Below are 72,089 nucleotides of genomic sequence, written 5' to 3'. Positions count from 1 at the left end.
AGGGTGAGGCAGTTCAAGGACCTGTGGGAAGCAGGGACTCCAAGGGCACAGCCCCAGGGACACTGGCACCAAGGAGGCTGCAGCGAGGGAATGGGGCTGCCTCCAACTTTGGGGGACACAGCACCACAGGCTGGCCCCCATGTGGCTGGTGCGCTGAACTCATACTTCTCACAGTGAGACTCTAAAATCTCAGATTGAGGATTTATCCTAAAGAGGTCACAGATTGATACTGGCCTCACCAGTATGAGTCAATCTTAGAAATCTAATGATGAGTAAAATTAGCAAGTCACACAAGAATAAATATTGAATGAATGTGGTCAAAAGGTACAAACTTCCAGTTATAAGATAAATAAGTACCAGGGATGTAATGTACAACATGATGACTGTAGCTAGCACTGCTGCATGGTATACATGAAAGTTGCTAAGAGAGTAAATTCTAAAAGTTCTCATCACAAGGAAAAAATATTTTGTGTGTGCATGTGTGTGCATGTTTGTGTGTGTGTGTGTGTGTGTGTGTGTGTGTATCTATGTGAGATGACGGAAGTTAACTACACTTAATTTGGTAATCATTTCTCAGTATATGTAAGTCAAGTCATCAAGCTGTACATCTTAAATTATACAATGCTGTATGTCAATTATATCTCAATAAAACTGAAAGAAAAAAAAGAATACCATGTGCTTCCATTTTGATGATTTCCAAAAACATAAAATTTTAACCATGTATTGTGTAGGAATGTATGTTGATAAAATTTTAAAGGAAAGCACTGTAGCTCCAAAATATAGGAACTCCAAATTCTACATAGTGATAGATTTAATCACACCTCTTTCAGAAAGGGACAGATCAAATAGCTCAAATAATTAAAGACAGAGAGGATTTGTAGTCACAATTACCAAGGTTACATTAATTCATGAAAGAATGTGCTTTATTTTCAAACACATGTATAGTTTTCAACATATATTAACCATATCCTGAACCACTAAGGCAGTAGCCATAAATTTCAAGTTAATATCATTTAAACCACATTTATTTTCACAAAGCAATAAAATAAGAAAACAATTTTAAAAAGCCAAACGTTTACATAGTTTTAAATTAGAAATCAAATAGAAGTAGAAGCCACAAACTATTTTTAACTGAATAATACATGGAATGGGGAAGGCAAGAGGGACATTCAGAAAAACAGATTTCTCAAAAGCATTGATTAGATTCAAAGATAGATTAAAATAAATTAAAGTAAGTTTTCCACCCAAGAATCTAGGTACAAGAACACAATAAACCCAAAGAAACTAGAAGGAAAAAATTAATAAGAGAAAAACAATTTGATTCAATAAAATAAACACACACACAAGACTTTCAGATGTTCAGCAGCACCAAAAGAATATTCTATGAAATCACCAATAAAACAAACTTTAAGAAAATAAAATAAACAGTAAAATGGGGAAGACACAAATAAGTAATATAGGTAACAAAAGGCACACAGGAGTGCCAATACAAAGAGAAATTAATATGTTATAAAAGACTTATGTGCAACTTTATTTCAGTTAAAATAAAGGTTGGTTTGAGAACCATAGCCTATATTGGCAAATCCTCTCCTTCCCATTTTATTCCTACAAGAGAGCTTCCTAGTAGATAACCATTAAATGTGCATCTCATCACTTTTGTGATAACCCACACTGAAAATTAGACAATTTAAATGAACAATAGTATTCAAAATTCTGAGACCTTAGAGGGAGGCAAGGGGCAATTATGAAGTTAGCCCACTGTACCTGGGAATATTAGCATGGATCAACTTATTTCTCCCCGTTTACATGCAATTTAAACAAATGGGAGGTGCATTTGTAATAGGGAAGAACAAATCTGACTCCATATTGGATCTATTCCTTTAGCTCTAACATTTGTGCTCTGTTGTCTGTGCTTAGTCATGCTGGCTCTGCACCTTTTGTAAAAGAATGTTGCTTATAGCCTGAAATATACAGGATAGCCTATTCTCAGGGCTCTGACCTTTAAGAGTCCATTCATTTAGAGATAAAAAGTTGCAGAACAGAGAATAACATTTGTCTTGTTGGAGGTTTACAGGAATATCATGACCTGACCTAAGTGGACAGCTACAAGAACAAAGGATTCCTGCACCAAGAAGTTTCAATAACTAACCACACCCCTTCCTTACTTTGCCTTTAAAAGTGCTTTGCTGAAACCCTTCGGAGAGTTTGGGGCTTTTGGGGCATGAACCACCCATCTCCTTGCATGACTCTGCAATAAATTTTCTCTGCTCCAAACTCCAATGTTTCAGTTTGTTCGGCATCACTGTGCATCAGGCACGTGAACTTTTTCAGTAACACATTTATGCCAATAAGAACATGAACTGTGATGTTGAACACTGTCCCCATCTCTTCCTGCCACCCTCCTGCATATCAGTCACACATAGTGGGGTGGAGGGGTGAGCTCCTGTGCGCTGACACAACGAATCATTCCTATGGGTCAGTGCTCTGATTTATTGCCCCACAAGGTGCCTCAGCAAGAGGAAACCCAGCACCCCTAGCATGGTTCTAGCTACAGTGTTTCAATCCAAGGGAAAAATAAAAGCCCACAAAAGGGTTATAGTATTTCCATCTCATTGTCTGCACCTGGTCCCAGAAGCCAAACATTTCCACATCTTGGCAAGATGAGGTGTCTTCCACACCATCTCTCTGGTGCCTTGGTATTGGGAAGGTCATCAGAGGCTCCAAGGATTGTCATGGCACCACGGACATTCACACTTCAGCCTCAGGAGTGTGCACCTCCCCAACACTGGTCCCATCCTTGCCAGCCCTCTTGGCCCCCTTCTCTAGCACCTGGGTGGCTTTATACTTAATTTCTCCAAAGAAAGAAAATGGATGTTGGAAGTGGGCTCTCAAAAAGGATTGCCTTAACAAGAGTTTTTTCCCACAGTGCCCAACTCCTGGGGCACAGACTGTGTTTAAGCTTCCTGGGTTTTCAATGAGAGCTAAATTCTGAAGAAAGATTCACAAGATGTCTCCATTGCTCCTTCTTAGGCAGTTAACAAGCATTGTGACCTCTGTCTGATTTACAGGCTGGGTAACCTGCAGAAAGCAGGCAGGATCACCCTCCAGCTTGCCCTGCCCCCTCCCTGGGGCAGGATTTCCCACAGGTGATACCCATGACTAGGGCATTCCAGGCTTCCCTTTGTCATCAAACAAGAATGAGTGTAAATCCCTGAAGACCTGGACTGGAGAGAAGACTATATTTTCTATACAAAAAAAAACACTCTAGATCAACCTAAGGTATATTCTAGAGTTATTTTGCCAGGCAGAGATATTTATTGAAAATATCATGGTTTGGGGTATTTTTCATCTGCTGTGTTTCCCCTGCAAGAAAGAGCAGGCTGCTTGATGAACTGAGGGATCCCAAACTTTCTTGACCTGTCCCACCTCTGCCCATCCACCACCTGTTTATTCTGCCATGACAGCCCTCAGGGGTCCCCACTCCAGGGACAGATGGTAGACCCCCACTCTGACAGCTGATGGGGTTCAGGACACACTACCCCAAAGTACAGCACCTTGGCACATCAAATTTCTAAGAATGAAGGAATTGGGGGAAGTGGCAGAAACAAGAAGGTCACTCTGACCTCCTCCCATGTCACCCTTCTTCCCTGAAACAGGTCATAAAACTTCTGTGTGGAAGGTGCCCTCTCTGTACCAGGAGGAGGGAAGGCATTCTTTTCACCAGAGATTAGGAATTTGGGGCCAGAAAATCTGTACAAACCTTGTTAAACTCACCCTTTTCTTCCTTGTTACTTCTTCACCATTTACTCCCTGAGCCCAAACCCCTTTGTCTTGTCCATTCTTCACAAATGTATTGTTTCTTTGTCTAAGAGGTGTGAAAGCTTCCTGCTCTGGTCACTTCTCTGGGTCTTCATTCTCTGGTGAAGGCTTCCATGTACGTGTAAAAATTCAATAAAATATGTATGCTTTTCTCCTGTTAATCTATCTTTGTTTAATTTGTTTAATTTTCAGGCCCAGCCAGGGACCCTAAAAGAGTCAAGGTCAATGTTTCCCTCCCCTCCACCATAATAACCAGAGCATCCAAACCTCTTACCTCTCACAGTCTGTCTGTGTTCACCAGCTCAGGGGCATGGTCACACATGACATTTTAGTACTGCAGTGTGACCAGGTTTAATTTTAGTATGTGAGATGAGAAAATCACCTACTTCTCAAATAACTTAGATACTGACATTTTACAATAATAAAAAACATTGTTAATCCTCTCATTGTCATTTTAAAATTCAGTAGTGGAGTTTATTCTAAGTTATAAAGATATGTCTTAGGACTCAAATACATTTATTTAAAAATAAATAGTTCATAAAATCATGCTCCCAAAAATCACAATATAGGGACTTCCCTGGTGGCGCAGTGGTTAAGACTCCACGCTCCCAATGCAGGGGGCCCAGGTTCGATCCCTGGTCAGGAAAATAGATCCCATGTGCATGCCACAACTAAGGAGCCTGCCAGCCACAACTAAGATCTGGCACAACCAAATTAATTAATTAATTAAAAAAAATTTTAAATCACAATATAAAACATGTATTCTGTCCTATAAACCATGATAGAGACCTGTAGAAAGCATGGCCATAAGCTCTCTGTTCCCCTTTACCTTTTCACCTCTAGTCCCTCCCCTGGATAGCCAATTTAACCCGGTGAGTGCATTCTGAAATTTATACCTTATAAAAAATACAAATACACATAGATATGTAAACAAATGCCACTATATAGTCACATTTATAAACAGGGACTTGTGTTGTTGATAGTTTTTAATTATCCAATTTATTTATTTTGAGTATGTGATAAACATAGTACAAATTTCCAAAGATCAAAAAGAATAAAAGTTGTACTGAGTTGAAGAGTGTACCTCAAAAATTCATGTCCATGGGTTTCCCTGGTGGCGCAGTGGTTGAGAGTCCACCTGCCGATGCAGGGGACACAGGTTCATGCCCCGGTCCAGGAGGATCCCACATGCTGCGGAGCGGCTGGGCCTGTGAGCCATGGCCACTGGGCCTGCGCGTCCGGAGCCTGTGCTCCACAACAGGAGAGGCCACAACAGTGAGAGGCCCGCATACTGCAAAAATAAAAAATAAAATAATTCATGTCCACCCAGAACCTCAGAATGTGACCTTATTGGAAATAGGATCTTTGCAGATCTAATTAGTTTAGGATTTCCAGATAAAATTATCCTGGATTTAGGGTCAGCCCCAAAGCCAGTGACTGGTGTCCTTAAGACAGAGATGAGGACACCTGGAGTCACAGAGGGAAGAATGCCAGGTGAAGACAGAGGCAGGGATTGGATGATGAAGAGGCAAGAAGGGGTGCTCCCCTAGAGCCTCAGAGAGCACATAGCCCCAACCACACCTTGATTTCAAGCTTGTTGATTTCAGGTTCTAGCCTGTAGAACTATGGAAGACTAATTTTCTGTTGTTTTAAGCCACAAAGTTCATGGAAATTTGTTATGGCACCACAGGAAATTAATACAAAAGCAAAGTGTGTAACCCACCCACCCTTTTCCTGTGTTCCCAGTTTCCTTTCCCGTGCATTTACTGTCATTAATTTCTTATATGTATTTCCAGAAACAGTCAGTGCTTACCAAATACATTCATCTCTATGTACTGTTTCAAATGAATGGTAGGAGGCAAGTACACTCTGCTCTGCACCTCACTCTTCCCTCTCAGTAATAAATCTTGGAGTTCATTTCACATTAGTTTATACAGTGCTGGCTCATTCCTTTTAGCAGCTGCACACTCTTCATTTAACTATTTTTCCCCAATCTTTTGCTACTACTATAATTAATAGGGAAGAACAAATCTGACTCCATATTAGATCTGTTCTATTGCCTGTGCTTAGTCATGTTGGCTCTGCACCTTTTGTAAAAGAATGTTGCCTATAGGCTGAAATATACAGGATAGCCCATTCTCAGGGCTCTGACTTTAATTCATTCATATAGGGAGAAAAATTTGCAGAAAAGAGAATAACATTTGTTTTATTGGAGGTTTATAGGAACATTGTGACCTGACCTACGTGGACATCTGCAAGAACAAAGGATTCCTACACCAAGAAGTTTGCAACAACTAACCACACAACTCCCTCACCTTGCCTTTAAAAGTGCTTTGCTGAAACCATTTGAGGAGTTCAGGGTTTTGGGGGCATGAGCCACCTCTCTCCTTGCATGGTCCTGCAATAAAATTACTCAGCTCCAAACTCCGATATTTCGGTTTGTTTGACCTCACTGTGTGTCGGGCGCATGAACTTGCGTTCGGTTACACTGCAAAGCTGCAATGAATGCTCCCACACATTTTCCATTTGCACAAGTGTGGGTATATTCATACACTATATTTCTATCAGTGCAATTGGGACAAAGGATGTATGCTTTCTAAATATTAATGGTTATGGTCCAATTATGCCCTCACCAGCATCATACAGTGCCTATGTCCCTGCACACCTGCTGACAGAGTGTGCCATCAACCATCTCTATGTTTGACAATCTGATGAGGGGAAAATGGCATTATGATTTTACTTTACTACCTATGCATATGTATAGGAGCAATCTTAATTTTCTTTTCTGTGAAAGGGTAAAATCCTTCCCTATTTTTCTATTGGTTTGTTGAGTATTCTGATTTGCAGAAGCCCATTACAGGTTAAGAAATTTTATATTTTTCTGTCATATAAATGGAATATAATGTTCCCAGATTTTTATTTGTCTTCTGACTTTGCTTATGGTGATGGGTGGTTGCTATTATTTTTTTAATTACTATAATTTATTTTTCATATGTTGTTTGATGTTACTGTATTTTTGTGTGTATGGTAAAATATATACATATATAAAACTGACCATTTTAACCATTTTTAAGTGTGAAGTTCTGTGGCATTAAGTATGTTCACATTGTTGTGCAACCACCACCACCTTCCATCTCCAGAACTTTTTCATCCTACAAATTGAAACTCTACACTTATACACTAACTCTTCATTCTCTCCTCACTCAGCCCCTGGCAACCACCATCCTTATGCTGCTGTGTTTTTTAATCATACTTAAAAAGGAATTCCCTACTACTTATCAACATTGTCTCATTTTATTGAGGTAAGTTTTGGCTTTGGTTTCTAGATTTAAATATTTGATGTATCTGTAATTTATTTTTGGTAAAGATATAAAGAAGGCATATAAATTTACTTGTAAATGCAGTTTCCCAATCTCATTACAGATCTGTTCTCTACCGATTTTTATTCCAACCTGGTCATATGAATTTGGATCTATTTTGCAACTTTTTTTTCCCATTCATCTTTCTTTTCAAGAGCAGGCTTCACGCTCTTTTAATTATAAAATCTTAACAATATGTTTTAAATTCTGGGGAAGGTGTTCCTCCCCTATCACTCTTACTTATTTTCCTAGCAATTATTTCTTTATTTTTTAATACAAACTTTATTATCAGCTTGTCTAGTTCCCACAAACATACTCTGTTGGTATTTTGTTGCAATTATGTTAAATGTGTAAATTACTAGAGTGATAATCAATGTCATCAGGATGCTAATTCTTCTTATCCAAGAGGATGGCGCACCTTTTCACTTGTTCATCTTTTGTATCACTAAGGAGTATCTTACATGTTTCTTCATATAAGAGCTTTCACATTTCTTACTAACTTTATTTCTAAAAGTTTATTGTTACTGCTAAAAATAATAGTCTTTCTACCATTATACTGTTTAACTTGTTGTAGATTGTATATATGAAGTCAATTAATTTCTGTGTGTATTAATTTTGTACTTAATCAGCTGATTTCATCTTCTATTTGCTTGTAATATTTTTTCCTCCAATTTTCTTACATATTTCAAATACACAAATATATCACCTGTGAATAATGGCCATTTTTTCTCTTCTCTTCCATATATTTTTGGCTTTTGGCATTAGCTAGTAATTCTGGAACAATGTTAAATACTAGTGGCAATGTTTTATCCTTTCCTTTTACCTATTTTAATGGAAGAGATTCTTGTGTTTTCTCATTAAACATGACACTGGCCTTTAATTTGAGATTACTCACAGACACGTGTACACACATGCAAACGTGCACACACAAGATTTCATTATGTTAAGAAACTACCGTTATTTTTTTATTTTTTTAAATAAATTTATTTATTTATTTTTGCTATGTTGGGCCTTCGTTTCTGTGCGAGGGCTTTCTCTAGTTGCGGCGAGTGGGGGCCACTCTTCATCACGGTGCACGGGCCTCTCACTATCGCGGCCTCTCTTGTTGTGGAGCACAGGCTCCAGACGTGCAGGCTCAGTAGTTGTGACTCACGGGCCCAGTTGCTCTGTGGCATATGGGATCTTCCCAGACCAGGGCTTGAACCTGTGTCCTGCATTGGCAGGCAGATTTTCAACCACTATGCCACCAGGGAAGCCCTCTACGGTTATTTTTAAAAGGGACTTGATCGAAAATAAATGTTAGATGTTTTTTTTAAATGTCTTTTCAGCATCTACAGAGATGATCATGTTTTATATGCAAAAGTATCAGTTATAGTAATAAAATTGCATTGTACTCAGAAAACTGTATTGAGATTTCTGTCTTAAACTATACTTGCATTTTAAAAAAAATAGACCAGAAATTTGTCAATTATTTTAATGTTGTCTGACAGAATCTTTTATTAATATTTAATTTAGGGGGCTTCCCTGGTGGCGCAGTGGTTGGGAGTCTGCCTGCCAATGCAGGGGACGCGGGTTCGTGCCCCGGTCCGGGAGGATCCCGCATGCCGTGGAGCGGCTGGGCCCCTGGGCCATGGCCGCTGGGCCTGCGCGTCTGGAGCCTGTGCTCCGCGGCGGGAGAGGCCGCAGTGGTGAGAGGCCCGCCAACCGCACCCAAAAAAAAAAAAAAAAAAAAAAATTAATTTAGGATGTTGCATCAACATTTATGATAGGTCAGTCAGTAGGTTTTTTTATTTGCTCTTTTAATTGTTCTATGATTTTTAAATTTTATTTAAATAATTTGAAAGATTTTCTGCTTTTTCTCTGCTCTTCAACAGTTTACACAGACTTAGACTTACCTATTCTTTAAAGTTTGGGTAGAATTTCTGTCAGTGAATTATGTTACTGTAATTTCTTTTGTGGTTATATCTTTCATTTATGGTGTTTGCTTTCATTTATAGTGTTGTGTATCTTTTGCCAACCCAGAGGATTTTATTTAATTTTTGTTCCAGCAATGAACTTTATACCTTTAACACATTTAAAAACTGAATCCTCTGTTTCTTTAAATGGTCCCCATTATTTCCTTACTGTAATAATATTCCTAGTGTATTCCCAGTGATAAGCACCTCTCCTCTCTCTTCCACACTGTATTTTAGTTGATTATTATTTTAGTGTTTCCCTTTAAAGTTTAAAAATATGTATCCCAATATTATCTTATTTATTCATTTTGAAATGGTTGTCTTGACACAAGACAAAGGCATCAAAATACTCAAGTTATCATTTACCCTTTCTCCTACTGCCTTTGGAGCTTGGGCTGGTTGGGTGTTTTATACAGCATTAGGGTCTGCAACATTCACAGCATATTCTCTAATCATAATTCCCACACTGACTCTAGTCTTGTTTCATTAAATAGATGTAGTGCAATTGCCGTCTTTTTCCCATAATATATTCATTCATCTGTTGGTTTTCTGAAATTTGTCTTCAGCACTTTCTTCAGGACCTGCTAAAAGGACCTACAATGATTTAACAATGTTTGTTCTGCTGCCTTTATAATTAAAAAGCTCTTTGCCTTGGAATAGAATTTTGGCTATACTTCCATTCCATGAGAACTTAGAAAGTACTATTCTACTTTCTTCTAATATTAAAAGTGTATATGGAGAAGACTAAGGCTTAAAAGCAGTCATGTGTTTTGTTTTGTTATTCCTTTCTCATTAAATGTGGCAATCATCTACATGGATGCAAAGGAACTGTTTTTCTAGTCTTGAAGTTCAATAATTTTGTTAGTATGCTTTTCAATAATTTTGTTAGTATACTTTTCTGTGTCAGTTTTTCCTAGACGATCAGTTTGTAGATTTAAAATTGTTTTTCTTTATGGAATGTTTTCTTTAAATGTATGTTTAAATATTTCCATGGGTTTGCTCTTAAATTATATCTCTTCTGTTTCAGCAATCCTTAATTAACATATGTGGTACTATTTCTCCATCAAACTATAGTTATTTTTTAAAATTTTAGATATTGCAAGATTCAGGGGTCAGCAATCTTCCCATCTGTCTTGAGATTTCTCTTCTGCTTGAAGCACTCTCTGTTTCAGAAACTTTCACAAGTTTTATTTACCTACAGCTGTCAGCTGATATTTTCTAAATCAAGGTATATCCAAAAATACTGACTTTAACCCTGACAAGTGAATGATGTTTAGTTAGGAATATGTTCTTGGGTCAAAATCCTTACCTCTTAGTATTTTGTTGACATTATTACACTGTCTCTGAGGTCCATGGCCAGAGAAGAAAGGTCTAATGCTAATCTTATTTCAATTGTTTAAGTTTATTTTGGAAGCCGAAACAATTTTCACTTTAAACTTGGAATGTCAGGATTTCAAAAAGATATGTCTAGGCATCTCTTCACTTTTTAAATTAATCTTTTCTCTACCTAATGAGCTTTTTCAATCTGCAGACTCAAGACTTTATTTTTTATTTTATTTTATTGTGGAGAGAATGCTTAACATGAGATCCACTGTCTTAACAAAATTCTAAATATACAATACATTATTGTTGATTGCAGGTACAGTGTTGTACACAGATCTCTAGAGCTTATTCATCTTGCTTGACTGAAATTTTGTGCCTATTGATTAGTAACTCCCCATTTACTCCTTTTCCAAGTCCCTGGCAACCCCCATTTCACTTTTTGATTCTATGAATTTGACTATTTAAGATATCGCTTATAAGTAGAATCATGCAGTATTTGTATTTTTATGACCAGTTTATTTCACTTAGCATAATGCCCTCAATGTTCATCCATGCTGTCGCATATTGCAGAATTTCCTTCTTTTTTAAGGTTGAATAGCATTCCATTTTATGTATATATCCCACATTTTCTCTATCCATTCATCTGTCCATGAAGATTTAAGTTGTTTCCATATTTTAGCTATTGTGAATAATGCTGCAATTAACATGGGAGTAAAAATATCTCTTTGAGATCCTGATTTCAATTCTTTTGGATAAATACCCAGAAGTGGAATTATTGGATATATGGTAGTTCTATCTGTAATTTTTGATGGTTTTTCATAGTGGCTGCACCATTTTGCATTTCCATCAATAGTGTGCAAGGATTCTATATCCTCACCAAAAGTTGTCTTTTGTACTTTTGATAATGACCATCCTAATAGATGTGAAGTGATGTCTCATTGTGGGTTTGATTTGCACTCCCTGATGATTAGTAATGTTGAGAACCTTTTCATGTACTTGTTGGCCATTTATGTCTTCTTTGGAAAAATGTCTGTTCAGGTCCTTTGCTCATTTTTTAATTGGGTTATTAGTGTTTTTACTATTGAGTTACAGGAGCTCCTTATATATTTTGGATATTAACCCCCTTATCAAATATATAGCTTGCAAATATTTTCTCCCATTCTGCTGGTTGCATTTTTACTCTGTTTATTGTTTCTTTTCCTGTACAGAAGCTTTTTAGTTGGATGTAGTCTCACCTGTTTATTTTTGTTTTTATTACCTGTGCTTTTAGTGTCATATCCATGAAATCGTTGTGAAGACCAATGTCATGAAGGTTTGCTCCTATGTTTTCGTCTAGGAGTTTTACAGTTTCAGATCTTATGTTTAAGTCTTTAATCCATTTTGAGTTAATTTCTGTATATGGTACAAGATAAGGACCCAATGTCATTCTTTTGTATGTGGATATTCAGTTTTGACTCAAGAGAAATTTTCCTTCTTTTATTTAATCATTATCTCTCTTTGAGCTGTTTATTTTTATCTCTTTGGACTGCTGAATCATTTGGTTGTTATAGTTCCTCAAATTACTTTCAGTTTCTAACATTTTTTCTTTCATTATTTCTACTCCTTTGGTACTTTTGTTCTAAATTGTGAAATATTTTTCCAGTTTGTCTATAACATTTAGATTTGGGAAAGTAATTTTGTGCTCTAACTGAACCTCCTTTTAAGCCTTATTACATTTTTGTTAAAATTGTCAGCTGGTTTTTCTGCCTGTTCTGCTTCACTGATGTTGACTTGTAGCTTGTAATTCCCCCTAAGTCCACTGTTACTCTTCTTTCGCTGCTCACATTTGTGTACACACCCTCAGCTGCTGGGTCACTTAGAGTCTGCAGAGAAGTGGTAAACCAATAATGTGGGCAGATCTACTTCCTTTCATGCTGACTGGCAGTGAGCAAGCTTACAAACTATTAAGTCTCTGTCAAGGCAGAAGGATGAAGCATTTTATATATATGTAGTCTGTAAACTGCTGTTCCTCAAAATTAGTCCTTCAACAAAAAAATAAAAGTTATCTACATAGACCGTATTCCACAGCCTGAACCCTGTACTGGTTTCCCTTATACACCCCTCACTGAAGCCAGCCCCATCTTCTGCATATAACATGTCTTCTATAAATAGTAAATTCCCTGTTCATGGCAATGGATAGATTTATACAATAGCTAAATCTTCAAGCAATCCTGTGCAAACAACTTAAAAAGAGGAAGCCCTGTCACATGCATTATCCCATGTCATCCTTACAACAGCCCCGTGAAGCATAGGCAATGCCCCTCCCTCACAAAGGAGGAAACAGAGGCCCAGAGAGTTAGCCATTGTCTCCTGTTAAAATGGAGAGGCTGTCGTGTGGCTCTGGCTTAGCCTGAGGTTAAACCTTGGGTCTGTGCACCACACCCTCCCTTCCCATGTTTCCAGGACAGCTAGAGAAGCGGTCAGTGGCTGTGACTCAGACTGCAGAGAAGTGGCACTGAGACCACAAGTGAGTACTTTACAAAAACTACCACAGGAAACTAATTTCAAGCATAATAGAGAACGTTCAAACTTATCTAGTAAATTAAATACAAAAAATTACCACAAGATACCATGCTGGTCTGACAGCCTGATGGAGATGAAAACCACTGACCTTGCTCAGTGCTGGTGGGAGTGTAATGACAGGCGTTCTCAGTCCCCACGAGTGGAAATAAAATGTTAACAATTTTGTGAAAAAACACTTGGATGTGTGTATCAAAGAACCTTTAAAGGGCTGTTTAAAATGTGACGTGATAATTCTAATTCTGGGGTTTCATCTGAAATGAGGTCAAAGATTTATGAAGCATGTGGTTTGTTTCAGCATGATTTAAGATTAGAAAAAGTTGAAAATAAATTATATATCTAACATAAAGAAAAAAATATGTAAAGAAAAATAATCCCACAGAAGAAAAAAGTCTGGAAGGAGTTGTGACAAATTGCTTGAGTTGGCTACTTCATGGATGGAAGTGTGGATAGGTATATATTTTTATACTTACATGTTTTAAAATTTTTCTATCATGTGTCATTTGATCATCAGATCAAATATGACAGGCCCCGGCCTGGCCTGCTGGAGGCTATAACAGAGTAAGGAACAGCACATAGGATCATGTATGTGCAGTAAGGCAGGAAGGTCCTCTTGTTGTAGTAGGGAGATCCTTGAATGCTGATAGGGCAAAAGATCAGAATAGAATAAAAGAACCTACGAAGATTGGAAATAAGCACATGAAAAGGTATTCAACATCATTTGTTATTAAGGAAATGCTAATTAAAACAACAATAAGATACCACTAAGAATGTATTAGAATGACTAAACCCAAAAAGCTGACAAAACCAGTTGCTGGCAAGAACATGGTGCAAAAGGAACTCTCCTCCATTGCTGGTAAGAATGCAAAATGGTACAGCTGCTTTGGAAGAGTTTCACAGTTACTTACAAAGTCAGACATGTTCTTTATCATGTGATCTAGTGATTGCGCTCCTAGGTATTTACCCAACTGATTTTAAATTCTGCCCACACGAAAACCTACCCATAAATGTTCGTAGCCACTTTATTCATAATTGCCAAAAACTGGAAGTAACTAAGACATCCTTCAAATCTGTGAATATGTAAACAAACTTTGGATGGAATAGAATGAAGTATTATTTAGCAATAAACAAAAATGAGGTTATCAGGGGGTACAAAAACATGTGAATCTTCAATGCATATTGCTAAGTGAAAGAAAACATTCTGAAAAGACCACATGCTGTGTGATTTCATTATATAGAGACAAGAAAGAGTGGTTGCCAGGGATTTGGAAAGGGAAGATAGTTGAATCATAGGGTATCTTTCAGTGTAGTGACACTATTCTGTTTGATTCCATAATGGTGAATACATGAAACCATACATGAATTTGTCAAAATTCATGGAACTTTACAGCACAAAGAGGAACCTTATGTATAAAAATGTTCAAAAATCATTTGGGAAGTCAGGGAGTTACAGGGTTGCATGTAGACTGTGACAAAAGAAACTCACTGTATTACAAATGTATGACACAACCTCACCGAAGAGAGTGGGGAGAAAAAGTGCCGACCTAAGTAGTCTCCGAAATGAGTATATATTGTAAGACTGAGGCAAAGGAAATGTGCATAAGCACTGTACTCTAGATGAAAGTGTTGTTTTCTTTCAAGATATGGGTTAACACACCTGAAACTACCATACACATATATGGAATTAGAAAGGAATTGAATGGTAGAGGGTGGGTGCAAGAGTTCTCACTGTTAAAGCAGGAAGTTACATATAAGCAAGGGTAGAAGGCTAAAATGATCCATAGGTAATGGATTAGAGTTGGAGACATCAGTATCAACTCATGTTTAGCTTCATATAGAGGAGTACATACAAAAATATTTATAGATCTGTTAATATCCATAAATATAGACACGTATATAGTATATGTACTTACAAATTTCCTTGCTCTTTCAGCCAAGAAGATCTGGAAGCAATGACTCCCTGGTAGCACCTAACACTCATATCTTGGTTTCTAATACTATTCTCCAATAAAAGGAAAAAGGACTCCTTGGAGAAATGGCTTATTCTTGAGTCAGGGAATATACAAGATGAGAGCCTGGAACACCTTATTGTGCCCCCCAAAAAGGACATACTAAAACACATACACACACAAACACACACACACACACACACACACACACACAAAGTGATTGGATAAATAAATAAATGTGTAGTAATAGACTAATTTCCTCTGCAGAAAAATCTCAAGTAATATATGCAGATACTCCACATTAAAGAAGGCAAAGTGAAACTGTCCCCTCCTTAAGTGAGGGCTGTGCATAATGACTTCCTTCCAAGGAGTACAATATGCAAGGGGGCAGGGAGAATAAAAGTAGAGGAACCAAAAAACCCTGATCACTCAGCCAGGTGATCAAGGCTAAGATCAACAGTGATAAGCTATGTGGATAATATGTACCCTTAATATGATGTAATGAAAATGGCTTTACCTCTGCAGTCTTCCTCTTAAAAACCCATATGCTTAGTCTAATCCTGAGAAAAACATTAGTGAAATCACAACCGAGGAACATTCTGGAAAATATCTGATGAGTACACCTCAAAAATGTCAAGGTCATCAAAAACAAGGAAAGTCTGAGAAATTGTCACAACCCAGAGAACCTAAGGAGACACAAAAACTCAATGGAATGTGCTATCCTGGATGCCATCCTGGATATAGGTAAAACTAAAGCAAGATGAATAAAGTATGGACATTAGTTGATAATAATGTACCAATATTGGTTCATTTTCTTGTGACAAGTATACCATATTACAGTAAGATGTTAATAATAGGGGAAACTGCCTATGGGGTATATGGGAATGCTATGTACTATCTTCACAATTTTTTCTGTACATCTAATACTATTCTAAAATAAAAATATATTAATAAAAAAATCACATTATCACTGTATTTAATTAAGTGAAAGTTTATACATAAAATGTTTAATTTTTAAAAATTATGAATTATTTGTTTATTTTTTGTTTTTAATCGATTGCATTGGGAGACTGACCTAAGAAAACATTAATAAGATATATGTCAGAGAATGTTTTGCCTATGGTTCTCTTCTAGGAGTTTTATGGTGTCATGTCTTATACATGTCTTTAAGCCATTTTGAGTTTGTTTTTTGTATATGGTGTGAAGGAGTGTTCTAACTTCATGATTTACATGCAGCTGTCCAGCTTTCCCAACACCACTTGCTGAAGAGACTGTCTTTTCTCCATTGTATATTCTTGCCTCCTTTGTCAAAGATCAGCTGACTGTAGGTGTGTGGGTATATTTCTGGGCTCTCTATTCTGTTCCATTGATCTATGTTTCTGTTTTTGTGCCAGTACCATGCTGTTTTGATTACTGTAACTTTGTAGTATTGGATGAAGTCTGGAAGGTTATGCCTCTGGCTTTGTTCTTTTTCCTCAAGATTGCTTTGGTGAATCTGGGTCTTTTGTGGTTCCATATAAATTTAGGATTATTTGTTTTAGTTCTTTGAAAAATGTCATGGGTAATTGATAGGGATCACATTAAATCTGTAGATTGCTTTGGATAGTATGGCCATTTTAACAATATTAATTCTTCCAACAAAGAGCATGGGATATCTTTCCATTTCTTTGAATCATCTTCAATTTCGTTTATCAATGTTTTATAGTTCTCAGCATAAGTCTTTCATCTCCTTGGTCAGGTTTATTCCTAAGTTTGTTTGTTTTGTTTTGTTTGATGTGATTTTAAAAGAGGTTTCTTTTCTTTTTTTACTTTCCCTTTCTGATATTTCCTTGTTAGTGTAAAGAAATGCAACTGATTTCTGTATGTTAATCGTGTATTCTGCTATATTGCTGAATTCGTTTATCAGTCCTAGTAGTTTTCATGTGGAGTCTTTAGGGTTTTCTATAAGTCATCTGCATACAATGACAATTTTCTCTCTTCCATTCCAATTTGGATATGTTTTATTTCTTTTTCTTGTCTGATCAGTGTGGTTAGGACTTCCTTATCAAACTTATAAGCTTTTGCACAGCAAAGAGAACCATCAACAAAATGAAAAGACAACCTTCAGACTGAGAGAGAATATTTGCAAACAATATGACTGACAAGGGCTTAATTTCCAAAATATACAAACAGCTCATACAATTCAATAACAAAAAACCAAACAACCCAATCAAAAAAATGGGCAGAAGACCTTAATAGACATTTCTCCAAAGGAGATACACGGATAGCTAATAAACACATGAAAAGATACTAAAAACTGCTAATTATTAGAGAAATGCAAATCAAAACTACTGTGAGGTATTACATCACTCTGGTCAGCATGGCCATCATCAAAAAGGCTACAAATAATAAATGCTGGAGAAGGTGTAGAGAAAAGGGAACCCTCCTACACTGTTGGTGGAAATGTAAATTGGTGCAGCCACTATGGAAAACAGTATGGAGCTTCCTTAAAAAAACTAAAAATAGAGCTACCATATGATCTAGCAATCCCACTCCTGGGCATATATCTGGAGAAAACTCTAATTCAAAAAGACACATGCACCCCAATGTTCATAGTAGCACTATTTACAATAGCCAAGACATGGAAACAACCTAAGTATCCATCAACAGCTGAATGGATAAAGAAGATGTGGTATACTTTCTCCCTCTCCTAATTTTTTACTTGGACTCCCATATCCACTTGTGGTCACGGGTTGGCAGTAATTATAGCTAATGTATAGATTTGGCGCAGGAATAAAATTTTGAAATGAAATGTGACTAAAAAAAAAGATGTGGTATATATATACAATGGAATACTATTCAGCCATAAAAAAGAATGAAATAATGCCATTTGCAGCAACATGGATGGACCTAGAGATTATCATACTAAGTGAAGTAAGTCAGACAGAGAAAGACAAATATCATTTATCACTTATATGTGGAACCTAAAATACAAATGAACTTATTTACAAAACAGAAACAGACTCAAAAACATAGAAAACAAACTTATGGTTACCAAAGAGGAAAGGGGGGGAGGGATAAATTAGGAGTTTGGAATTAGCAGACACAAACTACTATATATAAAATAAATAAACAACAAGGTCCTACTGTATAGCACAGGGATATATAGATATAGATATAGATATAGATATATCTGAATCACTTTGTTGTACACCTGAAAGTAACACAACAATGTAAATCAACTATACATCAATAATTTTTTTTAATTAAAAATAATTATGAAAATAATGGAAACTTTCTAAAGCAATGTTGAGAGTTTGAATCACAAGTAATCGAACCTTGGTCTTAAACAATTCAAAATATTATACTATCTTTATTTCTTTTTTTTTAGTGAACTAATTGTTAAAGACCCTGAATCATGTCAAGGTTTTCTTCTATTTTGAAGTTGAAGTCTCTTCTTATTATCTTGTAGTTGTAGTCACAAAGGCTTTTATGTAAATATACTTTTCAGTGTCTACAAAGAGAAATGTAGCTTGATAACTTTTTTCTTTCTTTTTTAGACAATTTTGAGTGTTCATTTGAACTAAATATTCCTAGAATATGCACATAACAACTGAAGGATTATTTTTATCAGTTAATCTATAAAGTTTCTCAAGAAAGGGGAAACAAAAAAGATGCGAGGAAGCAGTCTTTAAACAAATAGCTAATTATCTACTTCTGTAAGGACAGGGAAGAAAATTTAGAAGTATTTTTTAAAAGATTTTGACATATACACACATGAAAGAGAGTGTCATGCAACTGGTTTTGACATAATGTGGGTCTCTGAGAATTTTACCAAGTCATCTGACCAAAAGGCCCACATTTAAGTCCCCAAGAAAGAAAATGAACGGGGGATCCTCTCACTTAAATAAGATGGTCTCTCTTTCAGACAAATAAGGCAATTCGCTCATGAGGCCTTTTTTAATTCTTGGTTCCTAAAGTCTCTAGAAAATGTCCAGCCAAATGTTGAAGTTCATGCAACGGGATGATGTGCCAGCCAATTTTTCTTTATGATCAGATCTGCATTTTTTGGCTTCAAAAGATCAAGAAAAGGTGGGAAGTTCTTTGGAAATGTCAGCAGTAGCTAATCCTGAACACTATTTAAAGATGCTGCTTAGAGAGATTGTTTCTCACATTTTTCATTAGCTTTAGCTAAAGAATATTTAAGGCAAATTTTGGGCCTAAATTGCCTCCTTGGACCAATTAAAGAAAGCAGACTATTGAACAGTTGGAATTTTGTTTCCTTTTGTTCTAAAGTGCTGCTCAAATGAACAATTTCATCCATATTAAACATTCTCTAAAGTGGCCTCTGTGGTTTCAAATTGTTTTTGTGCAATTGTGCTAGTTAGAAAGATATGCACAAGAATTGGACTCCTAAAGATAAAGCATAAGAAAGGCAAGAGGTCAGCCTGAAGGAGGTATGGTTTATACTGAAAAGACCCCAAAAAAACTGCCAAGAGTCTGTAAGGACAGCTCTTGTGTATTTCTGTATCTCTGGAGCTTGACAAAAAACACACATCACCTACTGGGGCCAGACAAAATATCCTGGTTTCAAGCAGACAAAACTAAATTCAAAAAGCAGACAGGCCATTAGACTAGCAGGTGTTAGGACCTAAAAAACAGTTTTGCCAAAGAACAATGCAAACCTGGCCTAATAACAAAATCCCAAGGGACCTGATTCCTAAGAAAACATAATAAACACAATGACAGAAGGCTTCAAGGAAAGAAAGAAGTTTAACTCAGCATGAACTTACCTTCTTGCCAGGGCAGGTGGCACCTGGTGTAGGTGGAGGCACAGGGCCTCAGATGTGGGCATCATCACTGGGCCAAGCCTGCCAGGCAAGGCAAGAAGCTCCCAGAACTTCTATTTCTGTCAGTGCCCTCCACCAAAGACCAGCAGTAGCATCCCTGTAGTTGGACAAGTTGGTTTGGTTATTCCTTGCAGTGAGAGAGAACATGCACTATAGGGAATCATGGCAACTCCATGAGAGGCTGCTGGAAAGAACTCAGTGTATGATTTGGATTCTGGCTGAGTGAGTCAAGAGAGGGTCAGAGGAAGCAGGAGTTTGTCCTGTTTGGGATGCCAGAAAGCGGAGGCAGTTCTCTAACTGGGTATCCCAATTCATCTTATCCAGGGGAACGCAGCCCAGACTAGAAGATGATAAAGGTTGTAATTGATCAAGAAATTGAAGCCACTCATTTCAGCCAAATGGGGGTGTTTGTTATTTTGTGCGTGGCACAGGGACATTTTTTGTCTGTATTTCACGTGATGGTGAAGTGGCCTCAGAGGGACCTTGTCTGAGGCTGGTGTTCTATAAGATTGCTTAAGTCCACCAGGAGAATAACATGGCCAGCTGCCTGGACATCTGGGGCTATTTTTTCCCTTTCTCAAAACTAAAGTTTTGGGGAATAGACACAGGGCAACAATTAGCATTAACTAATCATACTATAGGGTGGGAAGTGAATTACAAGGATGTGTACAAGGTAAGTGGTGGCAGGATGGAGGGAATTGTCCAGTGGGGGTGTGAGTTGGGGGGGCAGTCAGGGTACAGAGCTTGGTTACAGGAAAATGTCCTAATAAGGTGAGATTCAAGCTGAGTGTTGGCAGAGAAGTAGATAATCCTTAAGTAAGGTGCACAAAGTGGGGAGAAGAGGACATCTTAACAGAAATATACCAGCACACATAAAGGAAAGGAGTTTTCAAGCTTAGGGCACATTAAGAGAAACTACAAAGAATCCAAATCATAGAGAAATGAGACTGTGTGTCAGCATGTTATTGACCTTTCTGAATAGCTAAACCATTTGATCTTACATGATTAATAACCATGGAAAGGTTTTAAGTGGTGGACTAACATAATCATAATAGATAAGAAGCAAACCCAAGGTACAGAGAATCCAGCTAGGCAGCTTTCTCAGTAATTCTGGAGTGACCCAATGAAGGCTGCAACTAGGGCTCTGTTGATGGGACAGAGGGAGGAAAGTGACAGAGACTTGAGTCCTGTTTACAGCCAGAGGTGAATTTCCAAAAAATGAATGAGGCTTAAGCTTCAGGAACCTCCCTTTGCACTGGTCCCTTTCACATTCCTGGGAGTGGCCTGTGGAATGTCTTAGAAAATCATATGTGACATGGACAGAGCCAGAAGCCAGTCTGTGGAAAATTCTTCCAATTACCAGATGCATAAAATTTTAGGTAGAAGATGTGATTACCATAGGTCTCCTCTTAGGAATATGTTTGATGTATATACTTGAACAAAATTCAAACACCCCCAAATACTTTTCTGGATAGGAATCAGAAGTAATAGAACTTAGAATAATTCCTGTGATTGTCACACAGAAACTCATAGCCATGCTACAAGCCGTGAATAGATATGTGTGTGTGAAGTTGTGTGTTTTGTGCATTCCAATACAATAGATCACATCGTGGGATATTTGATGAACTTTCGACACATCATATGAAACAGCACATAAATCGTACCAAAGCAATAATTCATTAACAGAACATTTCAAAAGAGTGATAAACTCTTGGATTATTTGATAATCCAGTTAATGAAAAGGAGCAAACCATATGAGTTCATTGGAAAAATAAATTCCTCACTGATTTGACACAAAATACTTTTTTTAACAAAGATTGCAAAGACAGAAAAGACTTTGAAGATGCTGCTGCAATGAGACATGATAAACTGATCATTGGTCTAGGGAATAATTGAAATACCTTGAAATTTTATAATTCAGACACAGGAGAACTGAAACAGCAGTCTCCTTAATTTGACAGCAATATCAAAAATTTATATGACATTACCAATAATACTTTCATAAAAGTATTATAGTCACACTTATGTATTCTTTTTTCTTTAAATGAATCCCAACACTTGACCAAGCTCTAAGCTCCACGAACTTGAACAGGCTTCTGCTTACCCTGTGCTCTCCCAAGAGTTATTTTCCTGCCAGCTTTATTCCTTCAAAATCCAGACAGCATCACTATAAAGTCACATTTTTTTTCTACTGGTTCAGCAATCTCTTCAATCTCTTGCTAATTCTCCTAAATGATGACTGGGTTTCACTGCTGTGGCCTCTCCCGTTGCGGAGCACAGGCTCCAGACGCGCAGGCTCAGCGGTCATGGTTCACGGGCCTAGCCGCTCCGCGGCATGTGGGATCTTCCCAGACCGGGGCACGAACCCATGTCCCCTGAATAGGCAGGCGGACTCTCAACCACTGCGCCACCAGGGAAGCCCAATGACTGGGTTTTTAACATACTTTGAAATGCAACGTATTTTAGAAGAGTTCACATTTTAGAGATGAATCCACAAATTCTTTTTATATGTGTAAAGGAATATTTACTGCCCCTAATAATTTGGGAATTCTTATCAATTTAAATAAAGTTGAAGCTGTCAATCACATTTTAACTCTACTCTTACAAACCCAGAATAGATTTGTTAAGCAAATAATCTGACTGCCTTTTTCCAACACCACAGCCCTTCTAGAATAAATATTACCTACTAAACTTTCATCTTTGCACTGTTACTTTTGTAAGCAGCTCTTTTGCCCCTTTTTCTGTTTGTACATCCTGTTTTCCATAAACCTTAATCATAAAAATGAGATCACTAGGTAACATTTAACCTAACTCCTGACTTCTGCTCCACTGAATGTACACAATGCCTTGCCTAACCTGTTGATTCCTTTCCTGGATTAAAAGAAGTAAGAATGGAGAATTAAGTGGTTAAAGAATGACTAACTCTCTACCCCCAGCTTCCCCCTTAGCAAATGTGCAGCGGAACCATGCAATCAAGATAGCATCCAAAGGAAGATCAGGAGAAGGCAGCAGGTCTGCATGCAATGGAAAAATGATGAAGAATCTGACCTCCTACCTTAATGATTAACTGAAATTGTTTCCCCTTTCTCCCTTTAAAAATTGTCATGGCTGAGCAGAATCTTCAGAGTTGGTCTCAGAACATGAGTCCACCTTCGCCCCAGATTGCTGATTTTTCTGAATAAAGCACCTTTCCTTTCTACTGACACTTGCCTCTCAATTAATGGCTTTTGAGCTGCGAGTAGCCGAACCTGAGCTCAGTAACACTTTAAAAAGAAAAGCATCTATATCCTAGAAGCAAGTGTAATTTTTTGTTTCTCTTGATGTTGGAAAAACTCAGATTTTAACAGCATGCTTTCTATTAAGTCTCTCCTGTTAATGTGATGGGTGAATCTGAGTGTTCACAGTAAGAGGAAGAATTGGATTGAAATATATGGAATTTCCATTGTAGTAAATAAAAAAAAAGAGGATTATTATTTTCGTGTGTGTGTGATTTTTATTTTTTTATTTTTTTCTTATTTTAAACATTTTATCAAGAAGACACATTCTTTTTTATACAGCAGGTTCTTATTAGTCATCAATTTTATACACATCAGTGTATACATGTCAATCCCAATTGCCCAATTCATCACACCACCACCCCACCACCCCTGCCGTGGCTTTCCCCCTTTGGTGTCCATAAGTTTGTTCTCTACATCTGTGTCTCAACTTCTGCCCTGTAAAACGGTTCATCTGTACCATGTTTCTAGGTTCCACATACATGCGTTAATATACGATATTTGTTTTTCTCTTTCTGACTTATTTCACTCTGTATGACAGTCTCTACACCCATCCATGTCTCAACAAATGACCCAATTTCATTCCTTTTTATGGCTGAGTAATATTCCATTGTATACATGTACCACATCTTCTTTATCCATTCATCTGTCGATGGGCATTTAGGTTGCTTCCTGGTGAGAGTGAACATCCTTGTCTCGTTCCTGATCTTAGAGGAAATGCTTTCAGTTTTTCTCATTGAGAATGATGTTTGCTGCGGGTTTGTCGTATATGACCTTTATTATGTTGAGGTAGGTTCTTTCTATGGTCACTTTCTGGAGAGTTTTTGCCATAAATGGTTGTTGAATTTTGTCAAAAGCTTTTTCTGCATCTATTGAGATGATCATATGGTTTTTATTCTTCAATTTGTTAATATGGTGTATCACATTGATTGTTTTGCATACATTGAAGAATCCTTGTATTGCTGGGACAAATCCCACTTGATCATGGTGTATGATCCTTTTTTTTTTTTTTTTTTTTTTGCGGTACACGGGCCTCTCACTGTTGTGGCCTCTCCCGTTGCGGAGCACAGGCTTGGGACGCACAGGCTCAGCGGCCATGGCTCACGGACCTAGCCACTCTGCGGCATGTGGGATCTTCCTGGACCGGGGCACGAACCCGTGTCCCCTGCATCGGCAGGCAGACTTTCAACCACTGTGCTACCAGGGAAGCCCCTGATCCTTTTAATGTGTTGTTGGATTCTGCTTGCTTGTATTTTGTTGAAGATTTTTGCATCTATATTCATCAGTGATATTGGTCTGTAATTTTCTTCTTTTGTAGTATCTTTGTCTGGTTTTGGTATCAGGGTGATGGTGCCCTCATAGAATGAGATTGGGAGTGTTCCTTCCTCCACAATATTTTGGAAGAGTTTGAGAAGGATGGGTGTTAGCTCTTCTTTAAATGTTTGATAGAATTCACCTGTGAAGCCATCTGGTCTTGGACTTTTGTTTGTTGGAAGATTTTTAATCACAGTTTCAATTTCATTACTTGTGATTTGTCTCTTCATATTTCCTATTTCTTCCTGGTTCAGTCTTGGGAGGTTATACCTTTCTAAGAATTTGTCCATTTCTTCCAGGTTGTCTGTTTTATTGGTATAGAGTTGCTTGTAGTAGTCTCTTAGGATGCTTTGTATTTCTGTGGTGTCTGTTGTAACTTTCCTTTTTCATTTCTAATTTTATTGATTTGAGTCCTCTCCCTCTTTTTCTTGATGAGTCTGGCTAATCAGTTTTGTTTATCTTTTCAAAGAACCAGCTTTTAGTTTTATTGATCTTTGCTATTGTCTCTATTTCATTTATTTCTGCTCTGATCTTTTTGATTTCTTTCCTTCTGCTAACTTTGTGTTTTTTTTTGTTCTTCTTTCTCTAGTTCCTTTAGGTGTAAGGTTAGATTGTTTATTTGAGATTTTTCTTGTTTCTTGAGGTAGGCTTGTATAGCTATAAACTTCCCTCTTAGAACAGTTTTTGCTGCATCCCATAGGTTTTGGATTGTCGTGTTTTCATTGTCATTTGTCTGTAGGTATTTTTTGATTTCCTCTTTTATTTCTTCAGTGATCTCTTGGTTATTTAGTAACATATTGTTTACCCTCCATGTGTTTGTGTTTTTTATGTTCTTTTCCCTGTATTGATTTCTAATCTTATAGCGTTGTGGTCAGAAAAGATGCTTGATATGATTTCAATTTTCTTAAATTTACTGAGGCTTTATTTGTGACCCAAGATGTGATCTATCCTGGAGAGTGTTCATGCGCATTTGAGAAGAAAGTGTAATCTGCTCTTTTTGGATGGAATGTCCTATAAATATCAATTAAATCTATCTGGTCTATTGTGTCATTTAAACCTTGTGTTTCCTTATTTGTTTTCATTTTGGATGATCTGTCCATTGGTGTAAGTGAGGTATTAAAGTCCCTCACTATTATTGTGTTATTGTCAATTTCCTCTTTTATAGCTGTTAGCAGTTGCCTTATGTATTGAGGTGCTCCTATGTTGGGTGCATATATATTTATAATCGTTATATCTTCTTCTTGGATTGAACCCTTGATCATTATGTAGCGTCCTTCCTTGTCTCTTGTAACATTCTTTATTTTAAAGTCTATTTTATCTGATATGAGTATTGCTACTGCAGCTTTCTTTTGATTTCTATTTGCATGGAATATCTTTTTCCATCCCCTCACTTTCAGTCTGTGTGTTTCCCTAGGTCTGAAGTGGGTCTCTTGTAGACAGCATATATATGGGTCTTGGTTTTTTTATCCACTCTTCAAACCTGTGTCTTTTGGTTGGAGCATTTAATTCATTCACATTTAAGGTGATTATCGATGTGTATGTTTCCATGACCATTTTCTTAATTGTTTTGGGTTTGTTTTTGTACGTCCTTTTCTTCTCTTGTGTTTCCCACTTAGAGAAGTTACTTTAACATTTGTTATAGAGCTGGTTTGGTGGTGCTGAATTCTCTTAGCTTTTGCTTGTATGTAAAGCTTTTGATTTCTCTGTTGAATCTGAATGAGATCCTTGCCTGGTAGAGTAATCGTGGTTGCAGGTTCTTCCCTTTCATCACTTTAAGTATATCATGCCACTCCCTTCTGGCTTGTAGAGTTTCTGCTGAGAAATCAGCTGTCACCCTAATGGGAGTTCCCTTGTATGTTATTTGTCATTTTTCCTTTGCTGCTTTCAATAATTTTTCTTTGTCTTTGAGTTTTGCCAATTTGATTACTATGTGTCTCGGCATGTTTCTCCTTGGTTTTATCCTGCCTGAGACTCTCTGCACTTCCTGGACTTGGGTGGCTATTTCCTTTCCCATGTTAGTGAAGTTTCCAACTATAATCTCTTCAAATATTTTCTCTGGTCCTTTCTCTCTCTCTTCTCCTTCTGGGACCCCTATAATATGAATGTTGTTGCGTTTAATGTTGTCCCAGAGGTCTCTTAGGATGTCTTCATTTCTTTTCCTTCTTTTTTCTTTATTCTGTTCGACAGCAGTGAATTCCACCATTCTGTCTTCCAGGTCACTTATCCATTCTTCTGCCTCAGTTATTCTGCTATTGATTCCTTCTAGTGTAGTTTTCATTTCAGTTATTGTATTGTTCATCTCTGTTTGTTTGTTCTTTAATTCTTCTAGGTCTTTGTTAAACATTTCTTGCATCCTCTCAATCTTTGCCTCCATTCCTTTTCCGAGGTCCTGGATCTCTTAACTGTCATTATTCTGAATTCTTTTTCTGGAATGTTGCCTATCTCCACTTCATTTAGTTGTTTTTCTGGGATTTTAATTTTTTCCTTCATCTGGTACATAGCCCTCTTTCTTTTCATCTTGTCTATTTTTCTGTGAATCAAAGCCAGTGGATTATTGGCAATTTCTTATGGTTAATCCAATATAATGAACAGTTACCTTTTAAATAGTAGTCTGTTTTGGCTTGGAGAATAACCAAAGATGCTCTTTAGAAACAGTGCCAGTTTTTTTTTTTGTTTTATTTTGTGTATTTTTTAGAGCAAGAGTGAAGGTGGTCACTGTCTCCCTTACCAACTGGACACATTTTTTAAAACACAAGTTGAGAAATTTCAAGTTGCCCAAAAGTGATTTCCATAATCTTACTATCATTGAAAAGGAAATAAACCAAGCAAAAATATTGCATATCTATGTTGTACTTGTTGTGGACAGAGCAGAAAAACAGTTCAATCACCGTCTTACCCCAAGATGCTTACAGTTCTATTTAAAGCTTTTTAAAGTATACTTATGAAAAGATGATGAAAATACAAGGCCTTAAACAACTGTCAAATAAATAATAAAAAGAAGAAGCATAGCCACAGTCCAGAAAGAGAAAGCAAGCCAAAAACAGCTGTGGGCTCTCCCACCGCTATTGTGCTGGGGAAGATGTAGCAGTCTATTCTCCGAACCACCCCTTTGCCTCCAGACTTCTCTGGGCCTGTAGTTGCCTGACCAGGGGCCCAGGGCCTCGGACTCTGCCAACTACCATGGGCTCCGTGTCAAACCAGCAGTTTGCAGGTGGGTGCGCCAAGGGGCCAGAGGAGGCACCGGAGTCCGCGGCTGGGGCCACTGAGGAGCCGCAGCTGCTGCATGGTGCTGGCTATGTAAGTGGTTCAATATGTGCATGGGATTCGGCTTCCTAGCCATGACTGCCCACCGCAGGGTCGCACTCAACCCCCCCATGGATGTCTTTGTGAACCAGAGTAAGCTGCACATGGAGGGCTTCCAGAGCCTGAAGGAGGGTGAGGCCGTGGAGTTCACCTCTAAGAAGTCTGCCACGAGCCTGGAATCTATCCAAGTCACTGGCCCTGGTGGGATGTTCTGTATTGGGAGTGAGAGGCAACCCAAAGGGAAGAACATTTAGAAACGCAGATCAAGGGAGATATGTGCTACAACTGTGGAGGTCTAGACCACCATGCCAGGGAATGCAAATGGCCACCCCAGCCCAAGTGCCACTTCTGCCAGAGCATCAACCATATGGTAGCCTCGTGTCCACTGAAGGCCCAGCAAACTCCCAGCTCACAGGGAAAGCCAGCCTACTTTCGGGAGGAGGAAGAAGAGATCCATAGCCCTGCCATACTCCCAGAGGCCCAGAATTGAGCCACAGCAGGTGGGGGCTATCCTTTTGTGATCAGGAAGTTTTGAGGAACAGGCATCAATTGGTAGAGTGGAGAAAGTGGGGACAGGGTGGGTAGGGGGCAGCTGGCACTGCCATATATCTCAGGCTGGTTCGTAACGTCACGCCGTCTTCCCTCTTGGTTTGGGAGAAGGGCTGAGGCAAAGGAACTCCAATCATGCTCTATCCAAATGCACGTGAGGGCTTTGGGGGGTAACCCTCCCTGCATACTTTATCTGAGTCTCCACCCTCAGAATCTCCAGCTTTTGAAAGTGGCCTGGATAGGAAAGTTGTTTTACTCTTAAATAAGAGTATGGAATAATATTTCCCATGCCAGAGTGAAAAGATTAAGCATGAGACCAGATTGATATACCTAAACCCACAAGCCACCACCATCTGTGGAGGAAATATCTCAGTAGTAAGGCAAGGTTTTCCACATCTTGTCTCCTCATAGCCCCCTCTTGGGATGGAGTGCTGAGAACTGTCCCAAGCAGTGGGTTGTGATGATAGGCAAAAGGGATGGTTGTGGTTACAGCTGTAGACCTGCTGCTTCTCAGTTCATTCCCATCCCATTCTGGGCCAATACAATTTTATTTATTTGCTCCCTTGGATGACTGTACATTGGGTCCCACTTTCTCCAGGATGCCAACTGCACTAGCTATGTGTAAATGATGTATCTTGTGCATTTTAACTTTTTTTCATAATATAAATATTCTGGTTTTCTATTTTTGTGTATTTTAATCTAAGGCCCTCATTCCTGCACTGTGTTCTCAGGTATGTGAGCGATCTCAGGGATAAGTCAGCAGAAGCTGCAGGTCTACACAGCAGGAATACTTTTTGTTGCTGTATCACCAGCGAGAACAACTCTTTGGAGTGTATAGCCTATTGAACTACCTCATTTTTGTCAATTAGATCTGGCTTTTCTGCCATAGTGTCCTCTTGGAACCCCTCCATCTTCAGTGTTTCACAGGAGACTAGGTTTCAACTGGGTTGCCCCATGACTTGGTCTCCTTCTACTGAAAGACTGGAAATTGGTCTGAATAGAAAAAGGTGGTACAGAGAGGTTAGGAGAGGCTGGTCCAGGTAAAAAGTGCAGAGAGGGGAAGCCAAGATTAGGCAGAGGTCATCGGTATGTGTGATAAAGGATTCCTGTTCCAGACCTCTAATTCCAGGGCACTGACTTACTTTACATACCAGATCCATCCTTCACTGGATTGGGCTAGGCCTACCATGCACAATAGGGTATATTGTGTGCATTTTTGTAAAAAATGTGAGTTGGTAGGGACCAGTTTTAAGAACGATGCCTCTGTACCCATCTTGAGCTTCCCAGGGATGGACATATGAAGCAAGGACAAGATCCTTAACCTTTAATAATTCTGTGCTTTTCACCCTTGGCTTCCAGAGCGATGGCTTCTTTGTGGTTCCCAGAGCCAGTGTCCTGCCCTGCTGCAACAGAGATTAGTGTCATGGTAGCTAAAGGAGAAAAGAGGGCTTCATTTACATGCTGTGAGATCACTGCAAACCTACCTCACTGTGTTGTAAGGGGCAAATGCAAGAGAACACATTGGGTGATGTGTGTCTGATCCTGGGTTTTTGTCTCCCCCAGTTGCTGCCCCCCTCTAGTTATTGTATTTGTCTGGGCTTCATAGGACTTCACAAGTAGCTGATTTGGTGACTGCTAGGTGGCCTAGTTTGTGTAAATATAATGTGTTGGTCTTCTCCATGTTCTTTTGGGGTTTTATTGTTTAAAAACTTCTTGTTATATTGAGAAAAATAGCCAAAGTATCTTTGACAAAAGGTTCTGCACCAGCCAAAAAGACCTGAAACATAAGCTTGGGGGCCCCTCTTCTTGAAGTGGGTGGTCTTGAGCCACACTTTCTTTTGTGTTCCCCTTCCTCTATTTCCTATTTCGAACAAGATCTTCTGTCCTAAAAACTGGATTCCTACCCCCTCTTCTTTCCCCCTTCATACCGCCCCTAAAAAATAGCCCATATACCTATATGTTTAATTTGTGGGGTGTCTGCGATTAAATGACTTGTGCAGAAATCCTGAAGAAGCTAAGAACTCTCCATCCCTTGTTCCCAATCTCCTGAGTCATGACCATTCCTTGATGTGATTCATGCCAGACAGACTGCTGTCTTTGGATGGATTTAATCTCTAATCCTAGGGTAGTAAGGAGCAATGAGGGGGATGTCCATGTAGAAAGTGGGGTTGGGAGACCACGAAAGGAAGGATGAATGTATATCCAAGTCCCTCAGGAACTTTCATGCAGGTGCAAGAAACTTATGTCAAAGTGGCCACAAGATTGTTTAATAGGAGACGGACGAATGTAACTCCATGTTTACTAATAGAAACCAAAGCTTTGTGTGAAATCTTGAATTTATGGGGAGGGAGGGAGGGAGGGTAGAAAAGCATGTACCTGTCTGTTCTTTTCCTCATCCCTTCCCCTCATTACTGAACTGCAGGAGACTGAGCCCCCTTGGGCTTTGGCAACCCCATCTGGGCAACGTTTATTTGACGGTTGATTTTGCTGTACCAGGTACTTCCTTTCCCATTTGCTATCACTTTGTAACACACATACTGACCCTTTTCCCTTCCCCTTCTTTTCCTTGGGAAAATACAATGAATAAAGACTTATTGGTACTGAAAAAAGAAAGAAAGAAAGAAAGAAAGCGAGCAGAAGGGAAAGAGCACACATCCAAATGCAGAGATAACGCACAAAATCTCTCCAAAAAGGAAGGCCAAATATTGGCCATGTACACTCCAGCAATCACTAGTAGCTTCCTTCCAGTGGTCTGGGCAGCTGGAGCGAGTAATGGTGAAATGCAGGTAACTTCCTCAATCAGAGCCAACCACCAGCTGGAGAATCAATCACCCAGAAGATCCATCAGTAGAGGAGGTATGGATCTATCCTGTTGTGTAGCTGAGTCAGGGTGGCCAGATCAACACCTTCTGCCAGAGCCTCTGGGGGTGACAGTGACCAGTGGCAACTAACACTGGGCAAGTACCACCTTCATTTCGGGCTGGATGCTAAGAACTTGCCCTCACAATGACTCACTGTTATATATTGTTACTGGTGGGTGAAGGGGGAGAACTCATATTCAAAGATTCAGTACTTTTTCCAAAAATTAACAGCTAGTCAGTTTTTGGATTTAGGATTTATGCCAGAGATATCTGACATCAAAAGGCAGGAGATATTTATATGCACAAACACACGCACACAAGCTATTCATATTATTCTACTCTAACCTTCAGGTTATCCAAGTTAATAAAAAATTTATTACCAGTAATATTGTTACTGACCCAGGTTCTTGGACCCTTCAATCAATAGAAATTGATAATGGGCCAGATGAGAAATTCAGGCAAGGCTTTATTGGTACTCAATGAAGCATGAGAAAACAAGTTAACAGTTTCCTTTGCTCACTCCCTGTGAAGGGTGGGGAACTGGTCCCTTAAATGGGGTGAGGAATGGGGCAGATCCATGGATTGGGCTGGAGGGATGGCTTAGGTGGTCTGCTCACCCCCTTGGTGGTACCCTGTGCAGGGATCATGCACAGTACCCTGATTTTCTCCTGATAACTCAGAAGTGGCAATTGGGTTTCTGGTCTTTTTGTATCTTATTGTTCATAATTTTTCCCAAGTGCACATTCATGCAATTATTTTTAGTCCCTCATAGTTTCTTTGTATTCTGTTGTGCAAGGAGACGTTTGTCCAGGTACAAGCACTGTAGCAAAAGGTCCCAGGTCCCAGGTCCTAGGTCCCAGCCTGTCTTAATATTACACCTCCCACCTCATTTAAAGACATTGGAATTTAGTAACTTTTTATTCAGAATGTATATTGTCCCTGTAAGTTCCTATTTCTTTACGGAGAAATTGTTTTCTAGATTTCATTCATTTCAGCATATTCTAATATTATCCTTATCATGGAGTCAATCCATGATGATCTCCAAAAGAACTTCACTAAATCTATTAGTTGGATGATTTGGGGCAAGTTATTTTAAGCTCCTGGATATTTTTGAGGTTCTGGCCTTGCATATCCCCAAGGCTACATTTCAGATCTAAAAGTTTCTTAAGTCTAAATTATTAAAAATCCATCAAATATGCAATAAAAGAGAGAAATGTGAGATATTAACTACTAATTTTTTCAAAAATTACTTCAGTTTATAGTGCCAAACAGAAGATATGAATCCTGACACACTGCTCTGTAAAATAAAGCAAAATATTCAAGCCTTCTTGCTGTACTTGTTTTTACCAAAAACAAAATGAAAAAAGTCGCTTAATCACCTACTAGAAAATTCTTTTCCATGACTGTTGCCCCTATTTTAGGAACCTAAGGCATTACTTAGTGTAGTACTAACAAGCCCCAAATTACCATGACTCAGTGCAATAAAACAATTTCTAGAGGTAACAATGCAATGTATGTGTTGGTGGTTGGCAAGTGACTGCCACACAGTGAAAGCCAGGGGCCACTCTCATGCCATCTTGTGGCTCTGGCCCCTCCTGCAAGGCCTGGGAAACCTCTCCATTCAGGTGTGGATGAGCCATGGGGAAGAGAAGCGTGGGCTGCAGCCCCAGAGAAGGGCTATGGCCATTTCCATTGAGTTTGTGTCCTCACTTCCTCCCTAACCCTGGATGTATTAGCATTGTTTTAAATTGTATTGCCATGGTTACAAGCAAGACTGAGCTATTCCCCAATTTATTGACTAATCAGAACTCCTCCTCTCTCAATCCCTTTTCCCTGTGGTTTTTTCCCAGGGAGCTAAGCTGCTAAAGTTTTTTCCCTTGTATATAGTAAGGATAGTCACATTTTCCTATCAAACATTTTCTTCCAGTCTGTGGCTCATCAGTAGACATTATGTATGGTCCTTTTCATCCCACAAATATTTTCAATTATTAAGAATTTTTTTTTTTTAATCACACAGACATTTGAAATTCTTAGAGATTAAGAATCTCCACCCTTCCCTGACTTTTGCTTAGGGTGACGCTGGCCCTTTATCCTCCCTATGGTCTGCCTATTACTTTCATAGCAGCATTTCTTCGTGTTCACTGAGAGGAAATTTCAGAACATACAGGTTATACAAAAATTAAAAAATAGAATTGCTTGGTCATAAGCAGGTTCAGGAAATCGTGACAACTTGCCTCCCTGATCAAGTTTTATGAGTTTCCAAGAGCTTCCTTTTTCCCACATACTTGCCAGCTTTTGACATTTCACACTTGCTTTTTGGCCTAATGCTAGCCTGGAGCCAGTGAGGTTTGAAATTTTTTTCAGATGCATTTTAGCCTTGGGGTTCCTCTCCAAGTGGCCTTTTCACTAGTTCTCACTTTTATATTGCAGTGTTTGTCTTCCTATAAATCATATGTTTCCTTCTATATGGGACACCAATCTCTTAGGTGGGGTGTACATGTTTATCTCCCAGTCAGTAGTTTTGTTGTTTTACTTTTATTCCCCCAAGGTATGAGTTGTTAAAGTAGTGCAATGTATGGATTCTTCCTTTATGGTTGGGGTGTTTTGTTTTAGTTTTATTGATGTAAGGCCATCCCTAAACAAGATCTTAAAAACGGTAGTCTCTAAAGGTCTTTTGCCCCAAAACGTTCCCCAGGAGCTATTCTGAGCTTCATGCATTGCCTTCTAAGTGCAAAATTCCACTTAAAAACCCTATGACCTTAAACATCATGATTGTAAAAATCTGATCTAATAAAAGTTACCGTCAGCGTCAAACCTGGGAAACCGAGACCTGGGAGCCAGGCTCACAACCTGCTTTGTGCGTTACTCAAACCATTCTTTTCTCAAATCTCACTGCGGAGCCTTCTAACACAGCTTTTTAGAAATTTAGGTCATAGGCTCCCCGGGCTGGGTGTGCAGGGTCGGGGGAGGCTCCCCGGGCGGGGTGGGTGGGGGTCGAGAGCGGCCTCCCGGGGACTGAGTGTGCAGGATCGGCTCCCCGAGGCAGGGTGTGAGGGGTCTCGGCAGGCCGTAGACCCCCGCGCCGGGTTCCAGGCTCAGCGCGGAGAAAAGCAGCACAGCCCAAACCAGACCACTAGTCCCGAGCGCCAAAGATCTGCGCAAGCGCAGAAGGCCGCTTTGACGCGAAGGCGGGACAGAGCAAAGAAAGCGGAAGCAGACGGGAATGATTCAATTGACTTGCACTTTGAAGTTGAGTTATCGGTTCCCACATGGTCTAGCGGTGAGGATTCCTGGTTTTCACCCAGGCGGCCCGGGTTCGACTCCCGGTGTGGGAAACAAGGATTCTTTTAGAATCCAGGTTAAGAAATTCACCATTAAGTGAATTTAGACACGTCTTAGTAAAAAGACTAAATATAATTGTTGAAAGCTGGAATTCATTAGGGGGGGTTGTGAGCTTAAAGACCCATGCTGCCACCCTGTAATTCATAAAGCCACTGCGTCCAGCTTGTGTAAACAGTATTGTTATTTTTGCCCTTGATATAATTCATTTAAAATATCACAATAAATTATAATATTTATTAGTAAAACTCTATTAGACAAAGGAATTCTCTTTTATTTTCTTCCCAGTTATGATGACATTATATAGCTTATAAATGACATTATAATATTGTGTAAGTTTAAGGTGTACAACATGATGACTTGATACACATATATTGTGAAATGATTACCACCATAGGGTTAGTTAACACTTCCATCACCTCACTTAATTACATAATTAGCATTTCTTTTACACAGGGAATTCTAATGGGCTGGCCAATTCACTGCTTTCTGCCTCCCACTGTTTCTGGCAGGAGGATAGAGAGCTAGTGAGAAAGAGGTGAGAAAGAGCCTGGAAGAGCCGCCCCAGGAGCAGTTGATGTTTGAGGACACGGGGGAGGGAAGCAAGAATCTTCCTGAAGCAGGAATCACTAGGCTGGAGACAAAGAAATTAAGAGGTCTCCAAATAGAAATACAGCTTTAACAGAGGTTTGCACAGGGATGTAGACAGTGAGGGAAGATCCATTCACCTAACCAGCTTCCACAGAACATGACATGGGTTAATGAGGCATGGAATCAGCTTCCGGAAAGAATCACACACATGGTTAGGTTGAGGTAAGCACTCCTTGCAAATTCAAATTTTCAGAAGTGGAAAGGGCCGTGAAACCTTCCCAGCTTCTAAGCCATTTCCAGGATGGGAATAAAATCTTCCTTTCTATGCATATGAAACCAAGCAGGACCCTATGGTGCCCTCCCAGGTACAAAAACCTTTCCATGTCTGGTTTCTTATTTTCAGGATAAAGGCTTCAGCCTCCTAGATCTTCCAGAATACCAAAGAGCAGATTCAAGCAGTTACTAACCAGGGAAGTAAGGGAATGAAGAAACATGTGCCTTTTGCACAGGTCAAGTAGATGTGTTAATAATTAGTCACATGACGGGACAACTTCTGCATCTTGCAAGTCTTTGTTGGTGGCACTAACCTCCCTAATTCTCCCTAGGATGCAGCATCACTTTTGGTTTACTACCTTTGTAAGAAAGGGAACGTCCAGGGGCTACCATTTTGTCTTTTCTTACCACAGTGGCCCCCACTCCAAGAATCAGGAGGCAATATGATAGTGTCATTTGTCAAGTAGGAGATTTGAATTATACATAACAGAATCAGGTACGTTCACACCCACTGGAAGCACTTTGAGATAAACTTTTTATTTCAAGCTCCAGTGAACCACACAAAAGTACTGGAGGAGCAGGAAAAACAAATAACAACAACAACATTAATACTAATAATTCGGAGCTGCCTAACTGAAACTGTGCACCTCAGATTGGGACTTGAACCCACGTGGCGGGACTTGAACCCAGCCTAAACCCAGATTGGGACTTGAACCCACGGCCTTTTAATTAGATTCACTCACCTGGTGTCTGGACTTACTGAGGCTCAGGTTCCATGTGTCTCAGCACAGAAGGAATTCAGTGAGAGGCAAAGTGATAGGCGAGAAGTAGATCTATTAATATAGGACGCTTGTGAGAGATGCAAGTTGGCAGGCGAGGGGGCTCTGCCCCGAGGATTAAGTGGGCTACATTTTTATAATCAAAGGAAACTGGGGGAGGGGGAAAAGACTGCCTTCTTCATTCTTTGAGTAGACATACATCACTCACTCCTCCTTTGTATGGGGCAGGAGAATGTCTGACCCTATGAGGTCAAACTAGGTCGGTCATAGCACTTATTCAAATCAGCAGAAGGGTGGTAATATTTTTTTTTCTTTCACTTAATGACCTGGGGGCATATCTTATGCTTTACAGTTAAGTAAGCCTGCTTCATTCCTCGAAGTTCCGATAGCTTTCTTGAGCAATCATTAACTTAACAGTGGTCTCCCAAAGTTCCCTAGGTTTCCCTCTCTATCTATAATCCCCTACTGGGATGTCTACAACTACCTGTATAACCTTCCTATTCCATCCCTATCACAACTGCAGGAAGGGATGAGTGTCAAATCAAAGCCAGTAAGTCAACAGAATAAATGCCCATAGGTCCTCTGGGGGAAGGGTTGGGCACGTATGTACAGCCTATTCTTGTGGCAGTGCCGCAGGGTCCTTCCTCAGGTGGACTCAGTCCATCCTTCCTTCAGTGGAAAGAGACTGGGAACTGACTTGGCTCTTGGTACTGGACCACAGGCAGTACAGTCCATTGTAGTGACTCAAGCCAGGTTTCTGGCCACCAAACCTAAAGTTTCTTAATTGTACATATCAAATAATACTCCAGTAGACAGCCCGTTGATTTCATTCCTAGGACACCACTGCCAAAGATTCCTGTTGCTCCAGCACTGCTTCAGTAACTGAGGTCACCTTTTTCCTGGTGTGTCTGCTTCTTGGACTCTTGCACTCTGGGATTCCAAGATTCCCATTGAATCAGGAACCCAAGTGGCTTTTCTCAGGTGCCCTGGCTTGTGGAAGACTCCTGCCAAAGGGTTTTCAAGCAGCTGGTGCTCTCTTTACCAATGTATTTCTCAATCCTTTAATCAAGGAAACATTTTCTGGACCTCTCTAGGGGACACAGTGGATGGGCAGGTGTGTGTTCACATTTGATAAATCCCACTCCAACATGACTATTTACCTAATGCCCTAAAGATGTTACTCTACCCTCTACTGTGGTTGTATGGTTTTACAACCTCAATGGAGGCAGGCCACTGCTGGTTCAGGTTTCAGTCAACTAACCAAGCAAACTTGGACTTATAGCCATTCCCAGATTCTCAAACTATATCTATATGACATAGATCCATATCAACAAGTTTGACCCCCAACATTATCTTCTGCCTCCTTGGTCTAGCAATCTTAGGATTCATTCCCACACATATTCCTTACCTTTCTTCTAATATAAATTGGCATAATCTTACAATTATTTCAATGTCTAAAATATCTCAGGCTGAATCATACCTGACCTCCTGGGCCAGGCTGAGATTGAATTCCAGTTTGGGGTCTGGAAGCTTTGAAGGGTGGTGAGGGTGGACCTGGTGTAGAATTGGCATCCCCTTGCAAGGTAATTTTAATGGGTAAGGTCCATATTGAGTCCCTTGGTGCAAAATGTGGTCTGTGAACCAGCAGCATTGGCTTCCTCTGGGAGCTTTCTAGAAATGCAGAATTTCAGGCTACACCCAAGACCTACTGAGTCAAAACGTGCATATTAACAAGGTACTCCGGTGATTCTTATGCACATTAAAGTTTTAAAAACACTGATTGAGTCTTCAAGCAAGGGAAGCCTGGCTTCCTTCAGACAATGCGAGGGACTATTTCCACTGGCAAGAAAAACCTCAAAGAAATTTGGGCTTTATAATCCTCTGTTCATCTGAGCCAAATCAAATATCCCCACTCCATGCATTGGGGTTCCATTCTCTCTTAATCACTACCTTGAGTTTCACTTAAGTGATATGGAGACGCTATGAATCTAACTTATGTTGTAATTCTGCAACTTGCAGAATCAAATTATGGGCATGATTTTCAGCTTTACCTCTTATTACTTATTTCTATAAAAGATAATGGGTTGCCTGAGGACCACAGTAACAGATCTCTAGTCCTCTGACCATATCTTGAGTTGAGAGTTTAAAGCCTTCAGTAACTCATTTTCTTTAGGTAACTCTCCAGTGCAATCAGAAATAGCCATCCCATCATCACTGTAGTTGATTGAATACCTTACCTTCAATAGACCTATTATTCCAGGTAATGCCAGGTTATAATTTAAGTAAATATGTTATTACTGCATATATGAACTACCAGCATTTCATTTTCAACTGATAATGAGGTCATTACTGTGTTTATGCCCAGGGAAAGATAATCTATCTCAAATTTTCATCTTTGAGTGTCTGTTTCCTGAAAGCACTGTTGGCTACAAAAACTATGTATGTGGATGTCTAGCTCAACAATAGAAAACACTGCAGGAATTTCTAATAGATGAAGGGATAGAGGAGCAAAGAGGAATGAAGTGGCATTAGCAGACTTAGGAGCATCTTACTGCTGACATTTTGGAGTCTGAAGATAATACAGCCGGAACCACCCAGGCTGCTAAGTCTGCAGTCACTCAGCCACTTGCAGTGGCCACTATTGAAGCATGTACTTATTTACAACACTGCCTCAGCTGCTGGTACTACGGAAGTGCATGGACAGCTCCTGTTACCTCTGTTGGAAATGCCAAAGACACTGGAGCCTGGGGTCAGTCACTGTTCCCGAAAAGAGAAAAAGAAAAATTACCCCTTCCTCCTACCTTCCAAACTCCTGTCAGTATCTCCAAGTGACTGAACCTAATCAGAATCCAGCTGGCCAGGCAAACTGGAATGTTCATAGGTTTATAGCCCCCTGCAATACAGAGCAGAAGAAACAAGCCCAGAATTTACCATACTTAGCTTTACTGGATTTTTATCTGACAATCTTCTCTGAAGCTAGAGGTTTTGATTTTGAGCTTACATAACAAAATACCCCCAATACCTACTTGCTTAGAAACAACCATATTACTTTGCTCATGATTCAGGAAGGGCTCAGCAATGTGGTTTTCCTGTTTCACATGACACCTACCAGTCACTCACTTGGCTGGATTCAGCTGGTTGCTGGGCTGGGCTGAGGTCAAGACTTCACCATGTGGCATCTTTCTCCATGGCTTCTATACATGCTGTGAGCTTCTTGTGCATGGTGATCTCAAGGTGGTTTCACTTTTTACATGGTGGCTGGTTTCCAAAAGGAAAGATCAGGAATGACCACTCCTCCTAAAAGCTAAGTGAAGAACTGGCTTAGGGTCACTTCTGCTATATTCTGTTGGTCAATGCAGTCCCAGACCAGCTCAGATTCAAGGGAGCAGAGAAACAGACGTTCTCCCTCAGCGTAGGAGAAGCACAAGCTTAGGCAGGGAAAAGGCATGATGTGTGACATCTATGAAGGTGTTGGTCTTGTTTTCAAGTCTCATCCAAGCCTAACCCAGAATTTCTCAGGATTGTCTCCCACTGTCCTCTCTCTAGGCTCTGATCTCCTTTCCCACTTTGAGTGCCTGTGCAGATAAGAACAATGACTCTATCTGCTGCCTCAGTAAAGGATGCTCCATTTTTGTTGATAAAGCAAAATGCTTATAGAAAACAAAAGAGCAATCGACATTTTATAGAAGCCTGCTTTATTAAAAGGCATGAGTTCTTCTTAGTGCCTTCTGAGGGAGGAGCAAAACAACTGAAATTATCTTGTGGCATATGACTTAATGTGGGGTAGAATTGGCAGTGACCTATTTTCCTAATATTTGCATAAACCACAAAAACCTTAGTTTCTCACCAGCTGGTTTACTCTCACTGCATTTCACACTTTCCCTTATAGGGCTATACTTGTTTCAGTCTGTTTTGTTTGTTTGTTAATAAAAATAAGTCATTCATGATAATGTATTAATAAATCTTATGAATTATTTCAAAAGTGTGTTAAAAACAAGACAAACAAGACTCAACATGGAGTTGCATCTACTAAGCTCGCACCTCACCAAACTGAGACTTAATTACAGTTTCTGCTCTCTCAGGAGTGGAATCTTAAACCAGTCAACAAAGAATCACCTGATCATCACCAGTGAAGTCATCTGCTTGATAGATCCCTGTCATTCTCCTAAGGAAAGTAAACTTGCAATAACCAATCTGTTTTTCTGCCTAGTATTACTTCTTTGTCCCACCCCCTTTTGCCTATAAAAGTTTTCTTAATGTTGTGCAATTTCTCAGAGCTCCTTTCTATCTGCTAGATTGAATGCTGCCCAATTCATGAATCGTCAAATAGAGCCAATGAGAGCTTTAAAACTGATTCAGTTGAATTTTGTTTTTCAAAAGGGGTTAATACTATATTCACATTAAGACATAAATAAATATACAGTAAATATAGAGTAAGTCTCCTACATACGAACCTTCAAGTTTCGAACTTTCAAAGATGTGAACGTGCGTTTGCATGTCCAATCACGTAAGTTAGTTCACATGAAATTGCAGCTTGCCCTCCATCTCCTATTGTTGACAATCCTTCAGCTCTACCATCTCTCACCACCCCTCCCTCCTCCAGTCAGTAACTCTTCTTGCCTGTTCACTCAATGCCAGCCCCTGTATGCCAGCTTTGGTATTGCACTACTGTACTTTTCAAGATACTGTACTGTATGATTAAAAATGTTTATTTTTTGTGTTTGCTTTTTATGTATCATTTGTGAGAAAAGTATTATAAACCAATTACAGTACAGTACTATACAGTCGATTGTGTTAGTTAGGTACCTAGGCTAACTTTGTTGGACTTACGAACAAATTGGACTTATGAACATGCTCTTGGAACAGAACTCATTCGTATGTATGGGACTTACTGTACTAAGCAAGAGAGGATGCAAAAGCATAAATGTGTCCTGAGGGTTAAATTTTATTCCAAACTCCATGCTTTGGACTTTGATGACACAGGAGCTAAGCCCTGGGGGCACAGCCTCTATTGTAGACAGGGTCAAGCAGATGTGGGGATCTTGGGGAATGCATTCTGAGCCCTTCAGTGAGCCCCAGAGACAGTTATCAAGCTCATGGGGCTAAACATCCACCCCAATGCCTATGGGAGTGTAAGGCTAAAAGCTCACCCTAGAAGCATATAATGACTCTGTTCTAAGTGGCCCAAACAGCTAGGTGTTGTAGACAGCCCAGAGAAGATGACCCAGTTCTTACTCTTTAAGGATGTTTTTGTAAGGAGTGGATGTTAGAGATAAAGAGTTAAATGTCCATAATGTGCCCATTGACTCCAGGTTCACTCACATAGGAAAACCTGAGAGTGTCTTTCTCACTTATTTTCACTCATAATCTACATCTACTCAATTGTGATGTTCCCTTGAGCTGACCTTCTAAAGAGACCCCAGTGGTCCCCTGCTCCCCTTCCTCACTACCATGGCCTTAGTCCTGTGCCCCAAACCTCCCACCTAAAGGATCATCAGCCTCCCATTGGCTTTCGCAAGCATTCAGTAGGGGGACATTGGGATTGGAATGACATCAAGTGGCAGCCCCTGACACACCCTCCATGACTTTCCACTTTCTGTATCTATGATGACATCATGGCAGAAACCATGACTCTTTACTGACTCAGTGTGCACTTTTATCTCCTACAACCAAAAAGACCAAATGTGGTGGCCCAGAAGGAGGCTTCCAAATGAGGACACCCAAGCTAGGAAAGCAAATATGCCCAAGAACACGGTTGGAGGGAGCAGCGTGCTTACTGCAGCTCCCAGAGACTGCCAAGCCTGCCTGTCCCAGTCTGTGTGGGGAGGGCAGCTTCCTCCTGAGGCCTCCAGGCAAAGGCTTGGGCTTGCCTGTGGTCGAGCCTGATAAACCACACAAGTTTTTGGTCTGGAGCCAGATCACTCCTTGATTTTTTTCAGGAGTCAGTTGAGAAACATGGGCTACACTGTCCTGGATCTCAATAGGTTAGACTTTGAGGGGCTGTGACAAGATTGGTTCATTAGTCTGAGTCAATAGCCAACGATTGCCAAAATTGAGGTTATTCCATGCAGATGACCAGGCCTACCTGACGGATTGGAGTGTTGCTGAGCAAAGGCTGGTGTGCCCAGGGCACAGAAAACTCAGCTGCAAACTTCTGACAGCAGAAGTTTGCAGCAAAGTAAAGGTTTATTATAGGGTTCCAAGCATGGGAGTGGGAGAAAACCTCATATTCACCCCAACTTGGCCTTTGAGTTGCAGGTGTTTTTAAAGGGAAGAACAAAGAGTCTGGAACTAACCATTGCCTTGAGACATTTGTGACATTTCTTGGTCATAGTTTCAGGGGTCAGGATGTTTCCAGTTTCTGATTCTTTGGCCAGGTGGTCCATGGTTGGGAGTGGGGAGGGTGGTTCCTGTGAAATCATCTTGCCCTGGAGAAACAACCTGAGTTGTACATTAATGATGTTATTGACAACAGCAATCTGAGTCATCTGACTCTGGTTGATTAGCCTTCAGTTAGCCCAGTATTGAGGTCTGAGGGGACAAGAAAGGGATTGAGGTCAGGGAAGAACAGCAAGGGAATACCATTTTGGATAGAGAGATAATCATAAACTCAGCAAGGGAACTCAATTTTAGGGGGACTCGGTTTCAAAAGTAGCCATGAGTTCCAACTGTCACCAAGCCAGGGGTAAAGGTCTCATAGCCCATTAAGGTCTACTTCAGAAAGTCAGTCCTCCTTAAGTTTCTGAATGAATCTCCAACCTGGCCCCTGGCATCAATTCAGGCATCTCACAGTTCTGTCCAGGAAGTTGAAGTTGATCTGAATACCTGAATATTTTCCAGGGCTGAGTGGCTTGACAGGCAGGATACACACACAAGGAGTACAGTCCAAGTTATCCAGGGAGGAAAAGGAGTGGAGAGGGTGGTGCAGTGGGCCAGATGATCAGCTGTTTCCTGGCTGCTGGGACCCCCAGGTGGGCTACAGATGCAGGACTGAGCTGAGCTCACTTCCCTGCAGGGGAGGGTGTGATGCCTGGGAGGCTGTGGCTGCTTCTTGCCTTCAGTTGTCCTGGCAGGGCAGCCATCAGGCCCTCTGAAGGAGGAAGGGGACTTGTCCCACACTGTGTCACTCTCCCTTGCAAGCTTTAGCAAGATTACCTCCGGAGGGCATCTACATCTTCTAAGTTCCAACAGCTTGCTCCAATGGGCACCAGAGACTTGCTTAGAGTCACTAGGCTCACAAGTGTTACCAAACTCAGGTCTGGCTGCTGGCCACCCTAAAGCCAATACTCGAGAGGCCAGTGTTGGTAGAAAGGAAGGGTTGCTTTCAGGAGGCCAGCAACCAGGGGCAAGAGGTGGATTCATGTCCAAAGGCCGACTCCCCCTTGCCAATCAGTGGGCAAGAGCTGTTAAAGGTGAGTTTAAGGGGTGTATAGGAGGAGGGAAGGGGCTACATGCAGAAACAGCACGGTCAGCTTCAGCTCTGACAGTCATCTTAAAATTAGTCATGAAGTGGTCTGATGAGAATCATCTTGATTGTTTTAAGTACAGTTAATCTTGAGTTCCAGGGTCGATTTGTTCCCATTTCCTTGGGGCCAGTTCTTAGAATTGTGGCAGCTTATGTCACGGCTACAGTCTGGTCATCATGTAGTTAACTTCTTTTACCTGGTGGGGGCTTCAGTACCTGCAAAACAGCTCAAAGGATATGGCTCAGAACATTATCTATAGCCCTTGAGGGGGAACTAAATGTCCTTGACTTTGCTTAATGACTCAACTATTGTTATTTATTTGGTCCTGTTTGACCGCTTTCTTTTGCTTCTGATTTTTTTTTTTAAAACTTCTCTAATTAAACTTATTCTTTGACCAAAGTTTTTCTTCAGACAAAAGGCAGGCTGAGGGCATAGTGGAGAGGGGGGGGAATCTGTCCTGGGAAGGCCCCACAGGGTCCTGCTCCATTTCACAAGGACCCCCCCTCCCCTTAACCACAGCTGGTCCCATTGACTAGGTTTCATAAGCAGTGGTTCAAGAACTGTTTCCCCAGCCTTCTCTGACCCCTCTCCATGGCACCTCTGATCCTACCCCTTGGTGGAGCTCAGCCACGGAGTCAGGGGCTAAAGAGATGGATCAATGTTCCCTCTGAAAACCAAAAGTCTTACATGCACAATCCACTGGCAGCCTCCAAGAATGCCTCACAGAATCTGCTAGCTTTTCCTAAACCCCATTGGCAATGTGCTGTTAGACCTTCAGATTCTTGCAAGTGATCCACTAGCATTCCTCCAAACTGTCTCACAGACTCCAGGCTTTTGTCAGTTCCAGAATGGCAGTGACGTCTCTGCTCACTGTAGCAGTGTGTTAGGAGTTCAGCTGAGCTGACTCATTTTCTGGACCTGTAGTCTAGAAACGAAAAGAGAGGAATGGAGATAGAGGTGATAGGAACTGGTTCTGTGTCTAATTCAAAAACCTCTCCCCATAATCTGAACATTGTTGATTTTTTTTCCTCTAACACATCTAGGCAAGATACTCCTGTCAGTGATGGCAGCTATGATGAAGGGGTGAGGGGGTATGGGGGCATGTTGGAATATCTAGGAAAGTGTACCTGAAAATATCGCTAGGCCCTTTGATCATGCCCTCTGCAGAGGACAAAATCTCCTCCCTCTGGGAATCACTACCACTGAGAGTTGCCTGCCCTATTGTCAAGTCATGGATCTTTAACTTGTGTGGGAGTAATGGCTGAGAGGAGGGGGGTGGAGTTGAATGGGGCAAAGACAGGGGCAGCGGTAGCCCACTTATCCTGTGGTTGGCATCCCACCACCCACAGGGGGTGCGCAACCCAGGGCCCTGCTGATCCCACTTGCACCTCACTTGATCTCTTTGTTTGTAGGAGATAAAAGTGCACACGGAGTCTGTAAGGAGTCATGGTTTCTGCTGTTTTCTCCATTCAAGGAGTCATCATAGATACAGAAGTGGAAAGTCATGGAGGATGTGTCAGGGCTGCCACCTGATGCCATTCCAGTCCCAATGTCCCCTACTGAATGCTTGTGAAAGTCAGTGGAAGGCTGATTATCTTTCAGGTGGGAGGATTTGGGCTCAGGACTAAGACCATGGTAGTGAGGAAGGGGAGCAGGGGACCACTGGGGTCTCTTTAGAAGGTCAGCTCAAGGGAACATCCCAATTGTGTTGGGAAGGGGCACATTCCCCCCTCCACCTCTCTGGTGTTCTTGTGACTGGACTAATAAAATTGACACAAGACAGATTAACAAGAGAGAGAGAAACATTTTAATTCATGCATATGGAGGTCTCACAGAAATGGGACCTAAGAAGTGGAGAATGCAGGCAGCTTTTACACTTTTTAGTAAAAGAAACAATAAATTTGTGAGGAACTGACAGGGCAGAGAAATCTGGCCTTGAGTGCTTAATTAGTGAAGAATCTAAACAGAGTTTGGGCTTAGGGTAGTAAATTAAAGAAGTAACAAACTTTGTCTATATAGGCTTCTCAGCCCGAATTCCTCAGCTGTGGCTAAAAGGGTGCCCTTTTACCTCCAGATGCAGACAGGCCACCTTTCACATGAGTGATTTATTTCCTGCTCTCAGTGAGACAGAAAGGAGCATCAGAGTGTATCTCTTGCACTGGTCATTTCTTAAGTAATTTTAATTCAAAATAATCAATATGCCATTGAGGCACATTTTGGGGCTGCCTACCCTGGGCCCCAACAATTGGTTAGATGTTGATTAGGAGTGAAAAGTGTTCCTACTGGTCCTATATAGGAAATTATGAGGCAGGATGTGGCACAGTGCCTCCGCTGAGACCTCTTCATGGGAGAGAAGGCAGAGGGGAGGCTTGAAACACTTTTCTCCAACTCAGTGTCCAGTGCTTTTCCAATCCTGGACCTTCTTTCTCTCTCTCCTCCAAGCCCATTCTTTTTCAGTGCTCCCCTAGCAGTGAGATGATCACACCTGCTCTGCACGTCTGTGCTGACCCTTAGCCGGCTTGCCAGTCCAGAAGGGAAAACGGGAAATGGGGAAGCGGCACTTTTCTCTGGCTTCACCACTTGCTTACAGGATCACAGTGGATGATTAAAGCCTTAAGCGTTACTTTCCTTGTGACTTGACTTAACCAGCTGCTCTGACACCTGGCAGCTCAGCTCTCTCCAGCCCAGCTGAGCTCCTGACAAGGAAAAGGTACCAGTGCAAGTCAGCCAGGCTGCACCCAATACAGCCTGCCACCCCTGGAAACTGACCCAGGAGCTCCACATGGCAGGCAGTTGTCCAGCCGGAGAACTGATAAGGGAACAAAACACCTAATGCTGAAAACTCAGCCTCTGTGCACTGATGCTGAATCGAATCTCAGAGACAGAATTTTGGGTGAAGTAGAAAAGAATAGCTTTATTGTTTTGCCAGGCAAAGGGGGATACAGTGGGTTCATGCTTCTCATAACTGTGTGTCCCAACCTGGGAGAATTTGGTGAGGAGTTTTACAGCAATTGTTCAAGGGCAGAGTTGCTGATATGAATCAGGGTAGAGCTGAAGCAAAAACAACTACAAATCTGCAGCCTGTGGAAGGAAAACCACATTCACAGAAAGACAGACAAAACGAAAAGGCAGAGGATTTTGTACCAGATGAAGAAACAAGATAAAACCCCAGAAAAACAACTAAATGAAGTGGAGGGCTTCCCTGGTGGTGCAGTGGTTGAGAGTCCGCCTGCTGATGCAGGGGACACGAGTTCATGCCCTGGTCCGGGAAGATCCCACATTCCGCGGAGCGGCTGGGCCCGTGAGCCATGGCCGCTGAGCCTGCGCGTCTGGAGCCTGTGCGCCACAACGGGAGAGGCCACAACAGTGAGAGGCCCGCGTACCGCAAAAAAAAAAAAACCCAGAAAAACAGAGGTGAACAATACAATAACTGAAATGAAGAATACACTAGAAAGAATCAATAGCAGAGACGAGGGGAAGATGGTGGAAGAGTAAGACGCCGAGATCACAGATACCTCCCCACAGATACACCAGAAATACATCTACATGTGGAACAACTCCTACAGAACACCTACTGAATGCTGGCAGAAGACCTCAGACCTCCCAAAAGGCAAGAAACTCCCCACGTACCTGGGTAGGGAAAAAGAAAAAAGAATAAACAGAGACAAAAAGATAGGGATGGTACCTGCACCAGTGGGAGGGAGCTGTGAAGGAGGAAAGGTTTCCACACACTAGGAAGCCCCTTCACGGGTGGAGACTGTGGGTGGCAGAGACGGGGAGCTTCGGAGCCACAGAGGAGAGTGCAGCAACAAGGGTGCAGAGGGCAAAGCAGGGAGATTCCCGCACAGAGGATTGGTGCCGACCGGCACTCACCAGCCCAAGAGGCTTGTCTGCTCACCTGCCAGTGCGGGTGGGTCTGTGAGCTGAGGCTCGGGCTTTGGTCGGAGCGCAGGGAGAGGACTGGGGTTGGTGGCGTGAACACAGCCTGAAGGGGTTAGTGCCCCATGGCTAGCCCCGAGGGAGTCCAGGAAAATGTCTGGACCTGCCGAAGAGGCAAGAGACTTTTTCTTCCCTCTTTGTTTCCTGGTGCGCAAGGAGAGGGGATTAAGAGTGCTGCTTAAAGGAGCTCCAGAGACGGGCTCGAGCCGTGGCTAAAAGCGTGTACCCCAGAGACGGGCATGAGACGCTAAGGCTGCTGCTGCCGCCACCAAAAGCCTGTGTGCGAGCACAGGTCACTATCCACAACCCTCTTCCGGGGAGCCTGTGCAGCCCGCCACTGCCAGGTTCCCGGGATCCAGGGACAACTTTCCCGGGAGAACGCACGGCAAGCCTCAGGCTGGTGCAACGTCACACCGGCTTCTGCCACCGCAGGCTCGCCCCGCACTCCGTGCCCCTCCCTCCCCCCAGCCTGAGTGAGCCAGAGCCCCCAAATCAGGGGCTTCTTTAACCCCGTCCTGTCTGAGTGAAAAACAGATGCCCTCCAGTGACCTACTCGCAGAGGCGGGGCCAAATCCAAAGCTGAGCCCCTGGGAGCTGTGAGAACAAAGAAGAGAAAGGCGAATCTCTCCCAGCAGCCTCAGAAGCAGCGGATTAAAGCTCCACAATCAACTTGATGTACCCTGCATCTGTGGAATACCTGAATAGACAACGAATCATCCCAAATTGAGGAGGTGGACTTTGAGAGCAAGATTTATGATTTTTTCCCCTTTTCCTCTTTTTGTGAGCGTGTATGTTTCTGTATGAGATTTTGTCTGTATAGCTTTGCTTCCACCATTTGTCCTAAGGTTCTATCCATCTGTTTTTTGTTTTTTTTTAATTTTTTTCTTAATAATTATTTTTTAATTTAATAACTTTATTATATTTTACTTTATTTTATTTTACTTTATCTTCTTTCTTTCTTTCTTTTTTCCTTCCTTCCCTCCTTCCTTCCTTCCTTCCTCCCACCATCCCTCCCTCCCTCCCTCCTTTCTTTCTTTCCTTCTTTCCTTCTTTTCTCCTTCCTTCCTTCCTTCCTTCCTTCCTTTCTTTCTTTCTTTCTTTCTTTCTTCCTACTTCTACTAATTCTTTCTCTCTACTTTTTCTCCCTTTTACTCATAGCCATGTGGATGAAAGGCTCTTGGTGCTACAGCCAGGAGTCAGTGCTGTGCCTCTGAGGTGGGAGAGCCAACTTCAGGACACTGGTCCACAAGAGGCCTCCCAGCTGCACATAATATCAAACAGCAAAAATCTCCGAGAGATCTCCATCTCAATGCCAGCACCCAGCTTCACTCAACGACCAGCAAGCTACAGTGCTGGACACCCTATGCCAAACAACTAGCAAAACAGGAACACAATCCCACCCATTAGAAGAGAGGCTGCCTAAAATCATAATAAGTCCACAGACACCCCAAAACAAGCCACCAGACGTGGACCTGCCCACCAGAGAGACAAGATCCAGCCTCATCCACCAGAATACAGGCACTAGTCCCCTCCACCAGGAAGCCTACACAACCCACTGAACCAACCTTAGCCACTGGGGAGAGACACCAAAAACAACGGGAACTATGAACCTGCAGCCTGCAAAAAGGAGACCCCAAACACAGTAAGATAAGCAAAGTGAGAAGACAGAAAAAAACACCGCAGATGAAGGAGAAAGATAAAAACCCACCAGACCTAACAAATGAAGAGGAAATAGGCAGTTTACCTGAAAAAAGAATTCAGAATAATGATAGTAAAGATGATCCAAAATCTTGGAAATAGAATAGACAAAATGCAAGAAATATTTAACAAGGACCTAGAACTACAGATGAAACAAACAACGATGAACAACACAATAAATGAAATGAAAAATACTCTAGATGGGATCAATAGCAGAATAACTGAGGCAGAAGAACGGATAAGTGACCTGGAAGATAAAATAGTGGAAATAACTACTGCAGAGCAGAATAAAGAAAAAAGAATGAAAAGAACTGAGGGCAGTCTCAGAGACCTCTGGGACAACATTAAACGCACGAACATTCAAATTATAGGGGTTCCATAAGAAGAAGAGAAAAAGAAAGAGACTGAGAAAATATTTGAAGAGATTATAGTTGAAAACTTCCCTAATATGGGAAAGAAAATAGTTAATCAACTCCAGGAAGCACAGAGAGGCCCATACAGGATAAATCCAAGGAGAAATACGCCAAAACACATATTAATCAAACTGTCAAAAATTAAATACAAAGAAAACATATAAAAAGCAGCAAGGGAAAAACAACAAATAACACACAAGGGAATCCCCATAAGGTTAACAGCTGATCTTTCAGCAGAAACTCTGCAAGCCAGAAGGGACTGGCAGGACATGTTTAAAGTGATGAAGGAGAAAAACCTGCAACTAAGATTACTCTACGCAGCAAGGATCTCAATCAGATTTGATGGAGAAATTAAAACCTTTACAGACAAGCAAAATCTGAGAGAGTTCAGCACCACCATGCCAGCTTTACAACAAATGCTAAAGGAACTTATCTAGGCAAGAAACAAAGAGAAGGAAAACACCTACAATAACGAACCCAAAACAATTTAGAAAATGGGAAGAGGAACATACATATCGATAATTACCTTAAATGTAAATGGACTAAATGCTCCCACCAAAAGATACAGATTGGCTGAATGGATACAAAAACAAGACCCATATATACACTGGCTACAAGAGACCCACTTCAGACCCAGAGACACATACAGACTGAAAGTAAGGGGTTGGAAAAGGATATTCCATGCAAATGGAAACCAAAAGAAAGCTGGAGTAGCAATTCTCATATCAGACAAAATAGACTTTAAAATAAAGACTATTAGAAGAGACAAAGAAGGACACTACATAATGATCAAGGGATCGATCCAAGAAGAAGATATAACAATTGTAAATATTTATGCCCCCAACATAGGAGCACCTCAATACATAAGGTAAATTCTAACAGCCATAAAAGGGGAAATCGACAGTAACACATTCATAATAGGGGACTTTAACACCCCACTTTCACCAATGGACAGATCATCCAAAATGAAAATAAATAAGGAAACACAAGCTTTAAATGATACATTAAACAAGATGGACTTACTTGATATTTATAGGACACTCCATCCAAAAACAACAGAATACATATTTTTCTCAAGTGCTCATGGAACATTCTCCAGGATAGATCATATCTTGGGTCACAAATCAAGCCTTGGTAAATTTAAGAAAATTGAAATTGTATCAAGTATCTTTTCCGACCACAATGCTATGACACTAGATATCAATTACAGGAAAAGATCTGTAAAAAATACAAACACATGGAGGCTAAACAATACATTACTTAATAACGAAGTGACCACTGAAGAAATCAAAGAGGAAATCAAAAAATATATAAACAAATGACAGTGGAGACACGATGACCCAAAACCTATGGGATGCAGCAAAAGAATCTCTAAGGGTGAAGTTTATAGCAATACAAGCCCACCTTAAGTAACAGGAAACATCTCGAATAAACACCCTAACCTTGTACCTAAAGAAATTAGAGAAAGAAGAACAAAAAAACCCCAAAGTTAGCAGAAGGAAAGAAATCATAAAAATAAGATCAGAAATAAATGAAAAATAAATGAAGGAAACGATAGCAAAGATCAATAAAACTAAAAGCTAGTTTTTGGCTAGATAAACCATTAGCCAGACTCATCAAGTATAAAAGGGAGAAGACTCAAATCAATAGAATTAGAAATGAAAAAGAAGTAACAACTGACACTGCAGAAATAAAAGAGATCATGAGAGATTACTACAAGCAACTCTATGCCAATAAAATGGACAACCTGGAAGAAATGGACAAATTCTTAGAAATGCACAACCTGCCAAGACTGAATCAGGAAGAAACAGAAAATATGAACAGACCAATCACAAGCACTGAAATTGAAACTGTGATTAAAAATCTTCCAACAAACAAAAGCCCAGGACCAGGTGGCTTCACAGCCGAATTCTATCAAACATTTAGAGAAGAGCTCACACCTATCCTTCTCATACTCTTCCAAAATATAGCAGAGGGAGGAACACTCCCAAATTCATTCTACGAGGCCACCTTCACCTTGATACCAAAACCAGACAAGGATGTCACAAAGAAAGAAAACTACAGGCCAATATCACTGATGAACATAGATGCAAAAATCCTCAACAAAATACTAGCAAACAGAATGCAACAACACATTAAAAGGGTCATACACCATGATAAAGTAGGCTTTATCCCAGGAATGCAAGGATTCTTCAATATACACAAATCAATCAATGTGATAAACCATATTAACAAATTGAAGGAGAAAAACCATATGATCATCTCAATAGATGCAGAGAAAGCTTTCAAGAAAAATCAACACCCATTTATGATAAAAACCCTGCAGAAAGTAGGCATAGAAGGAACTTTCCTCAACATAATAAAGGCCATATATAACAAACCCACAACCAACATCATCCTCAATGGTGAAAAACTGAAAGCATTTCCACTAAGATCAGGAACAAGGCAAGGTTGCCCACTCTCACCACTCTTATTCAACATAGTTTTGGAAGTTTTAGCCACAGCAATCAGAGAAGAAAAGGAAGTAAAAGGAATCCAAATCGGAAAAGAAGAGGTAAAGCTGTCACTGTTTGAAGATGACATGATAGTATACATAGAGAATCCTAAAGATGCCACCAGAAAACTACTAGAGCTAATCAATGAATTTGGTAAAGTTTCAGGATACAAAATTAATGCACTTAAATCTCTGGCATTCCTATACACTAATGTTGAAAAATCTGAAAGAGAAATCAAGAAAACACTCCCATTTACCACTGTAAAAAAAGAATAAAATATCTAGGAATAAACCTACCTAAGGAGACAAAAGACCTGTATGCAGAAAATTATAAGACACTGATGAAAGAAATTAAAGATGATACAAATAGATGGAGAGATATACCATGTTCTTGGATTGGAAGAATCAACATTGTGAAAATGATTCCACTACCCAAAGCAATCTACACATTCAATGCAATCCTTATCAAACTACCACTGGCATTTTTCACAGAACTAGAACAAAAGAGTTCACAATTTGTATGGAAACACAAAAGACCCCGAATAGCCAAAGCAATCTTGAGAATGAAAAACTGAGCTGGAGGAATCAGGCTCCCTGGCTTCAGACTATACTACAAAGCTACCGTAATCAAGACAGTATGGTACTGTCACAAAAACAGAAAGATAGATCAATGGAACAGGATAGAAAGCCAGAGAGAAACCCACACACATATGGTCACCTTATCTTTGATAAAGGAGGCAGAATGTACAGTGGAGAAAGAACAGCCTCTTCAATAAGTGGTGCTGGGAAAACTGGACAGGTACATGTAAAAGTATGAGATTAGATCACTCCCTAACACCATACACAAAACTAAGCTCAAAATGGATTAAAGACCTAAATGTAAGGCCAGAAACTATCAAACTCTTAGAGGAAAACATAGGCAGAACACTCTATGACATAAATCACAGCAAGATCCTTTTGACCCACCTCCTAGAGAAATGGAAATAAAAATAAACAAATGGGACCTAATGAAACTTCAAAGCTTTTGCACAGCAAAGGAAACCATATACAAAAGACAACCCTCAGAATGGGAGAAAATATATGCAAATGAAGCAGCTGAAAAAGGATTAATTTCCAAATTTTACAAGCAGCTCATGCAGCTCAATAACAAAAAAACAAACAACCCAATCCAAAAATGGGCAGAAGACCTAAATAGACATTTCTCCAAAGAAGGTATACAGGCTGCCAACCAACACATGAAAGAATGCTCAACTTCATTAATCATTAGAAAAATGCAAATCAATACTACAATGAGATATCATCTCACACCAGTCAGAATGGCCATCATCAAAAAATCTAGAAACAATAAATGCTGGAGAGGTTGTGGAGAAAAAAAAAAAGGAACACTCTTGCACTGCTGGTGGGAATGTGAATTGGTACAGCCACTGTGGAGAACAGTACGGAGGTTCCTTAAAAAGTACAAATAGAACTACCATATGACCCAGCAATCCCACTACTGGGCATATACCCTGAGAAAACCATAATTCAAAAAGAGTCATGTACCAAAATGTTCATTGCAGCTCTATTTAAAATAGCCCAGAGGTGGAAACAACCTATGTGTCCATCATCAGATGAATGGATAAAGAAGATGTGGCACATATATACAATGTAATATTACTCAGCCATATAAAGAAACAAAATTGAGCTATTTGTAATGAGGCGGATAGACCTAGAATCTGTCATACAGAATGAAATAAGTCAGAAAGAGAAAGAAAAATACCGTATGCTAACACATATATATATGGAATTTAAGAAAAAAGAAATGTCATGAAGAACCTAGAGGTAAGACAGGAATAAAGACACAGATCTACTAGAGAACGGACTTGAGGATATAGAGAGGGGGAAGTGTGAGCTGTGCCAAAGTGCGAGAGAGGCATGGACATATATACACTACCAAACGTAAGGTAGATAGCTAGTGGGAAGCAGCCACATAGCACAGGGAGATCAGCTGGGTGCTTTGTGACCATCTGGAGGGGTGGGATAGGGAGGGTGGGAGGGAGGGAGACGCAAGAGGGAAGAGATATGGTAACATATGTATATGTATGGCTGATTCACTTTGTTATAAAGCAGGAACTAGCACACCATTGTAAAGCAATTATACCCCAATAAAGATGTTAGAAAAAAAAAAGAATCAATAGCAGAATAACTGAGGCAGAAGAACAGATAAGTGACCTGGAAGACAGAATGCTGGAATACACTGCCATGGAACAGAACAAAGAAAAATGAATGAAAAGAAATGAAGACAGCCTAAGAGATATTTAGGACAACATTAAATGGAACAACATTTGCATTATAGGGATCCCAGAAATAGAAGAGAGAGAAAAGGGACCTGAGAAAATATTTGAAGAGATTATAGTTGAAAATTTCCCTAACATGGGAAAAGAAATAGCCACCCAAGTCCAGGAAGCACAGAGACTCCCAGGCAGAATAAACCCAAGGAGAAACACACAGAGACACATAGTAATCAAACTGACAAAAATTAAAGACAAAGAAACATTATTGAAAGCAACAAGGGAAAAATGACAACATACAAGGGAACTCCCATAAGGTTAACAGCTGATTTCTCAGAAGAAACTCTACAACCCAGAAGGGAGTGGCATGACTTATTTAAAGTGATGAAAGGGAAGAACCTACAACCAAGATTACTCTACAAGGCAAGGATTTCATTCAGATTTGACAGAGAAATCAAAAGCTTTAGAGACAAGCAAAAGCTAAGAGAATTCAGCACCACCAAACCAGCTCTACAACAAATGCTAAAGGAACTTCTCTAAGTGGGAAACACAAGAGAAGAAAAGGACCTACAAGAACAAACCCATAACAATTAAGAAAATGATAATAGGAACATATGTATCAATAATTGCTTTAAACATTTATGGATTAAATGCTCCAATCAAGAGGCACAGTCTCGCTGAATGGATACAAAAGCAAAACCCATATATATGCTTTCTACAAGAGACACACTTCAGACCTAGGGATATATACAGACTGGAAGTGAGGGGATGGAAAAAGACATACCATGCAAATGGATATCAAAAGAAAGCTGGAGTAGCAATACTCATATCAGACAAAAAGAGACTTTAAAATAAAGAATGTTACAAGAGACAAGGAAGGACACTACATAATGATCAAGGGTTCAATCCAAGAAGAAGATATAACGATTATAAATATATATGCACCCAACATAGGAGCACCTCAATACATAAGGCAACTGCTAACAGCTATAAAAGAGGAAATCGACAGTAACACAATAATAATGGAGGACTTTAACACCTCACTTACACCAATGGACAGATCATCCAGACAGAAAATTAATAGGGAAACACAAGCTTTAACTGACAGAAGACCAGACCAGACAAATTTAATTGATATTTATAGGACTTTCCACCTAAAAACAGCAGATTACACTTCTCAAGTGCACATGGAATATTCTCCAGGATAGATCATATCATGGGTCTCAAATTAAGCCTCAGTAAATTTAGGAAAATTGAAAACATATCAGGCATCTTTTCCCAGCACAATGCTATGAGATTAGAAATCAATTACAGGGGAAAAAACCATAAAAAACACAAACACATGGAAGCTAAACAATACGTTACTAAATAACCAAGAGATCACTGAAGAAATCAAAGGGGAAATCAAAAAAATACCTAGAGACAAATTACAATGAAAACACGATGATCCAAAACCTATGGGTTGCAGCAAAAGCAGTTCTATGAGGGAAGCTTAGAGCAAAACAAGCCTACCTCAAGAAACAAGAAAAATCTCAAATAACAATCTAACCTTACATCTAAACGAACTAGAGAAAGAAGAACAAACAAAACCCAAAGTCAGTACAAGGAAAGAAATCATAAAGATCAGAGCAGAAATAAATGAAATAGAAACAAAGAAAACAATAGCAAAGATCAATAAAACTAAAAGATGGTTCTTTGAGAAGATAAACAAAATGGATAAACCTTTAGCCAGACTCATCAAGCAAAAGAGGGAAGGACTCAAATCAATAAAATTAGAAATGAAAAAGGAGAAGTTACAAAGGACCCCATAGAAATACAAAGCATCCTAAGAGACTACTACAAGTAATTCTATGGCAATAAAACAGACAACCTGGAAGAAATGGACAAATTCTTAGAAAGAAATAACCTTCCAAGACTGAACCAGGAAGAAATAGAAAATATGAAGAGACCATCACAAGTAATGAAATTGAAACTGTGATTAAAAATCTTCCAACAAACAGAAGTCCAGGACCAGACGGCTTCACAGGTGAATTCTATCAAACATTTAGAGAAGAGCTAAAACCCATCCTTCTCAAACTCTTCCAAAAATTGCAGAGGAAGGAACACTCCCAAACTCATTCTATGAGACCACCATCACCCTGATACCAAAACCAGACAAAGATACTACAAAAAATGAAAATTACAGACCAATATCACTGATGAATATAGATGCAAAAATCTTCAACAAAATACTAGGAAGCAGAATCCAACGACACATTAAGAGAATCATACACCATGATCAAGTGGGATTTATCCCAGGGATGCAAGGAGTCTTCAATATATGCAAATCAATCAATGTGATACACCATATGAACAAATTGAAGATAAAAACCATATGATCATCTCAATAGATGCAGAAAAAGTTTTGACAAAATTCAACATCCATTTATGATAAAAACTCTCCAGGAAGTGGGTATAGAGGGAACCTTCCTCAACATAATAAAGGCCATATACAAAAAACCCACAGCAAACATCATTCTCAGTGTTGAAAAACTAAAATCATTTTCTCTAAGATCAATAACAAGACAAGGATATCTACTCTAGCCGCTATCATTTGACATAGTTTCGAAGTCTTAGCCATGGAAATCAGAAGAAAAAGAAATAAAAGGAATTCACATCGGAAAAAAAGTAGTAAAACTGTCACTGTTTGCAGATAACATGCTACTATACAGAGAGAATACTAAAGATATCACTAGAAAACTACTAGAGCTAATCCATGAATTTGGTAAAGTTGCAGGATACAAAATTAATGCACAGAAATCCTTTGCATTCCTATACACTAAGAATGAAAGATCAGAAGGAAAAATTAAGGAAAGAATCCCATTCACCATTGCAACAAAAAGAATAAAATACCTAGGAATAAACCTACCTAAGGAGGTAAAATACCTGTACTCAAAAAACTATAAGACATTGATAAAAAGAAATCAATGATACAAGCAGATGGAGAGTTATACATGTTCTTGGATTGGAAAAATCAATACTGTGAAAATGACTATACTACCCAAAGCAATCTACAGATTCAATGCAATCCCTATCAAATTACTACTGGCATTTTTTACAGAACTAAAACAAAGAATCTTAAAATCTGTATGGAGACACAGAAGACCCCGAATAGCCAAAGCAGTCTTGAGGGAAGAAAACGGAGCTGGAGGAATTAGACTCCCTGACTTCAGATTATACTACAAAGCTACAGTAATCAAGACAGTAAGGTACTGGTACAAAAACAGATATATAGATCAATGGAACAGGATAGAAAGCCCAGAGATAAACCCACACACCTATGGTCAACTAATCTATGACAAAGGAGGCAATGATATACAATGGAGAAAAGACAGCCTCTTCAATAAGTGGTGGTGGGAATACTGGACAGCTACATGTAAAACAATGAAATTAGGACACTCACTAACACCATACACAAAAATAAACTCAAAATGGATTAGAGACCTAAATGTAAGACCGGACACTATAAAACTCTTAGAAGGAGGCTTCCCTGGTGGTGCAGGCTTCCCTGGTTGAGATTCTGCTTGCCAGTGCAGGGGACGTGGGTTCATGCCCCAGTCCGGGAGGATCCCACATGCCGCGGAGCGGCTGGGCCCATGAACCATGGCTGCTGGGCCTGCGTGTCTGGAGCCTGTGCTCCACAACGGGAGAGGCCACAGCAGTGAGAGGCCTGCATACCGCAAAAAAGATAAAGTAAAATAAATAAAACTCTTAGAGGAAAACATAGGAAGAACACTATTTGACATAAATCACAGCAAGATTTTTTTTGATCCACCTCCTAGGGTAATGAAAATAAAAACAAAAATAAACGAATGGGACCTAATGAAACTTAAAAGCTTTTGCAAAGCAAAGGAAACTGCAAACAAGATGAAAAGACAACCCTCAGAATGGGGGAAAATATTTGCAAACGAGTCAATAGACAAAGGATTAACCTCTAAAATATATAAACAGATCATGTACCTCAATATTAAAAAACAAACAACCCAATCAAAAAATGGGCAAAAGATCTAAATAGACATTTCTCCAAAGAAGACATACAGATGGCTAAAAGAACATGAAAAGCTGCTCAACATCACTAATTATTAGAGAAATGAAAATCAAAACTACAGTGCTTGAGAGGGTGTGGAGAAAAAGGAACCCTCTAGCACTGTTGGTGGGAAAGTAATTGATACAGCCACTATGGAGAATAGTATGGAGGTTCCTTAAAAAACTGAAAATAGAATTAATATGTGACCCAGCAATCCTACTACTGGGCATATACCCAGAGAAAACCATAATTCAAAAAGACACATGCATGCCAACATTCATTGCAGCACCATTTACAATAGCCAGGTCATGGAAGCAACCTAAATGCCCATTGACAGATGAATGGATAAAAAAGATGTGGTACATATATACAATGGAATATTACTCAGCCATAAAAAGGAACAAAATTGGGTCATTTATTGAGACGTGGATGGATCTAGAAACTGTCAGAGCGAAGTAAGTCAGAAAGAGAAAAACAAATATCGTATATTAACGCATACATTTGGAATCTAGAAAAATGGTACAGATTAACCGGTTTGCAAGGCAGAAATAGAGACACAGATATAGAGAACAAATGTATGGACACCAAGGGGGGAAAGTGGTGGGGGGCGGGGGTGGTGGGATGAACTGGGAGATTGGTATTGACATATATACACTTACATGTATAAAATAGATAACTTATAAGAACCTGCTGTATAAAAAATAAAAATAATAAAAATAAAAGAATCATTGTATGTGCAGGGCCTGCACTCCTTTATTCTGGCCTCAGGTGGTCTCCTAATCCTGATGAGCTTCTCTTGTTCCTTTAATCTGGCCTCAGATTTTCTTCTCTGGAATGAAGAATGCTAACATCTTTCATTTGTTGGGGGTTTGAATTCTGTGAAGAGCTCAAAGATATTGTTGTGTGTGTCCCTTGAGGTGGAACCAGGACCCTGCCCCAAGGCTGCACTATTGTTTCTTGACTGTTCCTCCCTTGTCTCTGTATCCCCTTCCTTCCCTGATTAGCAACTGCTTGAACCTGCTCTCTGGAACTCAGGGACGGTCATAGAGGCTGAAGGGTATTCCCTACAAACAAGAAACAGGGACACAGAAAGGCTTTCATGCCCAGGAGTTCCATGGGATCCTATTCAGTTTCACACCCCATGCCTGTAAGCTGACCAATCTTTCATTTTTGAGAATGAATAAAGACAAAAGCACCCTGTGGTCTATAACAAAACACTATGAAAGGGGAATAATAATATCACTTGAGGCCTAGAGGAAGAGCAGGCCCCTGAAAATGAATTTTGGAACCATAGACTCACCTGGACAACCTCAGCCTGAAACTGTCTGCAAAACTATATGACATTTATGAAACAAGAGCAGTAATCCATGAGGAGAAGAGGCTGAGATGAAAAGTGTGTGAAAAAAGATGTTGAAAATGAAACATAGTGCCAAATGAAGAATGAAAAGCCTTGTGAGGGTGTAAAAAGTAGACTCAACATTGCAGAAAATGGAATTGATCATGTAGAGGGTGAGTTAAAGGGTGCTCTCAGAAACAGGGCAACATGTCAATAGGGTGACACAGAAACCAGCACTGTTAATAACGGGAAAGGGAGCTCAGAGCTAAGAATGACTAGCTTTTCATGAAGCAGGAACTGTAGAAAGTGGAAGAGAAGTAAAAATCAAGTAAATAATTAAAGACGAATAAGGTGCATACAGCTTGGCAGGGATCACTGACCTCAGGGCAAAGCAGATGAAAAGACACACCCACACTCCACCAAAGATCATTGTTACCCCAAAACTGGGTTCAGCTCTTGCTGGGTGTCAAGCCAAAAGATACAACCAAGCCAAAGATTAGGAGAAGGAAGGGTTTATTGCTTGCAGCAAGTAAGGAGAACACTGGGGATCTTTCCCAAAGCAGTGTCTCTCCAAACAGCACAACTGGGGAAGTATTAAGCTAAGCATACATGCATATTCATGAAGGGGATTGAGTGCTCAGCGTAGAATTGTGGCAGAGGTCCACAGAGTCCAAGCTTTAGTTGATTGAAGTCATGAGGATCAGAAAATGTCAACATCATCATCACTTAGTTCCTGTTGATCTGGTGGTGGAGGCTTCAGGCTAATCTTTACCATTGAAACAGAACTGGGAGTCTTTACCACTGATATGTTGTCTTTGCTATTGTGACTTCTCTTACCTGATAACAGTTGTTTGTTCCTGCATTCATTTGTTCTCTTAAGATCATCAAGTACTCAGGCCTGTTCAAGGGCAAGCCTTATGCCCAGGTTTATATGCCAAAATGGCTTAGGTTGAAAATGACTTCTCTTCTGTCAAGAAAGCCATGCCTGGTTCTCTTTCTCTATCCTGTCTGCTTACATAATCATGCTATATGGCTTAAGAATGCATAAACTTTGTTACAAATGAATAAAGAAGGCAATGTAGGTGATAAAAACAAATTTATTGAACACTTCATGAAGCAAGGAGTGTCTCTTCTCCTGAGTCCAGAGAACTGCCAAATGGGCCAGAAGGCAGTAAGACAGGAAGATTTTATAGGATGAAGAATGGAACAAGGAAGAGATGAACAGAAAATACCTGATTGGCTGGGGCCACAGAGTCCCCCTTGTTTAGGGTGAGAAGGAACAAGGAAATGCTATAGAGCCCAGAACTGGCTTGGCTTGGGCACTGGCTGACTGGATAGACTGTTTCTGGTCAAGCAAAGTATTTACAGGGGTAGGAAAGATACCTAAGTTTCAGATCACTGGTGGGGCACCCCAAGCAGGGGAAGCTCTGTCTTGGGCCTAGAAATTTATTTTAACAAATTCTACATGGAAAAAGTATATTATCCAATGTATCAATCTGGTTTTGGTTCAGAAAACAGAGCCGCTACAAAAAAATTAAGGGAATAGAAATGTTTAATGTAGGAATTCAGGCTTGAGTCAATTTGGAGTTGGAGGACCTGGAAATGGGCAAAATGGTGTCGACTGAAAAACATGCACAACCTAGAAGTTGAGAGTTATGTTTATTCGGCAGACTTTCTGAGGACTTCAAGCCCAGGAGACAGGACTCTCAGATAGCTCTGAGGGACTTCTCTGAAGAGGAAGTGGCAGAGCCAGGGTATATAGGAGTGTTTGCAACAAAGACCAGGTAATCAGAACATAAAAACATTACTGTTAATTAAAGAAAACCAGACATCTGAAGTTAAGGAATTTAGTGCTTTTCTATGTTTGGGAAGAGGCAAAGTTTGGGCTCATTGAAATCATTCCTTTAATTACACCTCAGCTATGTGGGCCAGTATCCTGTGCTTTCTCATCCTGAGTCTCCTCAGGGTGCACCACTGGGGAGGCTGTAATGTGATGGCTGATGGCTGCAACATCTTTTTTTACTAATACAGCAGGTGATATTTTTCTTTCCCAAAAGTCACAAGCAACTTGGGAGTCATGCCCTGGTGAGCTAAGAAGCTGACCTCACTGCTATCAGGCCCTTTCCAGATTCTTGGACAACAATACCATAGAAATGAATAAGGCTTCCACAAGACTCTTCAGCAAGGAAATCTTCTTATTAAAAGAGATAGCTTGTGCACAAGGGAGAACACAGGGGAAAAAAAGTGCCAGCTCCCCAAGTAGAGTTGCTTTTATAACAAAAGGGTAGGTTTGTCTTGTGATCACTGAAAATTTCCAGAAATCATCAAACTTCTTTGATCAGTAGCAGGTGGCTCCAGGGTGCCTATGTATCAGGAATAGGAAGTGCTTCTGTGAGGGGAAAGGAGTACATGAGAACTTTCTGCAAGAAAACACAGGAATAGATAAAGTTAAAATTTATAGTTGAGCTTCTTGTATTGTAGCAACTAGGTATAATCGTGAGTATAACAGGGGTAAAGTTCACTGTTTATTCCTGTGAGCCTGGCTTTTTGTCCCTGGGATTCAGGCCCCCAGGGCCTTTGTTCTTTAGCTTGCAAGGCCTCTTTTGCCCAAGGCCATTCCCTGGTCCTTTTCCAAAACGGCTATGCTCTTATCCTCCTGTCTCCTGCTTTCCAGATCTCACCATTGCTTGTGCTGAGAAACTCTACCCCAGGACGACCTAGGAAATGGAGTCTGCAAGTGCAACTCTCGGTGTCAAGGGACAAAAGTAATACAAGTCAGTGATGAGTTTGATGCCCTTTATTCAAGGGAAAACAGTCCATGAACTGGGGGAGTCTTGTGCCTCACAAGCAGTGTAGCACTTTTCCCGAGGGATTTGGGTCTAGAGCAAAGTTTATAGAGCCTTAGAGAAGGCAACTTGTTAACAGGGCATGATTGGCTAAGAGGCTGGGGGTTTCCTTTAAGGTCAGCCGGTCTTTCTTTCTAGGGCAAAGTAGGATAGTTAAGTTGAGTTGGAGGATTGTGATTGTTGTTAGGTGTGTTTCCTGTAACTGCAGGGTGACAGGTTTAGATTTGAGATGTTTGCCAGGCCACTGGGGCAGTCTCCATTTTGTGGGTCCTGGTATACAAATTACCTTTATCACTGGCTTCTCTCTCACAATCCCCTTCTCCAATACAGAGGATATGTTAGAAATACAAGTTATCAAAACAAGATAAAACATTCAAACAGTTAGTATACAAAAATACAACCAAGAAAATCAGGCAGGCCTCTGATTTCTGCCATATCAGAAGACAACAGGGCAAGGTTTAAAAAGCTGGAGTTTACAAATACCACACCCACATGTTACTCTAAAGCATTCTCAAGGCAAACAAATGCAATCTCAATTAAGAACCTAAAATAGCTTGCATCTTAAACTTAAGCAATTAGTCAAATGTCTTATCAGTGGATTCTGCAACTGTGATGTTCGATTTATAATAAGAAATATGTATTTCTGATTTATAATAAGAAATATGTATTTGGTTTTTGTCCATGGTTCCTGGCACATAGCCCCTAAAACCCTCAAAGCCTTCCTATAGTGGCTTTATTATAATATTTAGTTTTGTTCCCCTTTCCTCAACCAGCTCCAGAGCAATAAAGGTGAAATGGTGCTTTTTTGTTATTCATAACAAACCCCTTTCAACCACACCTGAGTTTATGTTAATGAGGTAAGTTTTAGGAAGCCCCTCGATAACTACAAGGTGGGGACTGGTTGCCATAGGAATCAATCACATGATTAGAGAGTTGGAACTTTTATGGAACCCTCCATAAAAATCCAAAATAATGGGGTTTGGAGAGCTTCCACATTGGTGGACTAGAACGCATCTACCGGCCAGGAAAGTGGCACACCTCAAACTCCATGGAGACAGAAGCTCCTGTGCTCAAGACCCTTCCAGATCTCACCCCATGTTTCTCTTCATCTGGCTGTTCATTCGTATCCTTTAATTTTCTTTATAATAAACTGGCCATCTAGTGAGTAAACTGGTTTTTTTAAGTCATGTGAGCCCCTCTGGTAAATTAATTGACCTCACAAAGGGGAAACTTCTGATTTTCAGCTGGTCAGTCAGAAGAACAAGTGACTTGCAATTGGCCCAGGGGTGTGGGGTGTCAGGCTGTGGGCCTGAGCCCTTATCCTGTGGAATCTGAAACAGATCCAGGTAGATGGTGTCAGAACTGAGTTAAACTGTAGGACACCCAGCTGGCACTGCAGAATTCGTCAGCATGGGGAAAAACCCCACACGTTTGGTGTCAGAAGTATCAAAAGTGAAGCAGAGTATGGAGAGTAGAGGACGTTCTTCCTTTACAGCAAACTTAAGTAAGTCTTGGCCCTTTCATTCTTTGCTTCAGTACTTACCCTTATCCTGTACCAAAAAATACACTTCTCCAATCTTTTTCTACAGTTAAGATGTGATTTCTCAGGACTTCCCTCGGGGTCCACTGGATAAGACTCCATGCTCCCAATGCAGGGGGCCCCAGTTTGATCCCTGGCAAGGGAACTAGATCCCACATGCATGCCACAACTAAGACCTAGCACAGCCTAAATAAATAATTTTTTTTAAAAGTGATTTCTCACCATGTTTCACAGTGAATTGAAATTATCATAATGAATTAAAATTGTCAGGGTTGTTCTGTTTTAGCACTTGCCCTCATTATAGCAACAACTGTCTTGAACAAGTTTACATTTTTCTGTTGGTTTTGTTTTTAATATTATGTTACAGATTTGGCTGCTTGTTGCATAAGAGCCAATACTCGAGAGACAGGAGCTGGTTGGAAAGGAAAGTTTGTTTTATTCAAGAGGCTGGCAACCTGGGGAGAAGGTGGACCCATGTCCAAAAACAAGCTCCAAAGATTCTGCTCAACGATGAAAGTTTTTAAAGGGAGAATCATCTGGGGAGGGGGTCAGTGTCTTCATTATCTTCCACTGTGTGCAGACTCTTATGATTGGTTGGTAGTGAGGAAACAGGGCAGTGGTCAAGGAATCTTGTGCTCAGCCTGAAGTTACCATCCTCCACCTGAGTGGGGGCCTTAGCTCCTGCAGAAGCACTCAAAGATATTATTATGTGTGTCCCTTTAGGGGGAACCAGGACCCTGTCCCATGGCTGCACTATTGTTTCTTGACTGCTCCTCCCTTGTCTCTGCATTCCCTCCTTTCCTGACTAGAACTGTTTGAATCCACCCTTTGGAACTCAGGGAAGGTCAAGGAGGCTGAATGAAGCCTATTTCCTTAAAACAAGAAATGGGGGACACAGAAAGGCTTCGTACCTGGGAGGGCTCCACAGGGTCCTGCTCCATTTCAATTATACAAATTATGTTAACAACTATTTTTAAATGTCCTTAGGAAAGGGACAAAGTGGAAAACAACAAAATGTTAATCTCTGAACAGTAGAATTGTAGATAACTTTTAACCTCTTCTCTATGCTTTTCTATATATTTCAAATGCCTGTTCAATGAGCAAGTATTATTTTATATAGTCAGAAAAAGCTATGCTAACAAATCAGTGTAGTGCACTTCCTCCCCCTCTTCCCCTTTCCCTTCCTATGTGGTCTCAGAGCATGAGTGGGGTGGGAATGGCATCCACACAGAACAGTGGTCCATCTTGGGGCTTGGGGTGCAAAGATTGCAAGGAGTTTCCTCCTGGAGGGGTGGTCAAGCATGGGGTTTCAGAGGGCAAGCAGGATTAGGAAGGTAACTACACCTGGCAGGGAGAGTGTGGGAGTAGGGATGGGAGGTTGATTAATACAGGGGGATTGATCATATAAGGAAATATATCAAGAATAATGGCATACAGGACTTCCCTGGTGGCACAGTGGTTAAGAATCTGCCCGTCAATGCAGAGGACATGGGTTCAAGCCCTGGTCTGGGAAGATCCCACATGCCGCAGAGCAGCTAAGCCTGTGTGCCACAACTACTGAGCTTGTGCTCTAGAGCCCATGAGCCACAACTACTGAACCCATGTGCCACAACTACTGAAACCCGCACACCTAGAGTCCGTGCTCCACAACAAGAGAAACCACTGCAAGGGGAAGCCCACGCAACGCAATGAAGAGTAGTCCCTGCTTGCCACAACTCGAGAAAGCCTGCATGCAGCAACGAAGACCCAACACAGCCAAAAATAAATAAAATAAAATAAATAATTTCTAAAAAAAAAAAAGAAGAATGGCAGACAGGTTTCTTACTACTGGGGAAGAGACTTATAAATGTGGGAAAGGGAGAAAACTTCAATGAACTCTGTAGTATTGGACTGGTATTGGAGGTATTGGTGTGAAGTCATGGTTTTCAATACGGATAGGTGTATAGGTAGGTAGATAGATAGATAGATAGATAGATAGATAGATAGATAGATAGATAGATAGATATGGTAGACGGATGGATGGATGGATTTATAGATAGATGATAGATAGATTGATAGATACGGATAGAGAAAGATAAATGATAGATAGATAGATATAGATAGATAATAGACAGACATACAGAAGACAGATAGGAGACAAAGAAATGAATAAAGATGTAAGTTGGTGTGTGTGTACATATATTTGTTCCCTAACTCTGTCATCTAAAAAAGCCTGGGACCATTAGCACCCCAATACCAGTGAGCAAACTTAGTGCCCATGTGTCATGAAGAATTTGACCTTGACCAAAGACAAGACCTGGCTTCTGCCCCTCAGCTTCTGGGAGGTAATCTTTGGATCCTTGGAATATTATGCCTTGGTAGGATTGTCTTTGTCTGCCTGTGGGCCGTGGGTCATGCTGGATAGTCTGACGAGGTGAGTTAGTGTTGGACTTGGCCACATCCTTCTAATCTTAGGGTGGGGGCTGGCCATGCCTTTCAGAAAGACCAGCAGTGTGATTCAGGGTGAGGGCTTTGGAGTCACATGGTATCAGTGTAGCTGGAGATTGAAATTAACCACATGGCCAATTAATCCATTGATCATGCCTATGTGATGAAGCCCAAGTAAACACTTTGGCCATCAAAGCTCAGGTGGGCTCCCTTGTTGGCAATACCCATGTGCACTCTCACACATAGCTGCCAGGGTATACCCCATCCTACTGACTCAGGGGAGAGGACAGTGGAGACCCTGCATCTGGCCCTTCTGCACTCCTTCTTCCCTAGGCTGATTTCATCTGTATCCTTTCCCTGTAATAAGCTGTAACCATGAATATAACAGCTTTCAGAGAGTTTGGTGACCTTCTAGTGAATTATCAAACCTAAGGGTGATTCGGATACTCCCTGAACTAGTAGTTAGTATCAGAAGTCAGGTAGTTTTGAGGGATCATGACTCTTTGTACTTGGCCACTTCTCACAGCCCACACAATAGCTTCTAAATACCATATTCCACCAAATGGAGCTAGAGCTCCTTAGAGAAAAAGCTGGATCAAAGGGAGGAGCAGGAAAAATACAGATGAGCTAAAATATCTTTTTTGTGCCAGAAAACAAGTGATCAAAGAATAATGAGAATATATCAAAGAGATACGGAAATCAACTTGAAGAGGCTCCCATTGGCCAAATCAGGGGTGTTGATCTGTGCATCAAAGGAAATAACAATAGTAGTGGATTGTAACCTTCTGTAAAAATAGGAAGCCATATGCCCTTACAGGTAAAAATAAATAAGTACATTTTAAGTTTGATGAGGAAGGAATATTTACATAGTTTCAAAGTTCTCAAGAGCTCTGAAGTTTTACCCTTGCAATGTAACTAGCTAGCTGCTAATAGTTTCATGGAGGCTGGAAGAAACTCAGGACTTTTTTACTCACTGCACAGCAGGCAGCATGAGCTTCATGTTTCTCTTGGATACCCTTGTCCCCAAGTCCCACAGGGACAACTCGAAGTGGCCCAGGTGAATACTGCATGCACAGCAGTTTCACATCACAGCTGAGGAGGCTTGAGTTTAGAAAACCCCGAAATTTTAATCCTCCTACACTTTTGGTAAGAATGTAAATTGGTGAAGCCACTATGGAGAACAGTGTAGAGGTTCCTCAAAGAATTAAAAATAGAATTGCCATATGATCCAGCAATCCCACTCCTGGGCATATACCCAGACAAAACTATAATTCAAAAAGATATATGCACCCCAATGTTCATAGCAGCACTATTTACAATAGCCAAGACATGGAAACAACCTAAATGTTCATTGACAGATGAATGGAAAAAGAAGACATTGTGTGTGTGTGTGTGTGTGTGTGTGTGTGTGTGTGTGTGTGTAATGGAATATTACTCAGGCATAAAAAAGAATGAAATAATGCCATCTGCAGCAACATGGATGGACCTAGAGATGATCATACTAAGTGAAGTAAGTCAGACAGAGAAAGACAAACACCATATGATATCACTTATATGTGGAATCTAAAATATGATACAAATGAACTTATCTATGAAACAGGAACAGACTCACAGACATAGAGAACAGATTTGTGGTTGCCAAGGGGGACATGGGGAGGGATGGATTGGGAGTTTGGGATTAGCAAATGCAAAGTATTTTATATATGTATAAATGAATCACTTTGCTGTACACCAGAAACTAACACAACATTATAAATCAACTATGCTTCAATAAAATAAATTTAAAAAAAGAACCCCCCAAACTTTTATAATGGCCTCTAAGCAATTTGCCCAAAGTTTGCCCCTGAGTGAAACATTATCTTTATTACTCTGGATAACGAACAAAGCTGCCCCGGCTCCAGAGGGAAATATTATCTGTGTCTAACAAGGTTCTTTGAAAAGGCAGACCAGAACAAAAGGGAGTCAGTGCCTCTCAGAGGTGCCAGAAATGCAAAAGAATTGTCTTCCAGAAAGAATATTCCATAGAAAATACTTATCAATTACAAAGGACTTACACAGTCACTTTTCAGTGGAGAACCCACCTGACAACTTAATCAGATGATTAGTATGAACATCACCAGTAACGATGCCTCCACCTGATAGGATGGAACAGGAAGAAAACGCAGTGATTCCATGTTGTTTCTGCCAAATATCCATGATCAATTCCAATCATGAGGAGACTGGAGACAAACCCCAACTGAGGGACCTTCTCTCCAAGAAGTGCCTTAAGATCTTTAGAAGTGTTGAAGTCATCCAAGTCCCACAAAGACTGAAGACCCATTTCAGACTTAAGGAGACAATGGACATAACAGCTGAATGCAACATGTGATTCTGAACCTGGTCCTTTTTCTTAAAAGGATATTTGGGAACAACTGGGAAAAAATTGAAGTTTTTTCTAGATCTGATGATTATGTACTAATGTTAGTTTCATGATTTTCTCTGTCAAGTTGTGTTAATTTGACGTCAGGCAAGAGAATGTCCTGGTATAGGAATATGGGTGGATGCACCTGGTGGGCAACTTACCTGCAGATGGTTCAGAAAAAAAAATTCTTTGCACTATATTTCCAAACATTCCTTAAGTTGGCCAAGGATTCATGAAATTAAAAACTAATAAGAATTATAAGGGTTTACCTCTTTTATATGTTAAAAAGTGTACATACACCAACATAGCTGTGAAAAAATATATTAAAGTGTGTTAATACTGGGTATTTCTAGTGGTGAGACAATTGGTGCTTTTTCCCCTCTGCTAGTCATATTTTCCACATTTTCACAATGAGCTGATATTAATTTCATAATGTGAAATGTACATGTAAGAGACCCAAAGGTTCCCCCTTAGCTTTGGAATCAATCCTCCTGTCTGGACAGGATGAGAAGGACCCTCTGTGAGCTGCAAGGTCACAGCCTCTCCACCATCCTCTGCTCCTCCACACACACCTGCATTCCAGCCACATGTCTTTTCTAGCAAGTTCAGCAAATATCCTAGGCTGGTTTGTGCCTCTTTGATCTAGAAGAGTCTTCACTGTTTTCTGCCTACCTAACTCTTTCCCCCTAAGCTTCTCTTCAAGTTTTGTTTTCTCATGGAAAGCCCCCAATTCTGAGAATCCTGCATCCTACTAAATTCAACTGTGCATATACTTCTGTTGTACTGCTTCACCTGCTGTCTTAATTGTTGCCTTGATTGTTCATGCTGCCCTCTGAATGCCAGTACCAAAGCAGATGCTCTGTCTCATTGTCACAACCACACCTGCCCAGTCGTTGAAACAAGGTCTGCCCCAAAAAGTGTTGGATGGACAGATGAACTAATGTAACTATAATTATGAAACTCTGAGGTCACCTACACATGTAGGTTTGTTTCACTTATTTATTCCTTCATTTAAAAAAATGTATTGAGGACTTCCCTGGTGGTGCAGTGGTTGAGAATACGCCTGCCAATGCAGGGGAAACGGGTTCGAGCCCTGGTCCGGGAAGATCTCACATGCCATGGAGCAACTAAGCCCGTATGCCACAGCTACTGAACCTGCGCTCTAGAGCCCGCGAGCCACACTACTGAACCTGAGTGCCACAACTACTGAACCCCGTGCGCCTAGAGCCCAAACTCTGCAACAAGAGAAGCCACCACATTGAGAAGCCCACACACTGCAATGAAGAGTAGACCCCGCTCACCCCAAGTAGAGAAAGCCCGCGTGCAGCAACGAAGACCCAACAACAAAGAGCCAATGCAGCCAAAAATAAATAAATAAATAAATGTATTTTTTTTTTAATGTATTGAGCCTCTTTTATGAGCTGGGAGGAAAGACATTTACTTTATCACAAAGAGCTCACAGTGTGAGAGGTAAGACAAGCTATTAACAGTTATCAGAGAGGGAAGCATGCGTGTGTAGAGATACAGTGACAAGGGGCTGTCCTGGGAGGTGGGAGACTGAAGCCAACAAGACAAGCTATAAGGATTTGGAAAACATGGCCAGCTCAACGTACTATAGCTTGAAGTATATATAAGAAACGGGTCTACCACCCATACTATTTATAGTGAATTTTTGCTCTCCTTTGAGCATGTATTCCTGTGTCTATTTCCTTACAGAGTTGCTCTGAGGCTCTAATAAGTGATTAGATATACCAGTCATCAGCCTGAACCAGGTCAAGGAGCCCATGGGGGCCTGGCCCAGAGCAGATGGCAGGGAGGTGGGGTAATGCGAATGTGCAGAACTCATTACCCATCTCAGCTTCATGTCCTGTGGACATTGTCCTACCTCTATTTACTTCAATTTCCACCACTATAGGAAGAGTCTGTAAATCTTCTCTTCCATGTGTATCATACACTGATTGTCTTACAGAGATACTCTCTGTATGTTTTGATGTCTGTACATACCTGAGCAGGACCCCATTCAGACTCCTGATGTGGGAAGCATGATTCATTAGAAATTCAGTGTTGGGGGATCTCATTCTGCTGAAAGAAATAGGTTACCAAAGGAGAAATAAATATGTGTATATATATATATACACACACACATATATATATCTGTTTTCATTTTAAATAGCAGACATTAAAACACTTACCGAAAAGCACCAACAGTACAAACGATGTATTAAAAATTATTTTTAAGCTAGTGATTTTGTATATTACACAACTGCTCTCCTTTGTGGTGACTGTTGTATTTTTAGCTTCACTCTGATGACTGAGCTGGAGACAGCTGTTTCCACAGCCTGGGAGAGTGTGGTACATGCATTTCTCATGTGATCTCAGAGAGCCACCATTAGGCATCCTCTCTCACTGTGGAGCTTAACTCTCCCGTTGTTCCCTGCATCCTCTTATTAGTTATCCCAGTGCTGAAAAAACAAACCTTCAAGCCAGGTCCCTGATTTCTACATTAGTCTATTATTCAATAATAATGTTTCTTACACAGCTGCATTAATTAAAAGCAAGAGCCACAAGAAACCTGTCACTTCGAGTGTCATTTGTCACAGCAACCTGATGTTCTTTTCTTTCCGTCATTTTTAGAACTTTGGTTGCCATGGCAACCCATAGCCACTTTTATATATAGCATCACTTATATTCATCTGGTTTATTTTATTTCCTTTTTTTAAAAAACTGTCAGGAAGACAAGCTGTTTTTTCTTCTTTTAACAAAGCTCATAATGTGGTGGAATAATCAGGCATAATGAAGGGTTGATCCACAAAGGAATATTACATGTTAAATGAAAAATTATTTTCTTGCACCTGTATATTAAAATGCTCTGTTTCAAAAATAAAATCTCTAAGAAGAAGAAGTGAGTCCAGGTTTAATGTCCCAGGTACTGGCTCATTAGAAGTCAGTAGCCCTAGGATGTAATTAGTATCCTATAAGATGGCAGACAAACAAAACAATTGAAGGTTTAAGGGAAATTCAGGCATGCATAACAAGCAGTATTCAGCCATGAGCTGGCCCTTCCACTCAGGGTCATGGGGCTCAGTGCCCAGCTCAGGTTTTGTCTGGGGTTCCTG

At 40.4% G+C, this 72,089-nt stretch overlaps 1 long non-coding RNA gene, 1 other non-coding gene and 1 pseudogene across 2 annotated transcripts; 2 read left to right on the top strand and 1 right to left on the bottom strand.

The window, feature by feature from the left end:
* The first annotated feature begins 27,562 nt into the window (after window positions 1–27,562).
* On the top strand, window positions 27,563–28,175 carry LOC101339598 (protein lin-28 homolog A pseudogene; annotated as a pseudogene).
* A 6,183-nt stretch (window positions 28,176–34,358) lies between these two features.
* Window positions 34,359–34,430, top strand: TRNAE-UUC (transfer RNA glutamic acid (anticodon UUC)). Its single transcript has one exon. It is a non-coding gene; the product is annotated as a tRNA-Glu (tRNA).
* A 27,544-nt stretch (window positions 34,431–61,974) lies between these two features.
* On the bottom strand, window positions 61,975–71,062 carry LOC141277867 (uncharacterized). Its single transcript, XR_012329733.1, has 3 exons — window positions 70,978–71,062; window positions 68,654–68,707; window positions 61,975–62,179 (listed from the first exon to the last, which is right to left on the bottom strand). It is a non-coding gene; the product is annotated as an uncharacterized lncRNA (long non-coding RNA).
* Between the last annotated feature and the right edge of the window lie 1,027 nt (window positions 71,063–72,089).

The sequence above is a fragment of the Tursiops truncatus genome, chromosome 2 (assembly GCF_011762595.2).
Source record: "Tursiops truncatus isolate mTurTru1 chromosome 2, mTurTru1.mat.Y, whole genome shotgun sequence".
In the NCBI taxonomy this organism is placed as follows: Eukaryota; Metazoa; Chordata; class Mammalia; order Artiodactyla; family Delphinidae; genus Tursiops; species Tursiops truncatus.
This window is presented reverse-complemented; position numbering and strand designations above follow the sequence as displayed.